General features: G+C 41.1%; 2 protein-coding genes across 3 annotated transcripts; one reads left to right on the top strand and one right to left on the bottom strand.

Annotated features, from left to right (window-relative positions):
• Positions 1 to 34063: 34063 nt before the first annotated feature.
• Positions 34064 to 50051, bottom strand: LOC122010331 (copper-transporting ATPase PAA1, chloroplastic-like). 2 transcript variants are annotated; one of them, XM_042566822.1, is made up of 17 exons: positions 49496 to 50051; positions 49351 to 49404; positions 48761 to 48914; positions 48545 to 48619; positions 48094 to 48371; positions 46700 to 46933; positions 46224 to 46322; positions 45937 to 46086; positions 43659 to 43805; positions 42740 to 42790; positions 42478 to 42650; positions 39679 to 39811; positions 38444 to 38541; positions 37774 to 38011; positions 37020 to 37223; positions 34714 to 34794; positions 34064 to 34351 (listed from the first exon to the last, which is right to left on the bottom strand). In XM_042566822.1, the coding sequence occupies exons 1-17, from the start codon at positions 49922 to 49924 to the stop codon at positions 34109 to 34111; spliced, it is 2841 nt and encodes a 946-aa protein (XP_042422756.1). In that variant the 5' UTR covers positions 49925 to 50051; the 3' UTR covers positions 34064 to 34108. The 2 variants fall into 2 exon arrangements, 1 of the variants encoding a protein (XP_042422756.1); XR_006119854.1 differs by lacking the exon at positions 34064 to 34351 and adding an exon at positions 35637 to 36200.
• An 8746-nt stretch (positions 50052 to 58797) lies between these two features.
• Positions 58798 to 60399, top strand: LOC122011287 (anthocyanidin 3-O-glucosyltransferase 7-like). The gene is made up of 2 exons (XM_042567674.1): positions 58798 to 59293; positions 59381 to 60399. The coding sequence occupies exons 1-2, from the start codon at positions 58798 to 58800 to the stop codon at positions 60274 to 60276; spliced, it is 1392 nt and encodes a 463-aa protein (XP_042423608.1). The 3' UTR covers positions 60277 to 60399.
• Positions 60400 to 72089: the final 11690 nt, after the last annotated feature.

Raw genomic sequence — 72089 nt, 5'->3', positions numbered from 1 at the left:
TTAAAAATATTTTTAAATTTTTTTGAATAATGTCTAATTTATTACAAATTATTTTCTAAAAAGATAATTATTCAAGAAAATAGAAATTTTGAAAATTTTATTTTTATTAAACAATGTGTCTCATATATCCAGGAAAAATAATAGAATTTTTAGAGTTAAAAAAATATTTTTAAAGATTTATTTTCAAAAATTAGGTTCTGTACTGAAATAATTTATTTCTGTTCAAGTACAAAGTATTTCTTCATGTAAATTTTTCTACTAATCTAACTTATTCTGTTTAGATACGACAAATATTATTTTTGTCAAAACAAGAGATTAATTAGCAAAATAGAATATTTTTTTTCAAATTTCTTTTAACTATTAGTGTATTTTTCCTAATTTTTTTTATGTGATCAAAGGGGGAGAAATAAGTAAAGGTTAAGGGGATTAATGAGGAGTTGGGATAATTCTCCTAATTTTTATCCTTGTATTCATTTTGCAATTAACTTATTTAATTCATTACTTTACTATATTATTTCATGGCTATTTAACCCTAACTTAACTTAGGTTGATACATATCAAAAAGGAGGAGATTGTAAGTATCCCGTGATAGTTTTGATGTAGTCAACCAAGTTAAGGTAGGTCATGTGTATTTAATCCTTGTGTCTAAGTGTGCAAGAGCTTAGGAACACAAGAAGTCAAGTGGAAGACGCAGCCAGCGAGAATGATGACACGATAAGGGAGTCGACGGGCTCTGTGCATCTGAAGGAAGAGGTGTTGCGGAAGAATACACCGGCAGACGAGAAGGATGACCGCGGTGGTCCAAGAGATGAGAAGTCGGGGAGGAAGGCTGCTCGAGAAGAAGTTTAGAGTTGGGTTCAGGTGAACTCAACTCTAGTTAACCGGAGCATCATCCATGCAAAGAGATCGACAAAGGAGTTGATCTGCCGCATGGAAGACGCCTTACATGGGTTGGAAGGTATCTTCGATGAATAATACAAAGGCGCCTTCCAAACTATTGAAGGTGTCCTCCAGTGACTGTTAACGAAGATAAAGTTTTATCTTCGCGCAGATAAAGCTTGCCACGTTGGAAGCACCTTCTAGCCTATTGAAGGCACCTTCCAACCTCAGATAGAATTTTTCAGAGGCTATAAAAAGGCCTCTAGAGTTAGGAAATAGAACACGACTTGAACTACAACTCTTGTACTCTTTCCTAGACAATTTCTTGAGTTGTCAACGTCTGTAAGAGACTTCTCTGCCTGCAACGAAGGAGATTTTCTAGTGTCTTTTACTACCTTGAATTAAGAATCATCTAAGTTGTAACCAAGTTAATTTCTGAACTTCTTACGTCTTTATTTTAAGTTGTTTAGTTCAGTTTTATTATTGTTATTTTTCTTGTGCTACTAATTAAATCAAAAGAAAGAGAGGGGTTTTTTTTAGACAATTCACTCCCTCTTGCTGGCCCCGCTGCATCAACACCCCCCCCTCCTCCCCCCACACAATTCAACTCAGCTTCCGGACGAGATCAAATTTAGCGTCGTCTGTGGAAACACATTCACCTGCTCTAAAACATGAAGATGGAGGGCACCGGTATAATCAACGTCACCATGACAACCAAGGGATACGAGCTATTCAAGAAGGCCAAGATGTAAGTGGCCTCAAAAAAATAGACTGCGGATTCTCACCCGCGTCGTGCACTTATGGCCTCGAGGGGCGTGCCCTCCGCCTCGGATGGAAGGTCCAAGAGGAAGCAGTTATACGACTTCCCCCGAGCATTATATCAGGCCCCTGGAGAAGGTTGCACCAAAATGAAGGAATCTCAAGCTTCCTCGACCAGGAACTCTCCCCCAAGGGACCCGAAGAGAGGAAAGGCCCTAGCCATTCAAGAGACGTCTAAACAACCCAGTGTTCCTTTCTCTCAAGAAGTGTTGGATGAGAAGCTACCCAGAGGTTATAAGCCCCTATCTATTAGAGAATATAGAGGTAGCAATGACTCGGAGGATCACTTACGAAAATTTCAGAACATCGCTCTATTAATCAATATAGTGACATCATAAAATGTTGAGTGTTTCTGATCACTCTATCAGGCTCATCATAATGATGGTTCGACAGACTGTTGGTCGAGTCCATCACCTACTTCAAAGAGTTCAAAAATGTCTTTCTGCATCATTTCACTAGTGCAGAAAATACCAGAAGATTAATCATAGTCTATTCCCTCTCAAGTAAGGAGCTACAGAGTTTTTAAGAGCATACATCAAGTGTTTCAACCATATGGCACTAGACATCCCATCCATCACCTCTGAGATATTAATAAGTGCTTTTTCTCAAGGATTGTTAAAGGGGGATTTCTTTCAAACCCTCATCTGAAATTTCACAAAGGACTTTAATGATTTATTGGGAAAAGTGGCAAAATACATTAATGTGTAAGAAGCTTAGGCCATCCGGAAGAAAGAAGTAAGGACCCCTGCTCCAGTCGATCGGGTAGAGAGGAGGCCACCACTTCCTCCTATTCGGCCTAATGACCCTGGCCGAATTTCCCTCCGATTCAAGAAGTAGGAGTGCCATAACAGGTCGAGACCATTCGAGCCCCTATCAACAAGCCTTCCCCTTGGGAAGCCTGATACTGTACTTACCACCGATCTCACACTCACGACATAGGAAATTGCTTCTAGTTCGCTCGGGACTCTCGTCAAGCAGCTAAATTAGGTCTGCCCCGGCTCGAAATCATGCCTAAACTCTTGAGGCAACAAGCCACTAGCCCTAACATCTCTGCCCGATTGACTAATCTATCTCAAGGGAAGGAAGATTCGAGTGGTCTGTCAAGAGTCAAAGGAAAAGAGTTGAGGGAGACTCGGGAGGAGGAGAATAGGAGAAATGTCACAATTCGGGACATTATGTAGACGGATCCTCTACTCGATAGGAAAATGGTGTAGGGTAGGTTAGAGATGTAACTAAGCTAGTGCCCCTAAGGGGATGGGCCATATAAAATCCTCAAGAAACTTGTGTCTAATGATCGCTGTCTCTAAAATGTCAATGGTAAAAAGTTGGATTGCTCATGGAGTGCAAATTACCTCCAGCCTTACTGCACTTGAAGAACATCCTCTATCTGTACTAACCTTTATATAATGAACATATTCTAAACTCTCACCCTAGTGTGAGTTATAAGTGAGCAGGGCTCTCTTGTCCAACGACCATTCAGCTGGATTCTAGACTCTCACCCTAGTGCAAGTTATAAGTAAGCATGACTCTCACGTCCAACAACCATCCGATCAGATTCTAGACTCTCATCCTAGTGCAAGTTATAAACAAGCAGGGCTCTCACGTCCAATGACCATCCAGTCGAATTCTAGACTCTAGCCCAGTGCGAGTTATAAGCGAGCAGGGCTCTCACATCCAACGACTATCCGATCGGATTCCAAACTCTCGACCCAGTGTGAGTTATAAGCAAGTAAAGCTCTCACATCCAACAACCATTTGGTCGGATTTCAGACTCTTACCCCAGTGTGAGTTATAAGTCAGCAAGGCTCTCGCGTCCAACGACCATCCGATCGGATTCTAGATTCTCGCCCAGTGCTAGTTACAAGCGAGCAGGACTCTCACATCCAATGACCATACGGTCGAATTCTAGACTCTCATCCTATTGTGAGTTATAAGCGAGCAGGGCTCTTGTGTCCAACGACCGTCTAGTCAGATTCCAGACTCCCACCCTAGTATGAGTTATAAGCGAGCAGGGTTCTCGCGTCCAACGATCATTCGGTCAGATTCTGTTGGTGCAATCGACATCCAAAGTTTTAATATCTGACAAATATGTTTAAGTAAGTTTAATGGGGCTTGATCATGGGAAGTCCTAGTAGTGGCCAGGCAAGGGTGGGAAGTCAACCGAGTGACTAGTCCTAACTGCGGTTAGGCAAGGGAAGTCCTAGTTGCAGGCTAGACAAGGGAAATCTTGGTAGATTGTGGAAGCCAGGTAGATTCGATAGGTCTGGAGGACCTGATCCTTGGATAGATGAATACTGGGACAAGAGAAATCTTAGTATATCGTGGAATCCAGGTGGATTCGATAGGTCTGGAGGACCTGATCAGGGGTAGCTGAATACTGAGTCTTGGTGAGTGAAGTCAGGTGGAGAAAACCCTCAGGGGTGGTAACCTTAGATTCTGGTGAGTGAAGCCATATGGTGAAAATCCTAAGGGAAGATAACCTTAGGTAGCGAGAAGTCTTGGAGGAGTGAACTCCAATCAAGGTTGATCGGATGGTTTACTGGACCAGCTGATCTCAGTAAATCTAAGTTTAAGTTTACCATAGTATTCTGTATTACTATTATTATTGTTAGCTAATGTAGTATTGCAGGAAAAGTCTTAGTGGATCAGACGATCAGACACTGAGCAGGTAAAGTCCAAACAGATCTGAAGGATCAATGTTTGGCAGGTAGGTTTAAGTAAGCATGGTAGGTTGTTACTATCTTACTCATTTGTACGCACTGCTTCTTTCCGAGGTGTTCGTAAAGAAGAGTTTTAGTGGATTACCCATCGGTGTGATCAAGAATCGTGGGCCTTGGAGTACGAGTCGACCTAGGCTTCGAATCAAGTAACCGAATTGTGTTTTCTATTTTTCTCTACACTATTTTGATTTTAACGAGTAAAAGAATTATTTTTAAAAGCGCGATATTCACCCTCCCCCCTCCTCTATCGCACTCTTTCGATCCTACAGATTCCAAACTCTCACCCCAGAGTGAGTTATAAGCAAGCAGGGTTCTTGCATCCAACGATCATCCGGTCGGATTCCAAACTCTCGCCCCAGTGCGAGTTATAAGCAAGCAAGGCTCTCACGTCCAACAACCATTCGGTCAGATTCCAGACTCTCACCCTAGTGCTAGTTATAAATGAGCAGGACTCTAACATCCAATAATCATCCGATCAGATTTCAGACTCTCATCCCAGTGCGAGTTATAACCAAGCATAGCTCTCACATCTAACGATCAATCGGTAGGATTCCAGACTCTCGCCCCAGTGCGAGTTATAACCGAGTAGGGCTCTCGCGTCTAATGATTGTTTGATCGGATTTCATACTCCTACCTAGTGTGAGTTATAAGTGAGCAGGGCTCTCGCATCCAACAACCATTTGGTTGGATTCCAAACTCTTGTCCTAGTGCAAGTTATAAATGAGCAAGGCTCTCGCGTTCAATGACATCTGGTCGGATCTCAGACTCTCATCCCTGCAATGAGTTATAAGCATGCATGACTCACGTGCCAATGACTTCCAGATCGAGTTTAATCTCTGTCCGGCTCCTATCTCAACAATCGCTCTGCCCGGCACCTATCTCAATAGCCGCTCTGCCCGACTCTTATCTAAATAGTTGCTCTATCTGGTCCATATCTCAATAGCTACTCTACCCAGCTCCTATCTTAATAGCCGCTCTGTCTGACTCCTATCTCAATAGTCGCTTTATCCGACTCCTATCTCAATACTCGCTCTGTCTGGCTCCTATCTCAACAGTTGCTCTGTCTGGTTCCTATCTCAATAGCTACTCTGCTCGATTCATATCTCAATAGTCACTCTGTCCAACTCCTATCTCAATAGTCGCTCTACCGGGCTCCTTTCTCAATACTCGCTCTGTCTGGCTCCTATCTCAACAGTCGCTCTTTCCGGTTCCTATCTCAATAGCTGTTCTGCTCGATTCCTATCTCAATAGTCGCTTTATCCAACTCCTATCTCAATAGTCGCTCTGTCGGGCTCCTATCTCAACAGTCACTCTGCTCGACTCCTATCTCAATGGCCGCTCTACCTGACTCCTATCAAAATAGTCACTTTGCCCATCTCCTATCTCAATAGTCATTCTGTCCGACTCTTATCTCAGTAGCCGCTCTGGTCGGCTCCTATCTCAATAGTCACTCTGCCCGACGCTTATCTCAACAGTCATTTTGCCCAGATCCTATCTCAATAGTCATTCTGCTCGGCTCCTATCTCAATAATCGCTCAGTTTGGCACTTATCTCAATAGCCGCTCTACTCAGCTCCTATCTCAGTAATTGCTCTGCCCGACTCTTATCTCAGTAGCCGCTCTGCTCGACTCCTTTCTCAGTAGCCTCTCTATGTGGCTCCTATCTTAATAATCGCACTGCTCAGCTCATATATCAATTGCCACTTTGCCCAACTCTAAACACCTGAACCCAGAAGTTAATCATTTGGCTATAGGAAAGGGAAAAACAAATAGAAAGGCAATCAAAAATAATAAGACAATGCAGGAATCAATATTTCATTATCCAAAGTCGTTAACAACACATAATACAAAGATATATAGTCTAGTCAACTAAATTCAAAGAAAGTATCATCTGGCTTTTCTCCTACAAATCTTTGGTAGTCCAAAATTCCTCAAGTGGATCAACAGTTAGGAATCAGTGTAGAGTTGCCGAACTGCTCCTCCAACCCCATGTGAAAGTGTGTGGCTGAACTGCAACCCGAATAGAAATATGTGGCTTGCCTTACCTTCGCATGTTCATTTTCCTTTGCCTTGTAGACCTGCAGGGCAAACTTGGAAGCCACCAGCTCAGACCTGGTTGTTCTAGTTTGGCTTGTAGGGAGTCCCGCTCGGTTGCTTGTGAATCTAAGTTTCACTACTACTGTAATATTGTCAAGTCCTTGGCCTTTGCCTCCCTAGTCGTGTAGGACATTACAGAAGCATGCATCGTTTTTATGTCATACAATTCCATAGTCCTTTGCGTTAGGTTTGATGAGGCTTTATTCTTCAGGGCAATCTCAGGTCGGACTCTGGACTTGGCGGTGAGTTGGCGCACCTCAATTTCCTTTTGGATCGAGCAATGGAGATCCTTGCCATACAACGCCTCTGCTAAGGTTTTCTCCTTCTCAGCAAGTAGTTGAGTTTGGTGTTTCACCTCTACTATAGCTGCTGGGTCTCTCGAATCATGGTCCAGGATGACATTCTGACTCCATTACTGTGGTGGGATTTGTTGAAGGAAGATAAGAAAGAGGCACAACGGAGACAAGAGATAGGCGGGTGCTAGAAGTCGTTAGGCCTTTTAATGAGGGATCACGAGACAAAAACCATACGATCGCATCGGAAAATGAGCCTCCCCCAGAACCATTGGATCAAGGGATAAGTGAATCGTTATCTAATAGAATGTCGTACATTAGTTGTCTTGCCTAGGAAAAGTAGGTCAAACAGAAGCATGGCGGTATTGGAAAAGAGGAATATTTATGGCAACAGTAGATGAAGAGGCATGTCATTCCAAGGTTTTTTTCCTGCATTTATGACGCTTGCAATCTATTAAGCCCGGTCAGCAACACACGAGTATCGCCCGCCTGGCTAAACAGCAAGATAGTGGATAAACTCGAGTCTAGTCAGTCGGTGATGAGCCTCCTTCGACTAGACTTGAAGGGGAGACTTGTGATATGGAGAATAGTGGGTGACCCCAGGGATAGTGCGGGGATGACAATCAAGATGGCATGGCAATCAAAAGTCAGGAGGAGTTGGCGGTCAAGGTCAAGGACTACGTGTCCAAGCAGACTACTCCCCTACACGCGGTCGACTCCATGTCGATCGGACCCTATTCTACTTTGCATAACTCCCCATCTATATCGGCCAGCTCCATGCCAGTCAGACCCCCCCCCCTTCACTTGAGCATAGTTCCTAGTCTACGCTCGACTAACTTCGTGTCGGTCAGACCCATTCTACTTTGCATAGCTCTCAGTCTATGCTCAGTTGGCTCCATGTCGATTGCATTTTACTTTGCATGTAACAGCCCGCCCCCTCCTGCTAGTGGAGGCGGTGTTACTTTCTACATACATAACATACGTACATGAATTTCTAAACAGCGGAAGTAATTGTTCATTCTTTTTTTTTTCACAACTAATCATACTAGCATGCTCAGCATAGTTACCAACTTAAAGAGTCATAATATCCATATCTTAACATAAGCATAAATAAAGTGATCATGCAAGTCATCAACATAAAATAAGCATGGTTCATATCAATCCTAAATCAACATAAGCAGGTCTTTCTTTCTTAGCCAAGCCACCACCATACACATCTCCTGCCCCTCCTGCTGCTCCTTTAGTTTATCCATCCTTTACCTTTATCTGTGGTACAAGGAAAGTAACTATAAGCACACAAGGCTTAGTGAGATCCTTTCCTACTCACAAAAATCATATGTCATAACATAATCATTCAACATAATACAGATAGCATGGACATACAGAACATCTAAACCACATATTTTGTAAGAGTAATCATATCACATATCATAGCATACATGAACATCATATCATAGCACGAATGTAAATGGAACTCATACCATAGCATAAATGGAAATCATATCATGGCATAAATGAAAATCATATCATAGCATAAAGGAAACATCATAGTATAAAGGAGCATCATAGCATGACATATGAAAGTATCAGATCATATCATATCATATCATATCATAAAAGGAAATAAGCATCATGACATATCCTATCATAGCATAAAGAACATCATATCATAGCATAAATGTAAGCATCATATCATATCATTTCATAATCATACATGCAATATGTCCTTTAAAACATGGGTAATGTCATGTGCAAGATGCTTTTCAAAAACATACTTCATGTCATGGTGCAAGATGTCTTAAAAAAACAATATAATATAGTACTTGAAAATAATCTCAACATGAGGGGGCCCGGCTTAGTACCACATACATACATAAATGCGCGCATCCTAAGTAGACCCAAGGTAGCTAGTCTTGAACCTACTAGGAAACTAGGCCTGTAGCTCGACCTAGGGGCACGTAAGGAGCCCACCATTTACTAGGCCCGTTCTTCGACCTAGGGGCGCATAAGGAGTCCACCCTTTTGGTACAAGCCATACAAAGTAAAATAACATGTCATATAATCATAGCATATCATGTTCATATCATTCATAGCATATCATGTACATGTCATCCATAGCATATCATGTTCAAGTCATTCATAATTCATCATGTTCATGTCATTCATAACTTAACTTAGCATGAAGAGTGCTCTTAGTCCCACTTGATAGGGAAGTAACTCTTAGGCCTTTCACTTAGCATATCATAAAGAGTGCTCTTAATCCCACTTGATAGGGAAGCAACTCTTAGGCCTTTATATTGTCATTTCATAAGCATACATACTTGAGCATATGGCACATCATAGGAGATCTTTTAAATGCATTATTCATAAGCATACATAAATGAGCATATATCATATCATGGGAACATAATCATGCATGACACATAAGTTAACATCTCCTACATCATATCATGGCATGTGAAGCACATAAAGGGTCATAATTGGGTCTCAATCATCAATCCCTCATTGGTGGCCGAAACATGCAAGGGATCACCTAAGTTGCAAGTAATCATATAAACATATGAACCCTAAACTAATTTCATAACATTTATCATAAGGAACATCATAAGCATATTTAGTTTAGGTTCTAAGCTTCCTAGGTCCACAATTTATGATGTGGCTGAAACATGCAAAGGTCTAAACCTAGGTTACAAGCAATCATATAAACATATGAACCCTAAACTAATTTCATAACATTTATCATAAGGAACATCATAAGCATATTTAATTTAGGTACTAAGTTTCCTAAGTCTAAACTCATGATGTGGCCGAAAGTCATGAAGAGTTGAATTAAATTCTAAACCAACCACAAGCATAAGAAGATCATTGTAACTTTATATCATATCATAGGGAAGAACATGAGCATGTTAGAGTTGAGTTTAAGCTTGCCTAGGCCTTCAAACCTATCTTGGCCGAAAGTTCAAACATGAAAACCTAGTTCTAAACAACATGAAATCATAAGTACATCAAGTTATCTTCTTATCATATTATAAGGAAGAACATGAGCATGTTAGAGTTGAGTTTAAGCTTGCCTAGGCCTTCAAACCTATCTTGGCCGAAAGTTCAAACATGAAAACCTAGTTCTAAACAACATGAAATCATAAGTACATCAAGTTATCTTCTTATCATATCATAAGGAAGAACATGAGCATGTTAGAGTTGAGTATAAGCTTGCCTAGGCCTTCAAACCTATCTTGGCCGAAAGTTCAAACATGAAAACCTAGTTTTAAACAACATGAAATCATAAGTACATCAAGTTATCTTCTTATCATATCATAAGGAAGAACATGAGCATGTTAGAGTTGAGTTTAAGCTTGCCTAGGCCTTCAAACCTATCTTGCCCGAAAGTTCAAACATGAAAACCTAGTTTTAAACAACATGAAATCATAAGTACATCAAGTTATCTTCTTATCATATCATAAGGAAGAACATGAGCATGTTAGAGTTGAGTTTAAGCTTGCCTAGGCCTTCAAACCTACCTTGGCCGAAACCCTAAGATGGGGTTTATCTAATTCCAAGCAACATACAAGCATGAACTCTAAGGAAATATTCATATCATATCATAAGAAAAATCATAAGCATGTTAGTTTTGAGTTTAAACTTTCCTATACCTTTAAACTTGTGATGGACGAAACCCTAAGGTGGGGTTTATCTAATTCCAAGCAACATGCAAGTATGAAACACCAAGGAAATATGCATATCGTATCATAAGAAAATTCATAAGCAAGTTAGTTTTGAGTTTAAGCTTTCCTATGCTTTAAACTTCTCATAGCCGAATCCTACCAGGACATCCCTAAGGTTTTTTTTTTCTAACCATTCAAGTTTATAGAAAAACCATAAACCACTTGTACCACAGGTGAGGGGATACTCACCTCCTTTTGCTTGATCTTTTCTTAAGAGAAGGTACCCTTGTGAAGAAGAAGAAGAGAGCTCCTCCTTCTAGTATTCCTTTTTGCCCTTCTTGCTTGTAAGAAGTAGATCTTGAGGACTTCTTCTTGTGGTTTAGTTTTCTTAGGGAGAAAACTTAGTTGGATTTTGGAATTTGGGAGAGGGGAGGCTCTAGGTCTCGGCAATGGTGAGGAAGGAGGAAGAAGAAAGGAATAAAAATGGTACTCTCCTTTCTTATTTATCCTTAATGATAAAATAAAGGGAAAATGTCCCTATACATCCCCCTTGATTTCTCAAATCCCTCTTCTCATTAACTCCCACGAAAATAGAAGAAAGAAAGAGAAGAAAAGAAAAGAACACAAGAAGAAGGCAACTTGTCTTTTGCTTATTCTTTTCTTAATCAAGAGAAGAGGAGGTAAGCTACTTGGTTTTCTCTTGTTCCTTTACTTAACTATCTTCTCACTCTCAACTAACATTTCCATTCTTTTCTATTCACATATTATTCATTACTCTAGTGGTTACCATACACCAACTTAATTCTATCATTTGTGGAAGGTTCAAGGTTCAATCATTGACCTCACCATTTCTTTCCATTTTTCTTTTTCTTTTATTCTAAAAGAAAAATACTCATAGGTATAGCTTATCATTTCGTGGGTGTTACATTGCATAGCTCCAAGTCTATGTCCAACCAGCTCCATGTCGATCAGACCACCTACTTCTCCTAGGCATAGCCCCTGGTTTACTCCCGGTCGGCTCAATGTCGGTCGAACTACTTCTAAGAGATAACACTGTCAAGGAATCGTAACCACTTGTCAGATAATAATGGTTATTCGTCAGGAAATATTCGGATGCTCTGTCATATGCATAAAGCAGAACATTCTTCAACCCAATGGGAGTTCGTCGTATATCCTCTATCACCCGACATACCCTAACACTCAATATTCTCTGATGTCTAATGATTGTGAAGGTTACTAAAAACAATATACAAATGGAAGTCCTCTCTATTGGTCAGATACGCGTGCGCTCGCACACACTCATCTACTATAGTTCTACTTTTTCATACTTTTCCGCTCAGCCTCTTTCTGACTTAAGCATCGAAGGGTCTATGATAGAGACCTCTTCCTTGATTCTCGCTCTAACGCTCCTGCGTGCTTGGTCTGTGATGTTTGTAGATTCATGAGTACCACCACCGGCCCAATATCCGTGTCCCCTCCTAGTCAACATCCTTATCGTCGTCGTCGGTGAACTTCAACCGAGATCAAATTGTTAGAACTTTCGAGCCGCAAAAATCGTTATTTTTTTCGTTGCGGAAACCTCGAAGCTAGCCACGGATCCGTGCAAAGATAGATAAATAAAATATTCATGTACATGTTTGTCTACACTAGATCTACCTTAGATCTACATGAAAAGGAAGTATTACCCTTGTCGCGATGCCCTTCGCTTATCCCGCTCGTCCAAATGGTTGCCGAATCTCGTAAAGTGTTAAGTGTACACTCTTCTACACGTATCCACACGGACAAAAGGTGAAGAAAACCACTTAGAGTGTGCTAGCACTCTTGAGAGGTCTCGGCAATGGAGGAGAAGGAGAGAAAAAGAATAGAAGAAGAAGAAGAGACCTTGAATAAGCACACCCTTTCTTACTCATTTTTGTGGTCGACCACTTATTAGAGCATTTTATACCTCCATGTAATGCCAAGAGTCATGGCTCTTGGTCTTCCTCATGAGGTGGCACACAATGATGTAGCCTTGATGATGTGGAACATCATCATTGGCCGGCCCATGCCAAGTCACAATGAAGTGGCATTTAGTCAAGTCAAACTTGACCCTTCATCTTCCCTCTCAAGTCAAGTCAAACTTGACCTCTTATCTCCCATGGTTGATCAAATCTACCCTTTGATTCAAATCAATTTAATTTAATAAATCTCTATTCATTGGTTTAAATTGACTCAATGAATTATAGTCTAAATTAGACTCATTCAACATATGAATCAAATTGAGTCCAACTCAATTAATCTAATTTGAATTACTCTTAATCTAATTTGGTTCATCACATGAACCTAATCCTCTTGATCCATTATATGAACCTAATCTCCATTTAACTACCTTTTGTGTGTGACCCTATAAGTTCTTGTAACATTGGCAATGCTCCTAAACCCATTTAGAAACATAAGTAATGAGCGGTATCTAGCAACACATCATTACTACCCAAGTTACAAGAATGTTGAGATCCAACATCATCATTGTGACTACTAATTGTGACTCTCACAATATGTGACAATGTCCTTCTATCCTTGACATCTAAATTGATCAATTGAGGCATAGACCGTATCATCCTCTAATCAATTTATGTCTTGAACTCCAAGTAGACTCATTCTAATCAAATAAGCTCAATTCTCATTCTCATATTGACTTGTTTGGGCATGGTCATGCACTTAGTGGTCTCATTCTATCAAGAATCATGATATCACTCCCGTCATATAGGAGGGATAGATCTCTTCTACATCACTCACATCCCTCCGCATAATTTGTTGCATACCCAGTAGTCACATTTATAGTCCACCCATTTACTGTTAGGACCAAAAGTAGCTAGAGGGGGGGTGAATAGCTCGTCGTGTGCTCGTTGCTCGGTGTTGCTTGTTTCTTCAAGAATGCGCAGCGGAAAATACATAAACAAACACAAACAACGCTAACACGGTTGGTTTACTTGGTATCCACCTCACAAGAGGTGACTAGTCCAAGGATCCACACCACGCACGCACCCTCCACTATGAAAACACTCCTTTTCGGTAACTACCGAGGGTGGAGAAGCCCTACAAGACTCTCAGTACAAGAAGAAAGGAAAGGGAAACAAAATACAAGCTTACAAGCTTACAATGAGTACAAAACCCTAACCCTAGCTTCTCTTCTTGCCTTTGATCCGCCTCTTGACTTGGAAAGCTTCCAAGATCCTTCAAGAACTGGCGATCTGATCTTTGAGGGCGCTGTGGAGGAGCTGGAGTGAATCGGAGAAGTTCATCACAGCCATCGAACGCTGCAGCTATAAACGACGCCAACGGTCGGATCCCGATCGATTCGAATGTTCCCAATCGATCGGGGAGGCTTTGGATCGATCCACGGATCGATCCAGAGCACCTCTAAAGCCGCTGGATCGATCCACGGATCGATCCGGCGCTTATCGCGCGAAGAGCGTCCCAATCGATCCAGCGATCGATTGGGACCTCTGATCGATCCACGGATCGATCCGTGGATCGTCATTGGAATGGCCGGATCGATCCACCGATCGATCCGAGCGCCGGATCGATCCATCGATCGATCCGACTTGGTTTTGTCCAAAACCAAGTCCTAAACCTCCCAAACCAACATCCGGTCAACCTTGACCTGTTGGTATGTCATGCCTAGCATCTAGTCACTCCCTTGACCTGCTAGGACTCCCTTACCAAGTGTCCGGTCAATCCCTTTGACCCACTTGGACTTTTCTCTGTGCCAAGTATCCGGTCAATCCCTTTGACCTACTTGGACTTTTCTTTCATGCCAAGTATCCAGTCAATCCTTTGACCTACTTGGACTTCCCAGCACCAGATGTCCGATCATCCTTGATCCATCTGGATTTTCCCTTGCCTGGCTTCACTCACCAGGACTTTCACCTAGCTTCACTCACTAGGGTTTTCCATCTGCCTAGCTTCACTCACTAGGACTTTCACCTGGCTTCACTCACCAGGATTTCCACCTAGCTTCACTCACTAGGGTTTTCCATCTGCCTAGCTTCACTCACTAGGACTTTCACCTGGCTTCACTCACCAGGATTTCCATCTGCCTAGCTTCACTCACTAGGACTTCCACCTGGCTTCACTCACCAGGACTTCTTGGCTTCACTCACCGGACTTTCCATCTGCCTGCTTCACCGGGATTTCCATCCCCTAGCTTCACTCACTAGGACTTTCACCGCTTCACTCACCAGGATTTCCATCCGCCTAGCTTCACTCACTAGGACTTCCATCCGCCTGGCTTCACTCACGGGACTTTCCTTCTGCCTCAGGACTTTTCTTCTGCCTGGCTTCACTCACCAGGACTTTCATTTTGCCTAACATCCCAGTTAGGACTTCCCCGTCAAGTATCCAGTCAACCTTGACCTACTTGACTCTTCTTCAATCAATATCTTATTGTCAAACATCTAAACCCAAACCAAGACTCAGCTTGGTTACCCAGGTCAACCTTGACCTGAGGGATATTGCACCAACAATCTCCCCCTTTTTGATGTTTGACAATACCACAATAACACTTACAATCCCATATGTAAGTTAGGCTAATCCCATAGCCTCCTTCTTCATGCCACTAGGTAATGAAAGCATAAATTAAGCTCTTCATTCTCCCCCTAAGAGGGCAAACTCCCTCTAGGTAATGAAAGCCTAACTTACTCCCTTTCATGAGTCCTTTCATTCTCCCCCTATGACCTTCCCATAGGTAATGAAGGACTAAGCTTAACCATACATTCTCCCCCTATTGGCACACATCAACCCATCGTTGGACACACATCAACCTATGCTCCAATTCTGGGCACACTTCAACAAATCCATTTGTTGAAGACTCTCCCCCTGAAGAGTTGCTCATCGTTGTTCACAACATCACTCGTTGTGATCAACACGATAATGAAGGTCCCACACCCTTCATTTATCCTTAACTTCTCCCTCAATGTAGACAACTACCCAACCTTGAGCATTATCTACCACATGAGTGTCCACTTGAAATAATGAGGATATCCACTCCCCATTTCTCCCAATTTCAAGTTTAAATGCTCAACCTTGAGCAAGTTCACAACAGAAGGTTAACCACCTTCCAAGGTTCATGAAAAATAATTTTCATGTCTTTAAAGAGTCCCTCCCCCTAAAAACATGGTGGTAACTTCTGTCATTGCACCAACAATGACTTGGAATCCCTAAACCTTTAGGAAACCCAGATTTAGAAGTTTTGAGGTTCAAATATTCAAAATGTGAAACAACCTCAACCTAAACTTCTACTTAGTCTTCGTTAACCAATCCATCCTTGTTTTCAACATAAAAACACCCTTTGTATGTATACAAATGTATTTAAGGGGTTTGGAATGGTTACCTAGACTCAAAGAGGTTCAAAGATGCTGAAATCAGGCCTTCCCAGCCAAAATCAGCAACTTGGATCGATTGAAGTTGGGTTCCAATCGATTGAACCTTTCTGAATCGATCCACGGATCGATTCAGACTCCCTGGATCGATCGGCTGATCGATCCAGCGAGCTTCTGCTCGCGGGAATTGCCGTTTGAATCGATCCATGGATCGATTCATGGAACTCCAATCGATCCATGGATCGATCGGAGCTCTGATAGTTGCTGAAATTTCATTTCAGTGAACTTCAGAAACCCCTAGAAAATTCTACAAAAATCCAAAAATTATGAAATTTCGTGTAGACACTATTTAGGGCATACTTAATCATGGAAAAATAGCTTTCTATGAAAATACATTATATTTTCAAAGATTGACACAAACTTGAAAACTTGCAAAAACTTTAGCGTTTTTCTTCAAGTTTGTGTCTAACTATTCAATGGTGATTACTATCAAAAGATAGCCTTCACCAAGGTTTTCCAAAAACATTTTAAAAACATTTTCAAAACCAATATCCCATCATGTTCCTTGGGCATAATGCACATGACTTGTACATTAGCTTTCCCAATGATGGGAAAACACATAACTATGTGTTTTGATGAACCTAAAACTCAAAAGAATGCACTAAATCAACATCTTGAGCTTTGTTCATCATCCTAACATCTCACTTGTATATAATATGCACTTAAACACATACAAGTCACCTTAGAGATCTTTGTGAGATGTAAAATTTGGTTTTGCCCTATTCTAGGGATCATGCATATCTATCTAGGCATTTTAGAGATATTAGACATCCACCCAGGATGTCACTTGTCAATAAGTGTCGTTACATGCCATTCGTCCTTAATTACAAGGAATTAAACTTAATGCATGATTATGTTATGGCATACATCAAAATAAAATAGCTTTCAAAAGAAAGATTTCTATAACTACATGATGTATGTATGGCATGACATGGTATTTTTATATTTTTCATGATAAGTCATGAATGCAAAATACAAATAAGATAAAATATGATGTCATGGCATATTATGAGCAAACAATCATGGCAAGGTTTAGCATAAATAAAATATACCTAGATTACCTATCTAAGTATCATTAATCTTAGCTAATCCTAAAACTTAAACCCTAGATTGCCCAAAGTGCTTCAAGAGAGTGCCAAAACCTAAGTTTGCATTTCTTATTCCCTTGATTAATTTATGCCAATTAAAATAAACATGTCCTCAAATGTTGGCATATTTCATTTTTCCTCAAGAGTAGCACTTTTAAATTTAAGGCCCGGATTGCCTTAAATTGCCTAAGAACATACCAAAAACCCAACTTGATAGTTCTTATGAATTTTCCAATATGTGCCATTTTAGATTAAAATCAATTCTTCCACCATTAGGCACATTTTACTCTTTCAAGGAGTAATCAATAATTCCATTTCATTTTCAAAGGTTAACAAAAACCTTGAAAATGCTCCTTGAGTGTCAATTTCCTCAAAGTTGGGTTAACTACCCTTCTAATCGGAGTTGACACTCTCTAACCCATCTATGGGGTAGAGAAGATGCTCCTAGGAACCCAACACCTATTGGTGCTCCTTGGATGCTCTAGGTACTCACTAGGGATAACTTCCCTAGATACCTTCCTAGTGACCTTGTTGGGCTTCTTAGAAGCCTTGGTCACATTTTCTAGGTCAACTCTAGGGATAACCTCCCTTGTGACCTTGTTTGTGACTTTCTTAGACTTCTTAGAAGTCTTAGTCACATTTATTGCAAAAATACTCTTAGGGATGACTTCCCTAGTATTTTTGGCTTGACCACTAGACCTAGGGTTTGTTCCATAACTATATGGAACCCTATGATAACTAGGCACATCCTTCTTAGCTTTTGGTTTGTATCCCAAACCTTTATGGCCATTGGATGGCTTTGATTTTCCTAAACCTAAGTTATGCTCACTTTGCCCTAATAGAATATTTTCCATCATTTTTAGGGTCTTCTCCATTTTATCAAGTCTTGACCTCAAGACTTGATTTTCTCTCACTAAGTCCTTAGTATTTGATTCATGAGCATTTTTGTTTCTAGGCTTGTATCTTACATCCTTAGAGTTATCGCCTAGGTTTTTACCTACAATCCTAGCCTTAGGTGTAGTAGTTTTAGCATGAAAAGCTATATGTTTTTTCTTAAAGCCCTCATGCTTCCTATTCTTATGGTAAATCGCATTAAAATGATAAAAGTTAGAACTATCATGCTTTTTACCATAATGTAAAGAGGTAGGCTCAATAAATGTTACCTTCTTCTTTACCTTGGAGGCTCCCCTTTGCCTAGTGCCTCCTTGAGCCTTGACCACTTTCTTCCCCTTGGGGCATTGACTTCGATAATGCCCTTTTTGTTGACACAAGAAGCACACAATGTGCTCCTTGCTCTTCTTTGTCCCGGGGGTGGTCACCTTGGGCTTCTCCTTGCCCTTTTGTGCCACTTGGCCCTTCTTCTTGGCCAAGTTGGGACACTTGCTCTTATAGTGCCCATGTTCCCTACACTCAAAACATATTATATGATTTTTATTATTAATTGAAATATTTATACCTTTGCTTGTAGGGGTGGCATCTTTTTCTTTGGATCCGGAGGTAGAAGCTTCCTCTTGATCGGACCTTGATTCTCCTCCATTAGATTTTTCTTGACTTGTGGAGGTAGAAGCTTCTTCCTCCTCTTCTTCTCTTGACCCGGATGTAGAAGCTTCTTCTTCTTCTTGATCCGGTGTCACCAAGGATTGCTCCCCCTCAATCCTAGAGGTGGAGGCTTCATCATCTTGAATATGAAACAAGGAGTATGCTCCCTCCTTGTTCCCTTCGTTGCATTCCCTTGAGGATGAAGCTTCTTGGATTTCCTCTTCTTCGGAGGTTGAGCATCTCTCAACCTCGGAGTCCTCCTCTTGGTCTTGCTCCACAGAGTCACCTTCTCTGGATTCTTCATGATCTTGTACAGTGGAGGGGATCTCTTCATGAAGCTTGGCCAATTTGCTCCATAGCTCCTTTGCATCTTCAAACTCTCCAATTTTGCAAAGGATGGTGCTTGGCAATAAATTGACCAAAAGCTTGGTCACTTTGTCATTTGCCTCGCACCTTTGGACTTGCTCCGGGCTCCATTTGCTTTTCTTTAGAACTTTGCCCTTTGAATTTCTTGGAGCCTTGAAGCCTTCCATTAGAGCAAACCATTTCTCTATCTCCATCATAAGAAAATTTTCGATTCTTGATTTCCAAGAATCGAAACTTGTAGAAGTGTATGGTGGAGCCACCCTTGTATCAAATCCAAGTCCATCTTGGAATTGCATCTTGAAGTTGAGCTTCTTGAATTCTTTGACTTTGATGAATTTGCTCCAACTTCTTCACCCTCTAGCTTTTCTTGTTGTACTTGACCCTTCCGGCGATGATTCCGGTGAAGAGCGACCTTGCTCTGATACCACTTGTTAGGACCAAAAGTAGCTAGAGGGGGGGTGAATAGCTCGTCGCGTGCTCGTTGCTCGGTGTTGCTTGTTTCTTCAAGAATGCACAGCGGAAAATACATAAACAAACACAAACAACGCTAACACGGTTGGTTTACTTGGTATCCACCTCACAAGAGGTGACTAGTCCAAGGATCCACACCACGCACGCACCCTCCACTATGAAAACACTCCTTTTCGGTAACTACCGAGGGCGGAGAAGCCCTACAAGACTCTCAGTACAAGAAGAAAGGAAAGGGAAACAAAATACAAGCTTACAAGCTTACAATGAGTACAAAACCCTAACCCTAGCTTCTCTTCTTGCCTTTGATCCGCCTCTTGACTTGGAAAGCTTCCAAGATCCTTCAAGAACTGGCGATCTGATCTTTGAGGGCGCTGTGGAGGAGCTGGCGAGTAGTCTGGAGTGAATCGGAGAAGTTCTGTCGCAGCCATCGAACGCCTGCAGCTATAAACGACGCCAACGGTCGGATCCCGATCGATTCGAATGTTCCCAATCGATCGGGGAGGCTTTGGATCGATCCACGGATCGATCCCGAGCTTCTGATGAAAGCGCTGGATCGATCCACGGATCGATCGGGACCTCTGGATCGATCCACGGATCGATCCAGACTCGATCGATTGGGACATCTCGATCGATCCACTGATCGATCCAGAGCCTGGATCGATCCACTGATCGATCCAGCACTTGGTTTTTGTCCAAAACCAAGTCCTAAACCTCCCAAACCAACATCCGGTCAACCTTGACCTGTTGGTATGTCATGCCTAGCATCTAGTCACTCCCTTGACCTGCTAGGACTCCCTTACCAAGTGTCCGGTCAATCCCTTTGACCCACTTGGACTTTTCTCTGTGCCAAGTATCCGGTCAATCCCTTTGACCTACTTGGACTTTTCTTTCATGCCAAGTATCCAGTCAATCCTTTGACCTACTTGGACTTCCCAGCACCAGATGTCCGATCATCCTTGATCCATCTGGATTTTCCCTTGCCTGGCTTCACTCACCAGGACTTTCACCTAGCTTCACTCACTAGGGTTTTCCATCTGCCTAGCTTCACTCACTAGGACTTTCACCTGGCTTCACTCACCAGGACTTTCACCTAGCTTCACTCACTAGGGTTTTCCATCTGCCTAGCTTCACTCACTAGGACTTTCACCTGGCTTCACTCACCAGGATTTCCATCTGCCTAGCTTCACTCACTAGGACTTCCATCTGCCTGGCTTCACTCACCAGGACTTCCTTCTGCCTGGCTTCACTCACCAGGACTTTCCATCTGCCTGGCTTCACTCACCAGGATTTCCATCTGCCTAGCTTCACTCACTAGGACTTTCACCTGGCTTCACTCACCAGGATTTCCATCTGCCTAGCTTCACTCACTAGGACTTCCATCTGCCTGGCTTCACTCACCAGGACTTTTCTTCTGCCTGGCTTCACTCACCAGGACTTTTCTTCTGCCTGGCTTCACTCACCAGGACTTTCATTTTGCCTAACATCCCAGTTAGGACTTCCCAGTCAAGTATCCAGTCAACCTTGACCTACTTGACTCTTCTTCAATCAATATCTTATTGTCAAACATCTAAACCCAAACCAAGACTCAGCTTGGTTACCCAGGTCAACCTTGACCTGAGGGATATTGCACCAACATTTACGAGTGACGTTTGACGAAGCTAAAGTATGCAACTTCTTATGTAGGGAACCATGGTGACTTTAGGTCCAAGGACTGATAGTCATACTAATAATCACATGAGAAAGTATATGACACTCATATAACGATCCATGATATTTTCTCATGGCGGGTCATTCAGTATACATTCTCCAATGCATATCCATGTGTCAACTTGATATATAATATCCATGACTTGTGAGATCAAGTCATCGAGTTGACCTACATGCTAGTCTCATCGCATTAACATTGTCCCTGAATGTTAATACTTGACAAGGAATGATTAAGAGTAGTGTTCTCTATATCATCTCATTATCAATTCAACTAATCGATTGATATAGATAAGAACCTTCTACTCAAGGACGTTATTATACTCAGTTATTTAGCACCAATACAAGTAAGTATAATAATCATAAAGAAATGTCTTAATAAATAAATAAATAAATATATATATATATATATATATATATATATAGGAATATGATACATCGAGTTCATACAACAATCATCACATGATCGGCTCTAGGGCTCTCACTAACAATCTCCCATTAGCACTAGTGTCAATCAGTGTAGGTTCTAACACCCAATGACCTAGTGTGACCATCATGATTTCTCTGTGCCAAAGCCTTGGTCAAGGGATCAGTGACGTTAGCCTCTGTAAGTACTCTGTAAATTTTCACATCTTCTCTATTGATGATCTCTTGAATGAGATGGAAGCGCCGTAGTATGTATTTGGTCCGCTGGTGTGAGTGAGGTTCCTTAGCCTGCACAATTGCTCCATTGTTGTCACAATAGAGCTCTATAGGACGGCTATGCTAGGAACCACCCCAATCTCAATAATGAACTTGCGGATCCAAACTGCCTCCTTTGCTACTTCTGATGCAGCAATATACGCGGCCTCTGTTGTAGAATCAGTAACTGTGTCTTGCTTCGAACTCTTCCAGCTCACAGCACCACCATTCAAGCAAAACACGAACCCAGACTACGATCTATAATCATCCTGGTCAGTTTGGAAGCTGACATCACTGTAACCCTTTACAGTTAGCTCGCTATCGCCTCCAAATATCAAGAAATATTCTTTAGTCCTTCTCAAATACTTAAGAATATTCTTGACCGCTATCCAGTAACGCTCACCAGGATCTGACTGGTATCTGCTCGTCATGCTCAAAGCATACGAAACATCAGGACGAATACACAGCATGGCGTACATGATAGATCCTATGATTGAAGCATAAGGGATCTTATCCATGCGGTCTCTCCCCTCTCTACAAGAGGGACTTTGAGTCTTCGAAAGACTCACACCATGTGACAACGGCAGAAATCCTTTCTTGGAACACTGCATGGCAAATCGTAGTAATACCGTATCAATATATGTACTTTGACTTAGGCCAAGTAATCTCTTAGATCTATTTCTATAGATCTTTATGCCTAGAATACAGGCTGCTTCACCTAAGTCCTTCATTGAGAAACAATTCCCTAGTCAAGTTTTTACAGACTGCAGCAAAGAGATGTCATTTCCAATGAGTAGTATGTCATCCACATATAATACAAGAAAGATAAATATGCTCCCAACTGTTGGTGCAATCGACCTCCTAGGTTTGGAGCTTGATCTAGGGAAGTCCTAGTTGTAGGCTAGGCAAGGGAAGTCCTAGTTGGAGGCTAGGCAAGGAGAGAAAATCTCGGTATATCGTGGAAGCCAGGTGGATATGTCTGGAGGACTTGATCCCTGGGTAGCCGAATACTGAGTCCTAGTTGTAGGCTAGGTAAGGGAAGGGAAATCTCGGTATGTCGTGGAAGCCAAGTGGATAGGTCTGGAGGACTTGATCCCTAGGTAGCCGAATACTGAGTCTTGGTGAGTGAAGCCAAGTGGAGAAAATCCTAAGGGGTGGTAACCTTAGGTAATGAGAAGTCTTGGAGGAGTGAACTCCAAGCAAGGTTGATCGGATGGTTTCCGGTCGACCGCGCACGGTCGAGCGGACCAGCGGATCTTGATAAATCTAGGTTTAGGTTTACCATTGTTTTCTGTATTACTATTATTTTGTTGGCTAATGTAGTATTGCAGGAAAAGTCTTAGTGGATCAGGTGATCAGACACTGAGCAGGCAAAAGTCCAAACTGTTAGAGTGTATACTAATAGCCTAGCTTTTGGTATAAACATTTATCTAGAAATAAGAATCACATTGGTCAAATGTCTACATTTATGATAAATGTAGTTGCTCAATTAATTTATATTGTAGATAACATGGTGTGTGGTGTCACATACAGAAGATCATGTTATCGGTTCCTTATAAATTATAAACAGTAGCTCACGACCAAGATGGAAAGGAACAAACCATTGGAAGGTCGTAGTGTAATTAGGTATTAGTTTATCTTAACTATATAATTATACTAGTACACTTAGAGTGTATTGAGTAGGACCATTTGAGGTCGTTCCTTTTATACTGACTTTATAAAGGAACAATATCTCAGTTATTATGGAAGTGTGTGCTCTTAATCCTAATATAATAACAAGCACATATATTTGATATTTATTTCTTTAATTTATCAATGGGTGAGATTTAGTTCGATAAATCAATAAGCCCGATAAGTTGGGAAATGATATCACTTATAGTGTGTGTTGTTGATTATAGAAGGAAACTGTGTCCTAGTGATCTAGGTTGAGAATGTCCCCAAGAGGAGCTCATAAGGATTGTCATGTTAAACCCTGCAGGTGGACTTAGTCCGACATGACGATGAAGTTGAGTGGTACTACTCTTGGAGCTAGATATTAATTAAGCGAGTTGTCAGTAACTTACTTAATTAGTGGACATTTGACATCTTAAACACAGGGAGACTAACACACTCATAATAAGAAGGAGCCCAAAATGTAATTTGGGATTGGTGCGGTAGTTCAATAATAGTTCTTTAGTGGAATGAATTATTATTGATGGAATTAAGTTGTGTGTTCGGGGCGAACACGGGAAGTTTAATTTCATCGGGAGACCAAAACCAATTCCTCCTCTCGGTCCCTATCGTAGCCTCTTGTATATAGATATTTATACCCACCACATACCCACCTTCTTACCCAACCAATAGGGGCCGGCCAAGCTAAGCTTGAAGCTCAAGCTTAGGGCCGGCCACATCATATTAAAAAGGATTTTTTATTAAAATTATTTCTTATGTGGATATCATAGTTTTAAAAGAGAGTTTAAAATTAAATCTTTCCTTTTAAAGCTTTCTACAAAAGATTAAGAAAAGATTTGAAATCTTTTCTTATTTGTAGATTGAAAGGAGATTTTATTTTTAAGAAAAACTTTCCTTTTTAACCATGATAATAATTTAAAAGAGAAGTTTAAAAATTAAATATTCTCTTTTATTAGTTTCTACAAAAGATTAAGAAAAGATTTGATATCTTTCCTTATTTGTAGATTGAAAAGAGATTTTAATTTTTAGAGATAACTTTCCTTTTGGAAATTATCCACATGTTTAAAAGAAGAATTTTAATTTATAAAATTTCCTTTTTATTAACCAATCATGAAGGGATAAAAATTATTGGAGAAATTTTTATAAATTTCTAGAAACAAATTAGGAAGTTTTAATTCTTGTGTGAATTAAATTTTCCTTGTTTTGGGGAATTAGAAGTGGCCGACCATTATTATTAAAAGAAGAAAATTATTTTTTTATTAAAATAATTTTTCTTTTTATGACAAAAGAATTAAGGAATTTTTTATTAAAATTTCCTTATTTGTCAAGACCAAGGATTATAAAAGAGGGGGTAGAGGTGCCTTCACGGATGAACAACTCTATTATTCTTCTCCTCTCTTTTCCTCCTTGGTGGCCGGCCCTAGCTTCTTCCTCTTCTCTTCTGCTTATGGCCGGCGGCAACCTCTCTTGGAGCTCTTGATGGTGGCCGGTTCTAGCTAGGAGAAGAAGGAGAGAAAGGTGATTTTGTTTCTTGCATCCCTTGGAGCTTGGTGGTGGTGGCCGGACCTCTACTTCTCTTGGAGAATTGTGGTGGCCGAAACTTGCAAGGAAGAAGAAGGTGCTTGGTGGTTCTCATCTCAGAAGATCGTTGCCCACACAACGTCCGAGGTTAGAAGAGGAATACGGTAGAAGATCAAGAGGTCTTTTTAGAAGGTATAACTAGTAATTTTTCCTTTCCGCATCATGCTAGTTATTTATGGAAATAATACCAAATACAAGAGGCTTACGATTCTAGTATTTCAAATATGTTTTCAAGTTGTGTTCTTTTATTTTTCTTTTCCTTGTGATTTGATTGTTCTTTTTGGTTGACCTAAAGTTATTTTAGGAAATTAAATATTAGCTTTCCATAAAAGGTTTTGTCTAGTCGGTGGTGGTTGTTCCCATATCCAAGAAGGCCATGTGCCTCGCCACATCAGTACTGGGAACCAATTATGGAAATTAATATTTAATGGAATTAATAACTTAGGTGATTTGGATCAAACGTGTTAAGTTCCACAGGAGATCCAAGTCTAAACCTTAAAGAACAAATAGATTAAGTTTTGGATCAAACGTGTTAAGTTCCGCAGGCGATCCAAAATTTAATTTAAAAGAACACATGGTAGCTAGGAAAAGGTTCAGACCTTTGTACAAAATTTTTGTACAGTGGAACCTCTAGGTTTTCCGAGTAGCAACCAACACAAACATGTCTGGAGGAGCATGTTTGGCAGGTAAGTTGAGGTAAACAACTAGAGAAGCGACAGTGAGGTCGGGTTCCCAAAGGGAACAACCTAAGGTCGCTGATCCAACTGAAGAAACCGGGAAGGTTTCCAAGTTGAGATCAAGACAGTCCTACTGTCTTTATATTACTCATGCATTATATATTACTATTCTAACCTTTGTGTTGCAGGGATACTTTGCTTAACTCTGTGTAGCAGGTATAGTCGGATCGGTCGACCGAACAGAGGGATCGGTCGACCGAACCAAGTTGACTCAGCACAGATCAATTATGTCAGCAACGATCAGAAGCAAAAGGAAGTTAGGTTGATCGGTCGACCGAACCCATGGATCGATCGACCGAACCATCAATATTAAAGGCGCAGTAAATGTAGATCAAGGCAAATCTCGACGAACAGGGAAGGAACCTGTTCGGTCGACTGAACAGAGGGATCAGTCGACCGAACCATTGAAGTCCAGTTAATGCAGAATATCGAGCCAGAATCAAACTCCAGCTGGAAGGGATCGGAGCTGGTTCAGTTGATCGAACAGAAGGATCAGTCGACCGAACATCCATCATTCCTATAAATTGAGGCTCGAAGTCAGAGGCTATGAATGAACTTTTCTGATCAATTCTGGTGCTACTCTGCAAAGCTGCTCGTGCAACAAAGCTTCATCAACATTGCAAGCTACTTCGCCAAATAGTACCGACCGAGCTTCGTCTTTCAATTACTTGTCAGTATATTTAATTTTAGCTTGCATTGTAATTTCATTTAAGCAAGATAGTAGGGTGTTACTATCTTGCTCCATTGTACGATTCACTTCTTTCCGAGGACTTCGGAAAGAAGGATTATAGTGCTTTGCCCATCGGTGCGGTCAAGGACCGCGGGCCTTCGAGCAGGAGTCGAGCTAGGCTCCGAACGAAGTAAATAAACGTGTCTCTTTCTTTAAGTTCCGCTGCACATTTCTAATTTGAAAAGAAAAAGAAAAATTTTAAAACGAGCGATATTCACCCCCCCCCTCTATCGCTTCAAACGATCTATCACCAACAACCTTCTTGTAGATGCAGGGTTCATCTTCATTCTTGATGAAACTAAACTATTTGATCACATCATCGAATCAAAGATTCTAGCTTTGAGAAGCTTGCTTTAGTCCATAAATGGAGTTATGCAGCTTGCATACTTTGTCAGTATGCAGTGGATCTACAAAACCCTCAGGTTGTGTCATGTACACATCCTCGAGCAAGTTTCCATTCAGAAACACGGTTTTGGCATCCATCTATCAAATCTCATAATCGTGGTATGTTGCAATAGCAAGCATAATCCGAATGGACTTAAACTTCGCTACTGGAGAAAAATTTTTATCATAGTCAATACCATGAATTTGCTTGAAACCTTTAGCTACCAAACGACCCTTATAGGTATGCATAAGTCCATCCATGTCAGTCTTTCTCTTAAAGACCCACTTACACCCAATGGGTTTGACGCCTTCAGGTAAATCAACCAAAGTCCATACTTGGTTGGTGTACATGGATTCCATCTCGGATCTCATGGCCTCTAGCCATTTCTCATAATCTAGTCTCATCACAGCTTTGGATGGAACACGGTTAAGTGTGAAGGCTGCTGTGTCTAGAGCATATCCCAAAAAGATATAGGAAGATCTGTGTGACTCATCATAGATCGTACCATATCTAATAGGGTATGATTCCTCCTTTCGGATACACCATTCCACTATGGTGTTCCAGGAGGAGTGAGTTGGGATAAAATCTCACACTCAGCTAGATAGTCACGAAACTCATGGCTAAGGTATTCACCACCTCGATCTGATCGAAGTATCTTAATACTCTTGCCTAGATGGTTTTGTACTTCATTCTTGAATTCTTTGAACTTTTCAAAGGATTATGACTTATGTGTCATTAAATACACATAACCATATTTACTGAAGTCATCAGTAAATGTAATGAAGTACCTATAACCACCTCTGGCAGTGACATTGAAAGGGCCACATACATCAGTATGTATAAGTCCTAACAAGTCAGTTGCTCTTTCGCTGTGTCCACTAAAGGGAGTCTTGGTCATCTTGCCCAGTAGGCATGAATCGCATGTCTCATATGATTCAAAATCAAATGAGTCCAGCAAACCATCTTTATGGAGCTGGGATAAGCGATTCTCATTTATATGACCTAAGCGACAATGCCATAGATAGGTTCAGTTCATTTCATTTGACTTGAACCTTTTGGTACTTATGTTATAGATAGGGTTCTCTAAGTCTAGAATGTAGAGTCTGTTCATCAGAGGTGCACTACAATAGAACATATCGTTTAAATAAACGGAACAACATTTGTTCTTTATTATAAATGAAAAGCCTTTCTTGTCTAAACAAGAAACTGAAATGATGTTCTTTATGAGAGCAAGCACATAACAACATTCATCTAATTCTAGTACAAGCCCAGAGGGAAGAGATAGAAAGTAAGTTCCTACAGAAACAACAGCAACCCGTGCTTCATTGCCTACTCGTAGGTCCACCTTGCCCTTCATCAATGCCCTGCTATTTCTCAGCGCCTGTACACTAGTACAAATGTGAGACGCACATCCGGTATCTAATACCCACGATGAAGAAATAGAGAGATTGACTTCTATAACATATATACCTGAAGTAGAAATCTCATTTCTCTTCTTCTTAAGATCTTCCAGGTATCCTTTGCAGTTCCTCCTCCAGCGCCCAATCTGACCGCAGTGGAAGCAGGTAGCATCCTTGGCAACCCCTCCTTTAGGTTTCATTACCTTGCCTTTGTCGTTGGCTTGGGACTTTCCCTTACTTTTAGGTTTACCCTTGCCTTCATGCTTTTGCACCATCAAAATGGAGTTGGGTTTTACCTTCTTAAGGTTGAGCTCAGCAGTTCACAACATGCTTAGCAGTTCAGACAGTGGCTTATCAATTTCGTTCATGTTGTAATTTATGATAAATTGACTGTAACTTTCTGGCAAGGATTGCAAAATCAAGTCAGTGGCTAGTTCTTGACCAAGTGGGAATCCCAACCTCTGTAGGTTCTCTATGTACCCAATCATCTTGAGTACATATGGACCTACGGGAGTCCCATCTTGCATCTTGCACTGAAACAGTGCCTTAGAGATCTCGAATCTTTTGTGTCTTGCTTGTCCTTGATATAGTTGACTAAGATGTTCAACCATATCATAAGCAGTCATCAACTCATGTTGCTTCTGAAGCTCAGAGTTCATGGTTGCGAGCATGAGGCATGACACATGTAATGCATCATCTTGATGTTTCTTATAAGCATCTTGGTCGGCTCGCGTGGCAGTGGCAGGAGGTGCCTCCGAAATGGGCTACTCCAGGACGTACAATTTTCTTTTTTATGTGAGAACGATTCTCATATTCCTGTACTAGTCCAGGAAATTAACTCCATTAAGCTTGTCCTTGTCAAAGACAGAACGCAGGGAGAAAATGTTTGTGTTCGTCGACATGGCAATCTATAACATAAATAAAGCAGAAAGTAAATATCATATTCCACTTATCATTTAATTAGGCCTTTAATTAAATGATGCTCCCACTAAATTATAGGGTTTTTGTAGAATTAAGTCATGGATGTGGTCAAACCACACTACTAGATTCATACTAATTAGCTATAATTCTCGCGGGACAAGATCCACATCATACTATGCCTTGAGTTAGCTTTGGCTAAATCGCCCAAGACTTAGTATAATCGGTAGATAACTAATTACCAATTACATCTTTATGCAATTCTTATTTATACTATCTTCCCAACCGTTGAAAAATGTCTATAGTTTTACCCGATCCAATTGAGTTAACTAGTTATACTCAATCTAATTGAGTTTGTTCTCACCCAAGCTTTAATAGACGAGAAGATTGTCCCTCCGCACCCTACCAAGATAATATGCATTGCTCTGCTTTGGTAAATTCAACAACAACAAATGATCGAGGTAGTGATGGGTATCAAAACTTGGTAGGCATTTTGAGTTGACTTGATTAAGATCTAATCTAATCATGAATGTGTATCATATACGCATTAAGGCACTAATTACCCTACATTAGCATGCATCACATACACACAAGCAATGATATATATATATATATATATATATATATATATATATATATATATATATATATATATATATATATATATATATATATATATAATTAATTTGTGATGAGGTCATGGCCCTACTACGATCTTCTCAAGCTAATGAAAAGATCGAACGGTCAACCTAGGGTTAACTACTTCTTCAAGCGCCTCCTTTTAACCGCCATGTGTTGACAGCACCCTCCTCGTAACTCCTTCTTGAGTGGACCTTCCACCGCTTCATTTTGTACATTACAAATATGAAACTCAAGTTACATTCGAGTCTAAAATCTATTTACAACAGGAACATAATAAGGGAGGCACGACGCGCAGGTCGCATATCATATACAACACGCAAGTACTAAAATGGTGTGCAGACCATATTATGAATTACAACACAATTTTAACCAACCACATTGGGGTTTTGGGCCATGGCCATCACAATATCATACATAATTCTAAATTATGTATTTTACATAAATTTCTATAATTTTACTACTGTTTTATCAATTTTATAAGTCACAACTTCTCGGTGGTCCCGTTTAGCGATTTTCGGGCGCGATCGCGAGACAATGCCCCTTGCGGGGTTAGGGGCAGCGCCCCTTCTCGCGAAATGAATATCGCGAGTGTCCCAAACTGATCTAATAGCGCCTTAAGTCGTTGTCCCCCAAAAAAATAATTTTGTTTGGGCGAGACTTTGCCGTTTCGGAAGGTTTTTCTCGGTATTTGAAGCCTACAAGTGTCCAAGCACTTGTTACTTCGCCTCTACAAGAAAAATACTCACAAAATCCATAAAAGTAGAAAAATTATAGAAACTTACAGATCTGAAACCTTTTTCGTAATAACAAATACAAACATGTACAAGCTTCGCACGTGGCTCTGATACCACTGTTAGAACTTTCGAGCCGCAAAAACTGCTATTTTTTGCGTTGCGGAAACCTCGAAGCTAGCCACGGATCCGTGCGAAGATAGATAAATAAAATATTCATGTACATATTTGTCTACAATAGATCTACCTTAGATCTACATGAAAAGGAAGTATTACCCTTGTCGTGATGCCCTTCGCTTATCTCGCTCGTCCAAATGGTTGCTGGATCTTGTAGAGTGTCAAGTGTACACTCCTCTACACGTATCCACATGGACAAAAAATGGAGAGAACCACTTAGAGTGTGCTAGCACTCTTGAGAGGTCTCGACAATAGAGGAGAAGGAGAGAAAAAGAAGAGAGGAATAAGAAGAGACCTTGAATAAGCACACTCTTTCTTACTCATTTTTGTGGTCGGCCACTTATTAGAGCATTTTATACCTCCATGTAATACCAAGAGTCATGGCTCTTGGTCTTCCTCATGAGATGGCACACAATGATGTAGCCTTGATGATGTGAAACATCATCATTGGTCGGCCCATGCCAAGTCACAATGAGGTGACATTTAGTCAAGTCAAACTTGACCTCTTATCTCCCATGGTTGATCAAATCTACCCTTTGATTCAAATCAATTTAGTTTAATGAATCTCTATTCATTGGTTTAAATTGACTCAATGAATCATAGTCTAAATTAGACTCATTCGACACATGAATCAAATTGAGTCCAACTCAATTAGTCTAATTTGAATTACTCTTAATCCAATTTGGTTCATCACATGAACCTAATCCTCTTGGTCCATCATATGAACCTAATCTCCATCTAACTGCCCTTTGTGAGTGACCCTATAGGTTCTTGTAACGTTAGCAATGCTCCTAAACTCATTTAGAAACATAAGCAATGAGCGGTATCTAGCAACACATCATTACTACCCAAGTTACAAGAATGTTGAGATCCAACATCACCATTGTGACTACTAATTGTGACTCTCACAATATGTGGCAATGTCCTTCTATCATTGACATCTAAATTGATTGATTGAGACATAGACCGTGTCATCCTCTAATCAATTTATGTTTTGAACTCCAAGTAGACTCACTCTAATCAAATGAGCTCAATATCTCATATTGACTTATTTGGGCATGGTCATGCACTTAGTGGTCTCACTCTATCAAGAATCATGATATCACTCCCGTCATATAGGAGGGATAAATCCCTCCTACATCACTCACATCCCTCCGCATAATTTGTTACATACCCAATAGTCACTTTTATAGTCCACCCATTTACGGGTGACGTTTGACGAAGCCAAAGTATGCAACTACTTATATAGGGAATCATGGTGACTTCAGGTTCAAGGATTGATAGTCATACTAATAGTCATATAAGAAAGTATATTATACTCATATAACGATCCATGATACTTTCTCATGGTGGGTCATTCAGTATACATTCTCCAATACATACCCATGTGTCAACTTGATATCTAATATCCATGACTTGTGAGATCAAGTCATCGAGTTGACTTACATGCTAGTCTCATCGCATTAACATTGTCCCTGAATGTTAATACTTGATTAGGAATGATTAAGAGTAGTATTCTTTATATCATCTCATTATCAATTCAACCAATCGATTTATATAGATAAGAACCTTCTACTCAAGAACGCTATTATACTCAGTTATTTGGTACCAATATAAGTAAATATAATCACCATAAAAAAATATCTTTATATATATATATATATATATCGAGTTTATATAATAATCATCACATGATCGATTCTAGAATTGTCACTAACACAAATAGCATATGTAACCTATTAACGAGGCATTCCATATATATTAAAATCGATCCCAGACCTATTATCAATAACACATTTATATAAACCGCGTTAATCCGGATTAAAAAAACTTAATTAATGAAAGCGATGGCGTAGATGACATGACGTCATGTTTCTTTAATCAGGACCTAATTGTCTAATTCCTAGATCATTTTAATCAATTTTTTCCATATTTATTATTTTACTCAAAGTAAATAAAATATTACTGATATTATATTATATTAAAATACATTTTATCACTTTCAATAAATCTGATGTAATTAATTAAAAAAAGCAAAATGTTGCCCGGAGATCTCTCAAGTTAGAGATAATCTTCATTGTAAATTAGAGAAAAAAATGGCACCCCTTTTTATTTTTATTTTTTTTTCAATCATATATCAAATGCCGACGCTTTTTAATATTTAAATAAAAGGACATCTCACCCACCTCATCGGAAAAACATGGGACGGCCTTTTGATTATCTCTAACTTGAGAGATCTCCCGTGTTGGACAAAAATTAAAAGACTGCCCTATTTCGCTCTCTTTTTTAGAATCATCAAAAGACAGCTACTATTTTATAGTTGGTACACTACCAACTATATTCTATTCCATCTGATTTCCACTGATTTTTACTATATTCTGGTAAAAAAAATGAATAAATAAGGTGTCCATCTGATTTTTACTATATTCTATTCCTCTGCAAGAAACCTAATAGATACGAGGACCAAAATATGAGTCACAGACATGTGGAACTGCACAAGTACAACTTGGATTTCCACTTTCAGACTAAATCTATTTCTTCAGTAGATGAACTGTCTCATCATCTATCATCCAATTTGCTATATTTTAATTGGATAAATAATTTTTTAAAAAAAAATATCAGTTTCTGGAGATACTATAAAGACGACATGACTATTGTAGTGAAACTTCTCATTCGTTCAACATGACAAATTACAGCCAGTGTTCATATATATTAGTAATATATATAAGAAAAGCATGGTATCTTTATGTATATTAAATGAACACTTGGTTAAATTACTAATCATGTGGTAAAAAACAATTCGTTTGCTTCGTAGACCTCATATGACAACACCCCATGTCTTAACCATCGCACCGCCCCAAAAGGACGGTTAAATTACTAATCATGAATATATATAATGGATTGTTCTCGTCAATTATTCTCAATGATCTTTGGAATATTCATGCATGTTTTATAAATGATCACGAAGCTTCCTGTATCCTTCACTTCAATAAGCATCTCAGCTTTGAATAATCATATACATAGAGTATAAATTATATGATTAACTTTTGGCTGCTTCAATATTAATTGATTTAGTTAAGAATCTTAACTAGAATATAAATTATACATTATTTTTATGTGCAGGCTTTTTTGACTTGACTTAATTCCACTGCTCGTGATGACTGGGTGGTCGTACACTGATGGCTCCCATGCAATTACGTAACTCCTCATGCATGCATGCATTCATTTAGGGTTTGACTAATATTTTATCATGTGTTTTGACTTTTCCATCGTTTGTCTATAGGGGTGAGCAAAAATTACACAAGCTAATAAATACAGTCTCTAGTGTTGGGATGTCGAGTCCAAGCTAAATCTACTTGAACATGCATGTGTTTTATTTCTGAAAGTCAACTGTTACTCTATTTTACAGGGTAAGGATTCTGTTTCTGATTCTGTATTTGCACAAGAAAGTCTGAGGTGCCTCGGCTTTCTTTTGAGTCAGTATCCACCTTCTTCTTATTCTGTTCCACCTTGAACCTTAAAAGCAGTGAATTCATCATCACCCCAACCGAGCTCAAACCCATCAGGCCTCCCGCAATAGATGGTGTCAGGATGGTACCAGTCGAAGGCAACAAAACTCCGGCGGCGACTGGAATACCCACCTGCAGGAGCATCCATGACATTTTATCAGTTCATGATGCCAGCATCGATTGAACAACAAAGTTTCACATTATACTGAAATGACACAGATGCATAGTTGTTGCTAGTGGTGTATTTAGCACCTGTCATATTCCATTAAGTATGCATCTCCAATGTTGAAGTTAGTATGGATTTTATGGAACAAGACGGTTAATAGGAACTTTTCCATTGTTAGAGTAGTGCTTTGGACTATCAAGCTAGAAAATTAAAGAACTGAAAAGAAAATTTGAAGTGCAAAAAATTGGAAATGAACATGATTTGCCTGATCATATCAAGATTTTCTCACTGAAAAATATAAAGGCATGCTTAGCTTTGGTCAACTTACAATATTGTAGGCAAATGCCCACCAGAGGTTTTGCTTTACCGTTTTCATAGTCGACTTGCTCAAATCCAAAGCATCAATCAGCTGCATAGATGCCACATCATTTGGTCAATTTGACAAACATATTGGACTCGAAGATAATTATATGGATGTAAGATGTTATAAGCAAAAGAGGGAAAACAGATTGTGTTCAAACGAGGATACTCTGCGATGTTTTCTATTCTTGGCAACCATGAGTTGATATGTCTTCCGAAGCTTATGCCTTTCTTTTGTGGCAAAGGGTAAGTGGTTAACCACCTCCACAGAGAAATGTTTTATGTTCAAAAGATTATTTTGTTCAACAATCCCTTCCATGAAAATAAATTTTCTTCGAACTGAATTACTTCCATAAAAATATTTCCTTGAAAAGGCCTGATTTGCTGATAAAAAATGTAGACAATCTAAACAAACTAGACAACGAATGTTTGACAGGTGGAAATATCAGGATGCATGAGTTACTGAAGATATTAGTTTCAGCAAACAATGTTCAAGATTGATATATAATTAAACCAACATGATTCCCCTTCTAAGTTGCTTATACAATTTGAAAACCAATGTAAACTATAAACTGAGTAAAATTAGTCCAAGATAAACATATGAAACTTATAGTCACTTCCGTTTGGGCGATGGAAATTTCTCAAGTGCTTCAATCCATTATCTCCCTATCGTTTCCATAGGTAACCCATTCAAGGAAACTAGAAACTCATGGTCAAATGATAACAATAAGTTGTGTATCTTCCAAGTATTTGGGGTCTACTTTTACAATGCTAACTAGTTTCATGAAAAAGAAAATGAATCAAATTTTTTTAGAAAAATAGAACACAAGGTTCACAAAGAATTACATCTGACTATAAAATGGTATAGCAATTAGCAAAAGGGAGAATTACGATTGTCAGCAAAGGCTCAAACTTTTACTGAATGCAGGAATTGAGCTGATAAACTTTCCAGCTCGATTAGTTGAAGATAAAGATTCTTCTAAGTTCTACTGCACAATGGTTGAAGATAAGAATATATTAAGCTCCAATGATCATTATCAATAAAATCATCCATACAAGTTCCAAGTTACCAAATGAGTCGTGATGTGACTATCAAAACTACAAAGTATAAGATTATAATTGTAAAACAAAAACATAAGCAAGAAACATCCCTTAGAAGAGTGAGGTTCAGTCTGATGGCAGCAAAATATGGCTTCAGTGCATGACCGCTTGACAGACAACCAGCTTTTGTGTTTGCATCATAAAAGGCTCAAACTGAAAACTTGATTTGCAACTATTTAGTGACATAGCCTTGCTATGCCAACAAGTTTTTTAATGTGTACATCATCAAAGGAAGATTAGTTTGTGGTGAACCATGGGTTCATTATCCCATGTCTGAGTTGAAAGTTGCAATTTCCCTCCAACTTGGACAAGAAATTGATTTACTCTGCTCCAGTCAATATGACATATGAATACCTAATAAAAACAAATGTCTCAATACTGGAAATTTTAAGTTATGAGAGTAAATTGAGAGGGTTATTTGTGTCACACATTTAGCAAGAGTGTCATTATTTATTTTATTTTATTTTTTACATGATAAATAAATTCCTTAATTTTTATGTCAATGATTTTATGTTTGGGTTCAAGAAAAGAAACACAACCACTGACTTGGAAGCCTCAGATATTCTATATTTATTAGTGGCTCCATTGCTCTTGCAACATCCTAAACTAGCCGTATCGTAATGGTTCCAACTAACTCCAGAAGTTCTCAATCTTAGTAGTCAATCTTCCATGGATGGTCTTTGGCATTGAACCTCCCTCCCTATGGACAAGGGTGAAGTGGTGCTCTTGATTGATGTGCCCCTTAAAGAATCTTCAGATATGCTGCAAATTCTTGAATGCAAGGGCACACTTCGATCTCATTAATTAACTAAACTATAACCTTATTTATTGCTAGTAGCTTCCAAATTCTTGCATATGCTTCTCTTCAATCTTTGTTCTCCTTATTGATGCTCTTGAAAACTTTACACTTCGCAGCAAATCAATGCTCAATCTCCCAAATGCAGAATATATGGTCCATCTCTTGTTTGTGAGTGTCTAAGCAACTTTTGCCCATAGAGAAAAACTCAAACATTTGATTATTTGAAGAAAGCTTAAATATTTTAGGCGTAAAGAAATTCAACAACCCAATTCCAAACACATAACACACTGATTCTTAGAGGATGTGACATGCAAGAAACTTGTATATATAAATAGAACTCATAGAAAAATGAAACAACAGATGAACAATACTACCTGTGACAATTTATTGCCCAAAAGCACAACTGAAGATACATCACTAGCTGCACCAACACCTTCACCCATTGCAATACCAACATCTGCTGAAGCCAAGGCAGCGGCATCATTAATACCATCACCAACCATAGCAACAATTTGTTTCTCTTTTTGAAGTTCAGAGATGAATCTCTTTTTCTCCTCTGGTTTAACTTCATAAAGCACCTGCATACACATAACGCCAAATATATTTCAGTTTTAAGAGACAAATTGAGTTCCCTTCCTCATCAAAGACATTCACTAGCAACAATTCTTAAACTTCCAGATATAATTATCTCAGTAAAGAATTTGTAATGGCCTGCTCACATGAAAGAACTAGCCTACAACTACCCAAAAAACTTAAGCCTAAGTTAGTAATGGTTCATTCATCTAAACTTATAAGACTCATTTATTAGCCCACAACTCTACATGTAAGGTGCCATAATCTCATCTGCTTAAGGATTAGGCATCCCTGTCACGACCTAAACTTATGCTACCAGAAATAATACCATAACATTAAGTAATTGCATCAAAAACTGATTTAAAAGTGTGTATATAATATTCAAATTAGTATGAGTGAAGTGAGCTGGTAAATATGCATCACGTTGATTTACTATGGTTGTAGGTGGCAAAGATGAATCACATGTAAATTTAGTCTACGAGTTTTTCTTGCAGAGAACACTGAGATAGGTGAACGAGAATTCAGTACTTTTAGCTCAGGGTTCACATAACATACCTTTCTTTTGTCAATACCAATCATAGATGCTACGTATTCAGCAGCATTCTTCTTGTCTCCAGATAGCATATATATGTTTATTCCTTGCTTAGCCAAAGTCTCAACAACCAGTCGTGCGTCTTCCCTTACTTTATCCTCAAAATAAATAACACCTGCTAATGCACTATCAACTCCTACATAAACAACAGACTGGTTCTGAGACTCTGCATCTGGAAATTGGTTCCCATGGACACCATGCCTGCAACAGCACAAAAACATATTAGATGATCGATACAAATGTTGTATCTAGATAGTGACAAGTATGAATTTTGTAGCATCTTATAGCTAGTGATATAGTCTTACAAAGATTTCAATGGAGGAAAAGGTTAATGTAACGAAACCTAAATAGTTGGAATTCACTTGATGATGATGAATAGGTTTGCAATTATCTAGTCTATAAGCATCATTATCTTTCAGGTAACGAGGGACAGCAGAACATGCAGCATGCACACTAAGTTTACTTTGACATGGCTATCTAAGAAAAAACTAAGCAAAAATGTGTGTTTCAACACCCATTTAACAACAGAAAGGACCAGCTTTCCAAAAGAAAAAGAATGGCTCCATGCCCTTCCACAAATGGCATTGTACGAACAACATTTATATCTAAGAGTGTTCTATAAATACCATATACCTTCTGACCCAGCTTAAAGTCCCAACAGAAACCTTCATTTTTTCAATTATAGCTACTGCACCAGAGCCAGGTTCCTCAGTGAATGTCCCATCTTTAGCCTGTCATAGATATTGCTGATCAGGAAACAAACTAGGATAAACCAACCAAGCATATATTGTAATGAAAATAGGAAATCGAATGGACAAATATAGATTGCTCTGTTTAATTAAGCGCACACAATAATTTAAAGGCTAGAGCCAGTAAATCAAAAGCTGGGAAATTAGATTGGGTTGTTTCATAAGTTCAAATACCTGTTACAGTCAATCTTCTTGTAGACTGGTTTCGAAGAGAAAATTTGAGAAAATTTATTGATTAGTGGACATAAACTGAGCAATGCTAAAAAAAATTACTGAAGAAAGCTGGATTAAATAATAATTGTGTAATGTTAACCATGAACTGTTGAAAACTCGATAGAAAACAAAAGATACTTCAAGCAATATGGTTCTATTAGGAAATTAATTCATTGCACCAGCATAAGATCTATTGTTAGCCAATTTTCATTTATGAAATCAAGGTTTCAGTTTTAGTGGATCTATCAGAAGTAGAATCCAAAGTGGGATCTATTAGATATATGCAAAAATAGCTAGAGGTCACATTGTTAGGTACCAAATATTGTAAACTTGTAAGCAGAAGTCCTAAATCACTTTTAACACCAAAACCAGCATCTGCAACATGAGAAAAAAATAGCTTAACTATGTGATGGATGAACTCTCTATGTTATAGAAAGAAGCGTTGATTGCCATATAGATTGTAACCTTTACCACTTTTTACCAAATGGATCCCACCTTTCAGTTATAACAACACCATGATCTATATCACAACAATTGTCACTCCATTAAGTTTATCATCCTGTAATGGATAAGTGTTGGTATAGTATCATTCAACTCAATCAACTAAATTGCGATGAAGACAGTGACATTTTTTCTTTTTTAATTGATAAATTTTTCAGAGAAATGAAATTGTTAGTATGTTAGGATGGATTTGTTAGAATTGAAAGGTAAGAATACATTTGTTAAGAGTGATAAATACTGGGATATCTATGGCAATTAATCCAAGAAAAAAAGTACCAAAGTCATTTTCAAAATAAAACGCCATTATGTTGAACTACGAAGTGTGAAACTTACGATTAATAGTAAAAAAATATAATAGTACCTAAAAAGTTTTCAATAGAAGCTTCAAGGTTGATGTGAAGTTACCTTGACATTTTCACAACCAATGGAATGAGCCGCTTCAACAATAGCCTTTCCAATGGGATGATTAGTATTTGATTCCACCCCAGCAGCTAACCTCAAAATATCAGCTTCAGTCCATTTGAAGCCACTGTTTTCTCTGTGCATTATACATGATTTTATCAGTGAAATAACCTTTTTAGTAAGCATCGTAAAGATATCACCTGCCATGTCACCTAGTTCCAGTGTTGTATGTTAGAGTAAAAGGCTAAAAGCAACTATTCCTTTTCTCGAATCAAATTGCATGCATTTTTCACAACATATCACAGAAATCTGGAACAACTCTATGTAAAACTGTAACATAACATCAGATTACTGAGCAGCATCCTGAGAGTCAGCTCTGGTCCTATCTCCATCCAAATTTGAAGGTAATAGCAAACTTAATCAGATAAAACTAGTAGTGACGGGGATGGAGGATTACTTATTCATTGGCAACCACAATAAGTAAGATTGAATTTTCAGCTTTACTAATGTAGTGTATGCCTACTTTAATGTGAAACTCACAACTCTGAAATTTATATAGTTCATCTGAATGCTAATTTACATTAGAGTGGTAAATTTGACCATAATCCAATTGAAGATCATAAGTGCACCATCAACTATAACCTAAAGATAATTTGAACCTTGAAGCACAATTGAATTGCATCTGACATTGTCTATAATTGAAACCAAACATAAGAATGAACTGCATATCAACCCACTGAGGACCATATTCAAGTCCACAACATAATTCTTCTTCCTTCTTAGACTCTGTCAAGCAACCCAATAGCCAAATATTATATTGAGGCAATAAATCAGTGACTGAATGAACAAAAACTGTAGGAACAATTAAGAAACTAAATTACTGAACTAGACTAGTGAATGATCAGTTACAAGTTATTGGGTAACAAAATTACTCATGCTAAGGATTAGTTACTGTCATTGCTTTATGAATTCATATCCAGAAATAATATTTAGTTTTTTGACACTAACAAAGAATTGACAGCACAAGTGAAGATGTCATTAGATATGACAGAATAGATTAATTTTCCAGATGCATTTACCTCATTTGACCAGACAAGCCCACCCACCACTCTTACTAATCAAAACAGCCCTGTAGAATTAGACTTTTGGCAAACTATGATTGATAACTTTTTATTCAGTTATTTATTTTGTCCAACCAAATGGTGCCTAAAAGTTAAAATATCAAATGTCTTGCAGGGCTTGTTTTGTCTTTAAGCCTTGTAATTTTAGGTGGAATACTTCTGACACTACATTACCTTGATTCTTTTACTTAAGTCGAGTCTTCATTGTCACACGGTCACACCATTGGTCTCCTTTGCCTCATGTTGTCCGTACCTATTTCTAGGTTTAAAAGGAAACTAGGACTTCTACTAAAAGTGAAATTGGAAGTTATTTTGTTAAAGTTAAATGACTAACCACTTATCACCAAAAGCTTAAGCTACAAGGAAAGGAAACAAATTGCCGAGGTAAATGCCTCCCATGTGCTAGTCACTATTTCAAAGGCTAGTAGCCGCCCGTGATTTACCTCCTCCGTGTTGGCCCTGGGACGAGTTGGCGGGGGCGCTGAGGGCGAGCGTATTCGCCTTTTGCCACCTAGGAAAGGAAACAAATTTATATATTTATATTATTAACATTTCCCTTTCATGTGTGGGTAGGGTACTTGATTTGATCAGCTCTGATCTCCCAACATATGAATTGATTAAATCTCTCTTTACATAGGTATGATTCAAACCCTTGACCTCCTGCTCCAATATCATGTTAAAGTTTATATTTTTCCAAGTTAGGAAATGGACCGATTTACATGTATATGGCAGACTCCTTGCACAAAAGAGTTAAGAGTTTATTTGTATAAGTGGACTATTGAATCAACATAAGACAACAGCTAGAATCAAAACAAATTGAAGATGGCAATTAACTGAAACAAAAGTCCAATCAAAACTCGCACAGGGGCGCATGATTTCGTGGCCGAGAGGTCCAATATTCGATCCTCGGGGTGTCATTGCCTGGGGTTAGCATCCCGGTCATGCGCTTTCAGCTGTGTACCTGGATTTACCTCCCTCCATATCCGTGGGACCGGCTCTAGGGGGGTCGCTGATGTGGTGGTTCCACTTTTTTTTTAGATTACTGAATTCCATCCAAGATTTATCTTCCATCTTTACATGTTTACAACCAATCACTTGCCACATTATGCTCTTGGAATCATTTCTCATAGAACACAACCTCCACCAACAAAGTGATCATTTAGCATATTTCTCTGTGCATGTGATGTATCATGAGTGACGTATATAACCATCATACTCATTTCAACATCAACAACCATCCTTTAGCGAATACCATCATCATCAAGGCATGCTAATCCCAAGCATTTGGAGTTGGCTATATATCTTATCCTTTTATTCCTCCTCTATGTAGAGATATATCTAAACACATTTAATCCCCATATGTACTTATGCCTTTATTCCTACATTGAACTATATACAAAAATATATCTAGATATATTTAATCAAAGGTTCAATAAAAAGAAATACTTGCAAAGTCAAGGATGGATCTACTGCTGCTAGCATTTTGCTAACTCAGCAGATAACTGACTAGAGGAAAATCTAAGTTGGAGTATCTCCCCAATACCTACTTTTAACAAAATATTTAATCACCTTCGGAGAAAACAAAAAGATTTTGAACTTGATATCAATACTATGGATGGATGTAGAACTAAAGTTGGTTTGCTTGATAAGGGTTGAAAGATGTGTATGCATCACACTTAACTTTGAATGCTCATGTTCATCAAATAAAGAAGGCATAACCCTAGTCACAACTGGCTTTCCAATTGTCAAAGTTCCTGTTTTATCAAACACAATTGTATCCACAGCCGCAAACTTCTCCAAGACGTCACCACCCCGTAAAAGCAATCCTCGGGTCGCCCCTAATGAGGTTCCTACCTAAAAAATAAAGTAAGTTTACAGGTAGGCTACTAGCCTGATGACAAGTAGTTGAGGATTCTTTGGTTAATAGTTTCTCTGATTGTTACCAGAACAGCAGTTGGAGTCGCCAGCCCAAGTGCACATGGACATGCAACAACCTGGATAAAAGAATTTGCTGTACAGAATTACTACCATAATATTATAACATCAATCAAAAGGAATAACAAAGAATCTGATTACCCAGGTCATAATGGAGTAACCTTGTCATTTTGTCTAGCATTGCAAAAAAGTCAAGTTTGAAAAACAAAGTAGAAGTTGATGTTCCCGTAAAAAAGGATCATGAGAAAAGCATATGATCACCATGGTGATAACTATCAAACAGAGAGAAATTATTATTAGAATTGAATATCTGGAAACCCTTTTCACGGAAGCAAAAAAAGATTTATTCCTCAAAAAAAATACCTATTTCCTAATTACTTGGTAAATAAATGAGCAATCCTAAAAATAACTTAGCCTAATAAAAACTTTACAAATTTTAGAAACATAAAATTTAAAACTTCATCAATCTAAAATTCCAACTTAAACTTTCTACTTTAAAGCCTAATTTTCAACCACATTGACGTGGTTTCAAATATCAGTCTAATATGTATAGCAAGACTCAGTGATTTTCTAATCTGAGTACCTAAATGCCCGAGTATGTGTTAGAAAAAAAAGACTAAATAATTTAAAGGACAACAATCCAATTTGGGGTGGATGTTATTGGTTATACATTTAATGAAGAATAATTACAAGTTTTCAGTTACCATGCCAATGTGACAAAAGTTGGTGCCAAAGTCCCAATAAGTCTCGACAACTTTATATTTCTAATGTGCTCAGAAAGTGTCAATTGACTTCCAATTGTTTCAAAGAAACCTTCACCAATGGCATAAGGCTAAGTTGGCAAGTCATTCTGTATACCTACTACAAGTAGTAACGTATGATAAAACAATAAAGGAAAAAAGTGAATATGATCTGTGCATGACATACCAGAACACTACATGAAAGCTGCAAGGCCAACGACACTACACTTCCTTGTATGAGAGCAGCCGGTACAAGTTGTGAACCAAACAAACTCCAGAAAGCAAAAGTGGCAGCTGATAATGCCATAACTCCATATGTAAAATGTCCCGCAACCTGAATTTGTAAACAGCATATTGTGTTCTTGCATATAAGCTCAACTTTAAAAATCCACAAGCACACATCAGATGGTCTAACTAAAGATATGAATACACGAACTCAAATTGCCAACAATTAGAAATCCATCAGCCTGACTACACTGAGGATTCAAAATACATCCATTACATTGTCCAACAATAAGGCATAGCAACCATTACTCAGAACAGTATTTTGTAAAGGCAATATACAGAAAAATTCATTTTCCAATATAGAAACCATTACTGAATTTGCAGTGTTCACCGCTGAGTATACAGATGCTTTCCTTGAAATTCTGCAACTGTGTCTTTCTTAACTAATTGTGTTAGATCCATAGCTTTATACTTGTTTTCTAGAATGATACAAAAATTTTGACTGAAGATTGTTTTGACATTTAGGGTGCGTTTGGTTTAAGTCATCATGTATAACCTTGGTTATGTGATTACCAGGTAATAAAACGTTGTTTGGTTCAACTTAAGTAATGAAACAAAAACTTAGGGAATAAAACATAGGTAATGAAAGGTTATAGGGAATAAAACATAATCAAATGTTGTTTGGTTCAACTTAGGTAATCAAACAAAAACTTGTTTGTTTGAAGGTTTTAATGAATACCCTAGTTTAATATTTTACCGTATTACCCTCAGTTACAAAACCAACTATACATAATAATAATAATAATAATATTATTATTATTATTATTATTTATTATTATTATTATTATTTTTTTTTTTTTAATGTTTTTTTACTTTTCTTTTTCCTGTATATTTTTTTACTTTTTTATGTGTTTTTTTATTTTTTAATGTTTTTATATTTTTATATTATTTATATTTATATTTTTTTATTTTTTTACATTTTTTAAATTTTAATTTTTATTTATTTTTTTTATTTTTATTTTTATTTTTATTTTTAAAATTTTTATAATTTTTTTTAATTTTTTAAAAAATTTAAATTTTTTTTAAAATTTTTTAACATTTTTAAAAATTTTATTTTTTATTTTTATTTTTTTATTTTTTAAATTATTTATTTTAAAAAAATTAAATTTTTAAATTTTTTAAAACATTTTTTTATTTTTTTTACATTTTTTAATATTTTTTTACATTTTTTCTCTTTTTTTCATGTTTTTTCTTATCGAAGGGTATTTTTGATAAAAAAAATTCGTTAACCCCGGAATCAACAAAAACCTTAGTTTTATGAGGTTTTCCGATTTCGGGCTGCATGCCCCTTTTGCTGACGTGTCGGGCATGGAACATTACTTGGAAATCATCGAATACCTAAACCAAACAAGGTTTTTGTTGATAACCTTGGATGGATAACCAAGATTATCAAGAATAACCCCGAACCAAACGCACCCTTAAAAGCTAACAAATCCGATCATTCACCCTTCCATAGCTTTATTAGGAAATAGGCCTAAGTGAAGGCTGTGAAACTTACAGGAATCCTAGGCCCTCTTACAATATATTGCTTGTGTAAATTCAGTCGATTGCATATTAGGAATGTGAAAAAATGCATTATATTTTGCCATCATACCATAAAATGCAGTAGTTAAAATCAAGTCAGAGTAGACCAATGCATTTATGGGGTATCATCTTTATACCAGAGGACAGAATCATCATGTTGGTCATTCCTGGAGCTCAATCAGTGTTCGTCGGAACAAGTATAGTAACTTAAATAGTGGTCTTCCGTCAATATCATGTGAAGTTTGAATCACTAAATAATGCAACACTGACGGGATGGTTCAAGATTTATAAAAAAATGACCTTACTCGGACCGAGATGATACTGTACCAGAAAGGGGTTCGAAGGAAAATAAAAAGTTAGGTGGCGTTTGGTTAAATGATGAGAATGACTATGGGTATGGGTTTGATAGTAAAGTGTAATAGGAATGGGAATGGAAATGAAACCCACCTAGTTATATGGGTTTGGTTGATTCCCATAAATCTAGAAATCATTCCCAAATTGTCATTCCCAAACCCACAATCTAAACACCATCATTTACTATCATTTCATTCCCTTATTCCCAAATCCTTCAACCAAACACCCCCTTAGTAATGGATGTGGAGCCTCCTAGCTTTGTGTGTGTGTGTGTTGAAAAAAAAAAGTTACTAATTATTCACCTTATCAGCTAAACGTTGCACAGGAGCTTCCCTTGTCTGTGCATTCTCCACCAACCGAACAATATCTCCCATAGCAGTTTCCCCTCCTGGTCTTCTTACTTCTATGGTTAGTGTGCCATTCAAGTTAATGCTTCCAGCTGTGACTTCAGCCTATGATAGAAAAGAACTAAATTAGATTTTAAAATGTGTGACTAATGGCTCAAAGTATAGCAACAAGCATATATAAAAAGTAAATTTTGCAATTCTTTGTAACACGGGCAAAATTTTAGGAACTAGAAGAGGTATACCCCAGGCAGTTTTGTCACAGGTAGAGGCTCTCCAGTGAAACTTGATTCATCAACTGTACTTCTTCCAGCTTTAACGATTCCATCAGCTGGTACACGATCCTAGGAGAAAGACACAAAAATGAATAACTAGCATACGTTCAGATTTTATCCATTGAACAGAGTCATAAAGAATTCATGTAAAAGTTCAATTTTGAAGCATTGAAGGAGATAAAAATTATCAATAGAGAATGGGCAACTGGAGTATCAGGATGCCTAGGCACTTTGTTTATTGTATTGAACAAAATGTCAAAAATGGATGGCATGCAGATAAGTTCTGTTCAGGATTCACAAATTAACATGATTTTGGTCTGTAGATTCTAGAACTAAATGGATCTCATGAAATTTTGTTATCCAAATTGAAGGAAGTTGGATTGTTCAACACATTCATTGCTTAAAATATTCCATTAAATTAGAAAAGAAATGCCATTTTTACTCACTCCTGGGAGTACGACAACCTGGTCACCAATGTGGAGGTTACTACATGGAACCTCCACAGTTGATGGAACCTCTCTTGCATCAGTGTGGATCATGAGGCGTGCTTTTGCTGGAAGGATATTCAGGAGCCCTGTCATGTCACTAGTTGCTTTTATCTTGGCTCTCTGTTCAAGATTCTTCCCCAGTAGAACAAAAGCTATCAGCATAATTGGCTCCTCAAAGAATGTTTTCCATCCCTGCTTAAAGGACAAAGAATATAAGAAATTCTAAAATCCGGACCTATACGAGATTGCTGTAGATCCTAGGATATCGATATCAAAGAAACTAAAGATTTTGAATTAAGAAAGGGAGCCTTGGTGCAACGAGAAAATTGTTGCCATGTGACCTTGTGGTCACAGGTTCGAATCACGGAAACAACCTCTTGCAATGCAATGCAAGGTAGGGTTGCATACAATAGACCAAATGTGATTTGACCCTTCTCCAGGATCTCAAATTGGCAGGCACCAAGCTGGCCCTTTAGAACAAAAATTGCACTTCGATGTTATTTATCTTTTTTCTCTAGGCAGAGATGAAGCCAAAAAATTAGGAAGCACATAAATATAGAATCTGCAGATGAAGAAAGGGTGTGCAGACTTGATAGTGTTTCAACCCAGTATTGCTCTGCAATTGTATGGATGGTTTTCTCTGATCAAGAAATATTCAAAAAAGTACAATATCAATCCTCACTGGAAATGCCAAGTAGTATTATAGCCTTGTTATGCATCCTAATATGTACTTCTGTCATCATGCATTCTAATCAAACTAGCATTAAGAAGAATTTCTTTCACCACAGCAACATAAAACAAGCAGCTGCCTTGCTTGCTCCTAAGCAAAATAGTATGATATATCCATGTTTTGACATAGTATGGAATGCTTCGTTTGGCATACTGTTACCATCAACACACTAGCAAAGTCCTACAGTTTTACTAATAAGAAAACACAAATAATTTTTCAATTTCTTCATACCAATCTAAATTGATATTATCATTTTGTTATTAGTGGGAGAAATTTGTCACTAAAATGATAATCAGATATTGATAGTCACTAATATAGTTAGGTTTGGAGTTATAGGCATACAAAGTGTAGTCACTGGTTTGATACTGAAGCCTCATTTTCTGGGCATCAACAAGTCTACCACTCCCTGCACCCCTACCCTTACAATTTGTTGTCTCACATTGCCGTCCTTTGTTTGTGCATCCCCATCCCTCCCCGCCTCTTTTGTTGCTATGACATAATCAAACAACATTTTTTTATAACCATTAAAACATGTTGATAAGGAGCATGGTCAACAAGCAGATGCATGTATAGCAACAAACATAATAAATTAAAGCATCTTCCCGTATAAGATTGTAAATACCAGTTTTGGAATTAAGGCAGCAATTGAACTGACTGCAAAGGATGATAAAGCACCTAAGCCAACTAATGTGTTCATGTTAGGCGAACCCATGAACAAACTTCTGAAGCCATCAAGAACAAGTTTGCGACCAGGACCAAAAAATGTGAACAACGAAAGTGACATATGAAAACTAGTAGAATGGCAAGTCTGAAGCCAAGAAGGACCAGCTTTAAAGATGTGAGAGACATGCCCTAGGAGACATACAGCACATAACGCCCATGATACAGCAAGCTCTCTACCTGGAAACATGTGTATTATATTATTTAAGAAAAAATAACCAATTTAAATCTGCAGTACGTTGAATCATTAATGGTAAGAGAAGCAGACACTGGATTAATTTACATGGTAATAGGATATAACAGTTTTCAAGTCTTAAACTGGATTTTATGGTATAATGGAGCAAGGATGTTACCGCTTTGTTTTAATTTCTGAAGCTTTTCATCCATCTTCCTCTCAAATACTTTGTAAACATTCACTCTATCAGAATCTACAATGAACCATAAACATTAATTGCAGTAGTTTATAATAAGAGCTTTAGAATTTTTAAGAAAATGGTAAGCCTAGAAAATGGCCCAAATTCAATCAATTTGATAGCTTTTTCCAAACCGGTGTCATGGAGGAAAAATACCTCGAAAACTGGATTTGAATCCACAAGTTGTCAAATTGCCTGCAAGTCTAACTCCCAATTGTTGTTTCCAGTTTGGCAAGACCTTGGTTTCAGGAATTGCCCACACAATTGCAGTCTCAGTTGCAAGATTAACACTTGCTGATGACACTTGAGGCTGTACAATCACAAGAAACAGATGACAATAACATAGGTAACATAACATGATTGCTAAAAAGAACATAGGTAGAAGAATTGTTTACTATGCTTATCTTTTATGTCAATAGTGATAAAAAAAATCCCAAAACTCTTGCATCTACACTTTCATGATAGATAGCTTCACACTCATTGTGGGCGATAGATAGAAATATTGTGAAAAGAAACAAGAAACAAAATCCTCATAACTGAAAACTAGTTTAGAATCCTGTCCATTGGATTTGTCATCCAGGCATCCAACAAAAGGAGATGTTCTGATCTACAAAAGCATCAACTAAAGCATGTGTGACCGTCATTTAGATAAGAAAAAAATCACAGCTCTGATTATTTATTCATTATATTCACAATACTCATTTCTTAACTCAGATATCTACAACAAAAGTAGGAATGATCCTTACTTGACTCTCCAAAATGCGCTTCACGCTGGCAGCACATCCTCCGCAAGTCATTCCCTAAAAATCCATGAAGCTCAAACATGTATCGAAAATGGACTAAATAACATCGTACTAACGAAGTGACAAGAACAAAGATCAGTACGCTCACCCCAACATCAAGAATTATCACGTCTGGCACGCGGGAAGAAGCCTCAACGGACTCTTCTCCGATAGAGAAGGATTGCGCACCGCTGCCGCGGAATCCACCATCCCCACCACCGTCACCATCCCAACGGCCAGTCCCATCGTTTCCGCCGCCATTGGGGCCAGACGACCCAGTGGAGCTCGATATGCAAGCCAATCCACGATTAACTGGCGACCCCAAAGAAGAAGTCCGCAAAAGACTCCCTGCTAAGGAAATAAGGAAAATTTCTCGCGGTCTGTTGGGGTGGAGGCTACCGAAGCACCTGGCTCTCCCGGCAGTAAAGAGGCCCGGATTTGGCGGGGCAAGCAGCCGTCGGAGGTAGAGCCTGTGGGGAAATTTGAGAGAGTGGGAAAAGGCGAGCAGCGGCATGGTGCAGAAGGCGAAGGAGTCCATGGCCTTCGCCTCCAAGCTCTTCCGTCTGCGTTTTGGTTGCTTATTGTGGCACGATTCGGAAGCCGCCTAGAAATCGAAGTGCGAGACGCTGAAGGCCGCGGCTCGCCATGGAGAGCAGCCCAAATCTAAACTGGGACTGCTTGGATAATAATAATAATAATATCATTGATAATCGTAATTCTGAGGCAACGTTAAAAAGGCCAGTTGTCTCTGCACTGGGCCGAAGCACCAAGGAATATGAAGGGAGTCCAAATTGGATAGGAACGTGAACGTCTGAGTCAGTCCATAACTTTTTTTTTTTTTTAATTAGCACCGTATATCTGGTTTGTATACTAATCCTGAATGTAACTTATCCCATTTCATAAAAAGTTTTAGATTGAAAAAGTACTCACAGTAATGATCCATCAGTCTAAGACTTTTAGGTCAATTGTCAATTCAGTCCATAATACAGTTGTCAGAGAGAAAGAGTGGAGTTACTTCGATTCCTCAGTCACGAACCTCATCGTCAAGTAGGTGCTAGACAATCTTATTATTGAAGATATGGGGAATATAGTCTAAATGGAAATGAAAATCAAAAATAATTTAGACTTATCTAGTGAGATGATTTGAACGGATAATCTCAAGTTGTGGACTTAGGTTGATTAATGTAATTTACTTCTTTGTCCAAGCGGTGTTCCCAAATAAGAAGCATATAGCCCGAGTCTAAGTGGGTTGTCACAAATAGAAAGACTGCTCTGAGCTCAAGTACTTCGCAAGTCCGAGTGGAAGTTAAGTTCCCGAGCTGTCGAGAGTTGAGTCAAGACCTCGAGTGAGACACATGCCGAGTCTCCGAGTGTTGAGTCGACTGAGATGTCGAGCCAGTGCTCCCTAGTGGACTCCGAGTGCTACTGAGTCAGCACGCAAGTCGCCCGATTATTGAGTTGAGATGCAAGTCGCCCCACTACCGAGTTTGAATGGGTCGCTCAATCGAAAAAAGGAAATATCAAGGTGTATGTTCGACGCAGTTTCCTTAAAGTAAATTCGTCACCTTCGACTATGCTTACGTCAGACGTCTGTTTCTCAGGATACAACGGAAAGACAACATGGATAACCAAATACTGATTGATTGTGGTGAGCTGAATGTGTACCCAAAAACTATCATGAAATTTTGCTGAGTGTATAAGTTTCCTAGGATACAATGAGAATGTCGGTGCAATCGACCCAAGTTTGATCGATATGATCATGGTTTTGATGTGTGTGTCAAAGTTTAAATTAGGTTTTTATATGTATTTGATATGTGTTTGAGTCTTATAAGACTTGGTAAAACACACATGAGGAGCTTGGTGCGGCTAAACTTGGGAAGCTCATCCTATGGCTCAGGTCCATGAGATCGGTGAAGGATGGTGCATCCGAAGGACCGCGGACGAGGAGCAACAGAGTGAAACCAAAGGAAGCAAACTGCAAGGCAACGTGAAGGATGGCACGGAGAGAAACTGCGGGCTCGGGTGCATCTGAGGGACGAAGGCCGAGAAAGAGGGCTTCAAATGCGACTCCGAAAAGGATGAGTGTAAGTGAATGGAAGGTACCAGTGGACTGGTACTTGGACCAATCGACTAGTCCAAATTCACGAAGAGCACAGAATGCTTCTGTGCTTGTCGGCTACGGGGATCAATCGATTGGTCTCGAGACAAGTCGACTGGTACATAGCCTTTAGCAAGATCATGAATTCTGTGGAGTGTCGTTGGCTGTGTCAAACGGTCACACTAGTTGACTAATGCATGGATCAGTCGACTGGTGTCGGGTTGAATTGATTTGTTGATCAACTCTCTCCACTTATAAAAGAGGAGCTTTGGGGCATAAAGGAGGTTACTGATCATTGTTGAATCACTCCTTTGTTATTGTTCAAAGCTGCAAAGTCCACTCTTCCTCTTCAAACCTAAGTTCCATATTGTAAGAGGAAGAGAGCTTTGTGAGAGGTTGTACTCCACCGAGAAGGAGTAAGATCTAGCTGGAGATTGCCGGGGACTGATCCACCTAAAGATCAAGGGGTCGTCCACCTCAAGGACACGCCGTGGAGTAGGAGCAAGCAATCTCTGAACCATGTAAAGGAATCGTGTTAGCGTTTGTATTCTCTCTTGTTTGCATTCTTTGTTTTAGTTTTCGTATTTTCGCTACGCACTAATCTTTTGTAGAGAAGAAACTGAACTTGGGGTGACATAGATATCCAACCCCCCTTCTAGCCGATCACTGATCCCCACAAGTGGTATCAGAGCAAGGTTGCCCTTCAACGGACTAATCGCCAAGAAGAGCAACATCATCAAATGGCCGGCTCAAACACTCATCCACCCAAATTCGAAGGAGAATTCTCTTGGTGGAAAAAGAGAATGGATGTATTTTTTTGAAATCGATTTTGATATTATGCTAATTATGGAAAATAGTTTCGAAATGCCTAGGGATCAAAACAATGAGATATTAGAGAAAATAAGATGGAACAAGAAGCAAAGAGAAGAGCATCTAGCAAACTCAAAGGTCTTACATCATCTATTAAATGTCTTTCACCAACAAGAAGTAATAAGGGTTGGGAACTACTCAAGCGCCAAGGAGTTATGGGAAAAATTAGTAGAACTTCATGAGGGGACATCGGAAGCAAAACTAGCAAGAAGGGATCTTCTCTGAACTCAACTCAACAATATCAAACTCGAAAAAGGAGAAAAGGTATCAATACTTCACACTAGGATTAAAGAAGTTTTGAATGGACTAACAAGTGTAGGTGAGAAACTCTCAAACCGAGATATCTTGATGAAAGCCATCAATGCTTTTCCAAGAACCACAACTTGGAGCTCCATTGTAGATTCACTCTACATTTCAGAGGATCTAGAAAAGAGCTCTCTAGATTAATTCTTTTCAATCATGGAGCTTCACGAGACTCGAGTTGAAGGATTAGATGGAGAAGCTAATAGATCAAGAGGAGTAGCCCTTGTAGCAAACAAGGGAAAGGATAAGAAGAAGAAGTTTTCATCCCTACCATCCTCCGACTCTGAAGAATCAAGTGCCTCAATGGATAACGATCAAGAGGCATATATGATAAGGAAAATGAGAAGGACATTTAAAAGGTTTTCAACTAACAAATCTCATGCTAGGAAAAGCTCAAGAAGCAAAAGTAGAATAAGGAGGATTATTTGCTATAATTGACAATGAGAAGGGTACATGAGGGATGAATTCTCTCTCTTGAAGAAGAAAGAAGAAAGGAAGAAGGAAGCGAAGAGGAAGTCAAAAGAAAAGGGGAAGAAGGTCAAAAACCTAAAAACAACATGGGATGATCCATCGTCATCGGATAAAGAAGAGCACCATGTGTCCCATTTTGCTTTGATGGGAATTGACGATATAGCCTCCACCTCATCCGAACAAGAAGAAGGAAGGAGCTCAAGTGAAGATGAAGAAGGGAGCTCAAGTGAAGGGGGAGGTCAAACATCGGATTCAGACGTCTCGGTAAGTGAGGTATATAATCTTCCTCCTCATGTTTAATTAAGATTATTACAAGTACAAATGAAGATTTGTTCAAGGCAAAAAGGAAAAATAAGTCCTTGAAAAATGATATTATTTGCTTTGAAGAAAAATTAGAATCCATGTGTTCTAAGGACAATGACATGCGTGCTTCTCCTACAAATTCAAATGATTCATGTTTAGAAGAAGAAAATAAAGTTTTAAGAAAAAAGATATAATACCTTAACAATACCCTTAGAAAATTTGAAATTGGATCCAAAACCCTAAACATGATAATTGGAAGCCAAAAGACAAGTTTCAACAAAAAGAGTTTAGGGTATAAGGAATCCAACAATGAAAAAGTCTATCGTTATCTAATTGCTAGGGGCAACTCAAGACAAAGACCATACATAGGAAATGGATTCCTAAGGAGTATTTGGTAAACTCAATCAAGAAAAATCTCTATTGGGTACCAAAATCAATTCTCAAGGGTTAGAGGATTTTAAGTCAAGTCAACCATTGAAATCATAATTCCAATTTGTTGTGGTTGACTTGAGACCTTAAGGGGGAGCACTTAGCCTTAATAGAAATTTATGATAAAGAGGCCTAAGTAGAGGTTACCTTTATCTCATCTCACAATAACTTACATTATTCTCTAAATATAAATGTGAGATGATAGGATGATACTAATAATTCACTGATGCTTATGGCATTTTGATAAGTTATAAAATGTATCAAATTTTTAAGTAATCATAGACCAACTATGGGAAAAGTAAATGTTTAGTTAATGGACATCTTGCCCATAGATCATAGTTAGATATTTCAAATATTTTGAAAATAATTCTATGTTTCATTTATAGTGAATAGTTATTTTGAAACATATGAATTTAAAACTAGGGTTTAATTTGATACAAACTTGCATATTTTTTTATGATTTTTGAGATTTGGTCAAAATTTCAAAAATACTTTGACTTTTCATGAAAACATATTTTTCCTAGTTAAAAGACATTTCAAAAAAATATGTTGTCCAAATTTCATAATTTTTAAAATTTTCTAAAAATTTTTATGCTTTTCTGAAGTTGGCTACAGAAGGTTGAAATTTGGTTTCAAAATGTACTAGTCGACTGCTACCAGCTTTCCAGCATACTATTGTTTTCTGAAATCAAATTTGTCAAACTTGATTCCATAAAATGTATGATTGTTTGGTACATTTCTTTTTGATGGTGTCAACGGGGGAGAAATGGATAGATTTAAGTTATAAAGCTTTATTTCCATACTTGTGTGCAAAACTTAGAAAATTAAGGTTGAGAGCATATGTTTAGGGGGAGCTTGGTTTTATGCTTCATATTTACATATTGTTTGTAATCTTCAAAGTTATTATTTGTGCCTAACATAAACATATTGCCACACATAAAAAAGGGGCAGATTGTTGGTGTAATCGACCCAAGTTTGATCGGTATGATCATGGTTTTGATGTGTGTGTCAAAGAGTTTAAATTAGGCTTTCATATGTATTTGATATGTGTGAGTCTTGCAGGACTTGGTGAAATACACATGAGAAGTTTGGTGCGGCTAAACTTAGGAAGCTCATCCTATAGCTCAGGTCTATGAGATCGGTAAAGGATGGTGCATCCGAGAGACTGTGGACGAAGAGCAACAGAGTGAAACCAAAGGAAGCGGACTTCAAGGCAACGTGAAGGATGGCACGGAGAGGAGTCGCGGACTCGGGTGCATCTGAGGGACGAACGCCGAGGAAGAGGGCTTCAAAGGCGACTCTGCAAAGGATGAGTGTGAGTGAATGGAAGGTATCAGTCGATTAGTTCAAATTCACGAAGAGCACAGAATGCTTCTATGCTTGTCAGCTACGGGAATCAATCGACAGGTCAGTCGACTGGTCTCAAGACCTGTCGACTGGTACATAACCGATGACAAGATCGTGAATTATGCGGAGTGTCATTTACTGTGTCCAACGGTCACACCAGTCGACTGATGCATGGATCAGTCGACTGGTGTCGAGTTGAGTTGATTTGTTGATCAACTCTCTTCACTTATAAAAGAGGAGCTTTGGGGCATAAAGGAGATTACTCATCATTGTTGAATCACTCCTTTGTTATTGTCCAAAGCTTCCAAGTCCACTCTTCCTTTCCAAACCTAAGTTCCATCTTGTAAGAGGAAGAGAGCTTTGTGAGAGGTTGTATTCCACCGAGAAGGAGTAAGATCTAGCCGGAGATTGTCGAGGACTGATCCACCGAAGGATCAAGGGGTCATCAACCTCAAGGATATGTCGTGGAGTAGGAGCAAGCAATCTCCGAACCACATAAAGGAATCGCGTTAGCGTTTGTATTCTCTCTTGTTTGCATTCTTTGTTTTAGTTTTCGTATTTCAGCTACGCACTAATCTTTTGTAGAGAAGAAAACGAACTTGGAGGTGACCTAACTATCTAACCCCCCTTCTAGCCGATCACTGATCCCCTACAGAGAAGACCACATAGAAAACGTAGGACTGGTTAGTCGTGGTGAACCAAGTGTGTACCCAAACATTATCACAAAGATTTTGCTCTCTAATATTGCTCGAGGTCTTAGAGCTCCAACATTTCGTAGCAGGCCATTTACGCCCTCCTTTAGGGTTTAGGGTGACAAATTTTACTTCAGTCGATCCAACATTTGACACAATCGTACTAGCACACGTATCACCTTTTGTCATAAATTTATGCTATTAAACATAAATAAGAGGGTATAAATACATTAAATAAAGAGGTTTTCAAAAATATATTGATTTTGATTTAGAGTGCATTGTACTTGAATAATATTCATATATCTCCATAATAACATGAGATTATACACTTTAGGCCTAAGCCCTCGTGACTTTGCTCTTAGGTTCTACACAAAAGGTCTCATGATAATAAAAATATCTTACATCCTTTTTAAATCCATAATATTTTTCATATCTTTCTAACATAGAACCTTGATTGTATCCTAACAATTCTCCCCTCAAAACGAAGGATCACAATTACTCTCATAGTTCGGGTATCCTCGTAAGCATCCTGTCACACCTGCTCCGGGCTTCCTCGCGAGCATCCGATCACTTTTGACTTGCTTTGAGCCTTCCCCATGAGCATCATGTCATCCTAACCTACTTCGGGCCTCCTTGCATGCATCCGATCATCTTGACCTGCTCCGGGCCTTCCCCGTAAGCATCTGGCCACTTTGACCTACTCTGGGTCTCCCTGCGAGCATCCGGATCCGGTCACTCTTGACCTGTTTTGGGTCTTCCCCGTAAGTATCATCCGGTCACTTTAACTTGCTCTGAGTCTCTCTATAAGTATATGATCATCTTGACCTTTTCTAGGCCTCCCGTAACTTCATTGAAGGTTACCCCACATAGCATTTGGTCTGGACCATAACTCTAATAATATTTGTTATGCCCAAAGGATATTCACATGTCTCTATAACAACATAATATTGTTCACTTTGGATATAAGCTCTTATGGCTTTGTTCTTGGGCTTTGCCCAAAAGGTTCGATGTCAATGAAAATATCATATATTCTTCTAAACTCATAATTTTTTTCATATCTTTCCAATACGAGACTTTAATTTGGTTGCATCCCAACATCATAGTTGTATATGCCACCGGATATTGACATGTGGGAGGAGGGATCTTCTACCATTTGACGAATTCTTTAGGTTCATCAATCAATTTCAAATGAAATTGGCTAATGAATTTATAGATAAAAAAAGGAGAGATATTGGAAGAATACGATATTTGGATATTATAAAATTTAGGTTAATAATTCAAATATTAATTTTTATACCGGATATCCATATCTTATAATCAGATTAATCCTAAAATAGACGATCTCACATTATATTTTGCCTATCTAATAAATTTATAGTAAGCATGACAACTCTTGACGTGATACACATATTATCACAAATTTGCTTATGTCTCGTGGTGATTCAAATATTATTATATTATAAATTTATCAAATGGTTATCAGCTGGACTATCCTTAGTGGTGATTCAAATATTATCTAAACCTATTTAAGTATTTAAAATCTTTTGAAATTGTCAAAACTCTAAATGATTTTTTTTCTAATTTTTAATATGCTACATCATAGACAAAAATATATTACTTTCTTTGTAATAAAAAAAAACCCTCTCTATAAACTTTATTAATAATTATTAACTCCACTCATATCGTTAATTTCTAAAAAAAAATCAAATTAAAAATTTGGAACTAAAAATCTTAAATGTCATGCCTATAATAATTCATTTTTTTAAATTATTTTTAAAACCTCTTTACAAATCTTGCTTTGGATGCTCTAAGTAAATGCCAATAGGCAATAGCATGGGCAGTTAGGTGTGAAGCTGTGTCATCTGATTGATCGTGATCGAAACGGCTAACGCTCTATAAAAAAAAAACAAAAACAAAAAAAAACAAAAAAACAAAAAAACAAAAAGAAATGAATGCCCTAGACCTTGGTAGCGCCTAACGCGTACCGAGGGCTTCCATAATGGAAATCATAATGCGATGTTTACTCTAGAGTGTGGATGAGGAAAAGAAAGGAATCAACGATAGAAAATTATCTTTGGAGGAAGAGAAAAGAAAGGGTAAAGAAATTATTTTCTTTGCACACTTGTTTACCTTGATAGAGGAAAGTGAATACTTGTGATGTAATTTTGTAAATAAAAAAGAGTGCATGCGTCATTTTTTTGGTACATAGTATAATTTTGTGAGTTAAAAAGGCTACATGTGTCATTTTTTTATATATAATGTAATTTTGTGAATACAAAAAGGGTATATGCGTCATTTTTTTCCATCCGTTGCTTTCCGTCCGATTTTGAGGTGATCGATTTTGGCTTCAAAATTATCCGCTGATGATTACGTTACTTTTCCTTCGGAAAATTTTAATGAAGTCAACGACGGAAACTTTTCCACCGTAAAAACTTTTCCTTAATTTTACTTTTCACTCTCCCAAGTAAACAGAGCCTAAGGGAGCTCCATGGTTTTAATACGGAGCCGGTCCTTCGTTAATTTTTTTTTAATAATATATTTTTAATTTTTTTTAAAAAAAATAAAAAATAATATATTAAAAAAATTAGTGTGGGATTTATACGAAAGAGTTGTTAGGAAATTTTTTTATAATAAAAAATATATAAAATTTTTTACTTTTAAATATGATAATAAATGAGATGTTTTAAGTACTTCGACACTGGCACACTGCTACGTGGACGCGCAATCTTCACACGATTAGCTGTTAGACATTAGGTAACACGAGGAACCACGCCATCCGACGAGGCGGTGGTGGAAATTTGTATGCGTGTCTGTATATATACTTTATCGATATCCGCTGTTTTGTTCGTCACACACTGCTCGCCGATTTCCAACTGCACCCACCATCGCCAGTTCGCCATGGACTACGTCAGCACTCGCTCCTGCACCTCTCGGCACGTGGTGCTCGTCGCCTTTCCCTTCGGCACCCACGCCGCCCCGCTGTTCGCCCTCGCCTGCGCCATCGCCGATGCCGCGCCTGCCGTCTCGCTGTCCCTCATCAGCACCCAGCGGTCGCTCGCGTCCCTCCCCCCGGCCCCCGTCAGCCTCTCCCTCGTCCCCATCGACGATGGGCTGCCGGAGGCGGCGGATCCTCCGGCGAGCGAGCAGGAGAGGATCTCGCTGTTCCTTTCGGCCTTGCCGAAGAGCCTGCGGGCGGCGATGGACGCGGCGGTGGAGAAGGCGAGAGGTGCGGTGGCGACCTGCGTGGTGAGCGACGCGTTCATATGGATGGCCGGAGATGAGGCGGCGGAGGTGGGGGCGCCTTGGATCGCCCTGTGGACCGGCGGGCCCGCGTCTCTGTTCGCGCATCTCCGGACCGATCTGATCCGCGACACCATCGGCGTCGGCGATCAAGGTAGATTACGTTCATGGAGCGCCTTAGTGTGATAGTGTCGTCTTATGCGGCTCGTCCATTGATTAAATCTCGAGTAATTAAATGTAGTCATCGCTCGGCACGACGAGTTGCTCAGCTTCGTCCCTGCTTTATCGGCGCATCGAATCCGCGACCTCCCCGAGGGCATCGTCTCCGGCGAGATCGACTCCCTCTTCTCGCGCCTCCTTCACCGAATAGGCCAAAACATCCACAAGGCCGCCGCCGTCCTCTTCAACACCGTCCGCGGCTTCGACCCGGCCATCGATGCGGAGATGGAGCTCTGTTTCCCAAACCCCCTGCATCTCGGCCCCTTGCACCTCCTCGCTCCGTCTCCGGCTTCACGCCCCGCTCCTGATGCGCACGGCTGCCTCCCGTGGCTCGACGGCCACGCCACCGCCAGCGTGGCCTACGTCAGCTTCGGCTCAGTCGTAACCCCGTCGCCGGAGGAGCTTGCGAATCTGGCGCAAGGGCTGGAGGCCAGCGGCGCCGCGTTCCTCTGGTCGCTGAGGGAGCGCGCGAGGGAGCTGTTGCCGCGGGGGTTCTTGGACCGGACAAGGGAGAGGGGCCTCGTGGTGGGGTGGGCGCCGCAGCAGGACGTGCTGCGGCACCCGGCGGTGGGGGTCTTCGTGACCCACTGCGGGTGGAACTCGGTGCTGGAGGCGGCGGTATCCGGCGTGCCGATGGTCTGCCGGCCGTTCTTCGGCGACCAGAGGCTGAACGGAAGGACCGTCGCGGCAGTATGGGGTATCGGGGTGGGGTTCGAAGAAGGGTCGATGACGGAGGAAGGGGCGGTGAGGGTGCTGGAGACAGTGCTGAAGAGCGAGGAAGGAAAGACGATGAGGGGGAAGGCCGGCGAGCTGAAGGCCTCAGCGGCGAAAGCGATGCAACAGGACGGGAGCTCAATGCTTAACTTTAATACCCTTTTGGGCTTCGCAATTAATAGTTTAACCAAACCGCACAAATAATTATGGAAATCTTTATTTCACCCTTCTATAAACAGCAGTCCGAAAAAGGACGTCATTTAAAAATATTTTCATATTTGACGTGACTCTGAATAATTGCAGGAATCAAATTTTATGGACGTTTGCACTTGACAGTCGATCTGTTAATTTACCTCTCTTAAAGGAGACGGCTTAACAACACTGTGAAAGTGTGAGATGAAATAATCACATTTACTGTGAATTTGAACAGATGATTGTTAATTTCTATAATACTATATTATCATGTACTGATTTTATTTATTAGAGAATGATAATTCATTAAAAATAAAATTTTAATAAGTAAAATAAATAAAGAGTACATAGTGTCCACTGTATTTTAAATAAATACTATTTAATTATAGTAGACGGTAAAAATTAACTATAAGTTATAGTAATTGTTATCTTCATCCATTTTATATTTCCTATTCAAAATTTAAAAATTAGATCATACTAATTATTTTATTAAATTTAGATATCTAACTTTTTATTGTATTATATCTTTACATTTTTATTTCTTTTATTTTTTTTCTCTTTTTTCAAAATTAAATGATATTTTAGGTGGTGTTTATTTTAGCGGTTTAGGGATAATAAAATGAATTTATTTTCAAATATTATGTTTAGTTGATGAAAATGAAATTAAAATTTTTGAATGAAATTTAAAAACTTATGTATTGATGAAATCTACCACCTCTTCCCTTGAGTTGTGACGAGAATGAGAATAAGTATAAAATTTTGGACAAAATACCCTTAATATATTTGTTTAATATTTCTTTCATATCATTCTTTCCTTATTCTCTTTTATCATACTTTCTCTCTCCTTAGTCTATCATCACACTTTCTCTCTTTTTAATCTCTCCCACAATACGCTCTCTCTACTCATTTTTCTCATTATACTTTCTCTCTCTTCAACCTCTCACATCACACTTTCTCTTTTATCACACTTTTTCTCTCCTCGTTCTCTCTAAACATACTTTCTCTCCTCTCGGGACGGTCTAGTGGCTAGCACATGAGGTGGTGCTACCATGAGGTCTGAGGTTCGAATCTCGGTAAAGCCAAGGTTAATGTATCCCTTATGTGCTAGTCACTATTCTAAAGGCTAGTAGTCGCCCGTGATTTACTTCTTCCGTGTTGGCCCTAGGACGGGTTGGCGAGAGTGTTGGGGGCGAGTGTATTCGCCTTTCACCACCATGCTTTCTCTTCCATTGCCCCCACGGGCTTAGCTGAGTTGGTAAGTGGCAGGTTGATTGCCACATGAGATCTTAAGGTCGAATTTCAGGGCTAACAGGGTGTAAATCCCTACAACCCGTGTAAACTCACCCCACCTGCTACTTGCTTTCTCAGTCATCATGATTTACCTTCTCCGTGTTGGTCCTCGGTCGGGCTGGCTTATTCACCTTTTTGCCACATGCTTTCTCTCCCATCACACTATATTTCCTTATTTTCCCTCATCACACTTTTTCTCTCTTCAATCTCTTCCATCATACACTCTGTCCTTATTTTTCTTTTATGATACTTTCTCTTCTTTATATCCCATCACACTCTCTCTCATCATATTTTTTCTTTCATCATACTCTCTCCCATCGTGACTAGGGGTGCAAACGAGCCGAATCGAGTCAAATAATGTAAAAATATTAATATTCGAATTCGAAATATATATATGATGTTCGAATTCGATTCGGAGCTCGAAAATACTAATAACTTTATCTCGAATTCAATTCGAAATAGGATTCGAGCTCGAATTTGATTCGAATTATTCGAATATTAATTCGAGCATAATCGAACTTTTAACTAGAAATGCCTTAAGTTCGAGTTCGATTCGAATTATTCGAATCTAAATTTAGTTATATTCAAACTAAAATTAGGTGCAATACAACAAAAATAAAATCATAAAACAAATACACAACAGTTTCATAACATAAACAAAATATAAATACAAAACAGAATAAAAACTACATAACACATAACATATATGTTCCTGTCTGGAAGCTGAGAAAACGAACCTGCCGGTGTGACGTGTCTGGAAGGTTGACCGCATCCCCATGACCCGGTTGATGATCTGTCCGCTGCGTTGACCAAGTCGTTTGAAGTCCTCCTCCGGTCAACTGTACCTGTATCCAGCGACCGGGTTCCCCCGGTCTCTGGTACCTCGGTGCTCGAGGCGAATCCCACAAATGTATGAGTAACCAGATAATAACAGAATAGTAGTAAAATAAACAGATACCGAGTACGAGAATGTACCCTGGCCCAGGGGGGCGCCCTCGGATGGATGAGTGAGCTGGTCGTGGTGCTGATCAAGTCGTCGCGGTCGTGACAAGTAGATGGGTGTGAACCCGCTGAGAAGTCAAATCTAATGGTGGCGGCACGGAATCCGATGCAGCCTGGATCCGGAATGCGGCATGTAGGCTGTGACACAACGGCTCGCAGGCCGATACGCGGCACGCAGGCCGGATAACACAGATAGATCGTAATCATAAGAGAGATGCACAGAGTAAAACCCAACGACTCAATGGCCGGAACAACCTCGGCTCGATGGCCGAACCCGATCTCGGCGCAATGGCCGGAATAACCCAAATAGTACCGAGCTGCGGCTATCTGGAAGGTGACGATATCCACTAAAGACAGCGGCAGTAGATGCGAGAGGGGGAGGCTGCGGCTATTGGCGGCGGCTGTAGCCGCGAGAAAAGGCAGCGATGGCTACCGACGGCGGCTGTGGCCGCGGGGGAAGGCAGCGGTGGCTGCCGGAGGCGGCTGTGGCAGTCGCCGGAGGAGGCCGTGGCGGATGGAGACGCTGGCGGCTGCTGGAGGAGGTGACACCGGAGTAGGAGGCGGCGCTAGACGCCGTACGCGACGGCGGTGCTCGATTTCTCCCTGGCAGCGGTGAAAACGCCCTCTCCTAGGCGGCGTCGATGGCGTGAGACCGGAGGAAAGGGGTGGAGGAGAGGAAGAGGAGAGCTCCGGCGACTTCGTCGGTCGCCGACGAAGGGCGTGAGAGGGGCAAACCCAAGCTTCTCCCTGGCTGGCGGCGGGTCCAGCTCCCTGTCCAAAAAACGCGAGCCCCCCCTCCTGCCTCTCCTGTGAACGGCGCTTCTCCAAAAAAACCCCTCAGCCCTAGCAATCCTCAATGACCAAAATGCCCCTGACCACTTCTTTATTTACTTCTCATGCCCTCATTTACCTCCGGATCACAAGCCTCCCCCTCGAGTCTAGTCGAAGGAGGTGCAAGTCCGACTGACTAGACAAGTCTATTGCAAAGGGCTGAACCGCTCTCGATATCAAAATTAGATCGCTGAACCCCATGTACAATGTCACACAAATGGTCAGTATAGTAGTGGCACCGCGTGAGATGGCAGCAATGCCGAGCGAACCGAGTCGATAATGTAGCAGACCGAGCGACACGATGGACAACGAGCAGGCTGAATGGACAAGCAATGACGAGCGATCTGAATGGACAAAAACATCTCAACGAGCGAAGACGATGCTGGGCACAAGACAACGAAGATGCTGAACGGGCAATCTGAATGATGTCGATCGATCGGATAGATGCCGGGCGGGCGATGCCGCGCGTACGACCGGAATGATGTCGATCGGTCGGATAAATGCCGGGCGGACGATATTGCACGTGCGACCAGAATGATGTCGATCGATCGGATAGATGCGGGGCGGGCGATGCCGCGCGTGCGACGGGAATGATGTCGATCGATCGGATAAATGCTGGGTGGACGATACCGCGCGTGCGACCGGAATGATGTCGATCGGTCGGATAAATGTCGGGCGGACGATACCGCGCGTGCGACCGGAATGATGTCGATCGGTCGGATAAATGTCGGGCGGACGATACCGCGCGTGCGACCGGAATGATGTCGATCGGTCGGATAAATGTCGGGCGGACGATACCGCGCGTGCGACCGGAATGATGTCAATCGGAAGAATAGATACCTGGCCGCAACGACTACTCGACCCCGAACGGGGGAGATAGATGATCATGAATCTGGTCCGTGGCCAGTGAAGGTCGCTCAACCCCGAACGGGAGATATAGATATATGATGTGCTGGTCCGCTGAACTGGTCAGAAACCGGTGATGATCGCTTGAATATAATCCTCCCGGCCGATCGGCTCGGGGGTCTTCGCCATTGAGCCCTTGGCTCGTATATAATCCTCCCAGCTGCTCGGCTCGGGGGTCTTCGCCATCGAGCCCGTAGCAGCTACGGGCTCGTATATAATCCTCCCGGCTGCTCGGCTCGGGGGTCTTCGCCATCGAGCCCTTGGCTGCTCGGCTCGGGGTCTTCACCATCGAGCCCGTAGCAGCTACGGGCTCGTATATAATCCTCCCGGTGCTCGGCTCGGGGGTCTTCGCCATCGAGCACATGGCTGTGGCTCAGATATAATCCTCCCGGCCGTCGGGTCTTCATCATCGAGCCCGTGGCAGCCACGGGCTCGTATATAATCCTCTGCTCGGCTCGGGGTCTTCGCCATCGAGCCATGTGACTACTGCTCAGATATAATCCTCCTGCTCGGCTCGGGGTCCGCCATCGAGCCCCGGCTCGAATATAATCCTCCCGGCTGCTCGGCTCGGGGTCTTCACATCGAGCCCGTAGCTGCACGGCTCGATATAATCCTCCCTGCTCGGCTCGGGGTCGCCATCGAGCCCCGGCTCGTATATAATCCTCCCGGTTGCTCGGCTGGGGTCGCCATCGAGCCCGCTCAGATATCAACCTCCCTACCGAACAACTCGGGGCTTCGCTCGAGCACATGGCTCAGATATCAACCTCCCCGAGCGGCTCGGGGTTTCGCCTCGAGCCTCGCTCAGTATATCAACCTCCTACCGGGGGTCATCGAGCCCGTGGCTCGGATATAAACCTCCGGCCGAACGGCTCGGGGTTTCGCTTCGAGCCGTGGGGATATAAACCTCCTACCGAACGGCTCGGGTTTCGCCTCTTGAGCCTGCTCAGATATCAACCTCCTACCGACTGGGGGCCTCCATCGAGCCGTGGCTCGATATAAACCTCCTACGAACGGCTCGGGGTCGCTCTTCGAGCCTGTGGCTCGGATATAAACCTCCCGGCCGAACGGCTCGGGGGCCTTCGTCTTCGAGCCTGTGGCTCGGATATAAACCTCCCGGCCGAGCGGCTCGGGGGCCTTCATCATCGAGCCTGTGGCTCGGATATCAACCTCTCGGCCGAACGGTTCGGGGGCCTTCATCTTCGAGCCTCGCTCGTATATCAACCTCCCGGCCGAACGGCTGGGGGGCCTTCGTCATCGAGCCTGTGGCTCGGATATAAACCTCCCGGCCGAACGGCTCGGGGGCCTTCGTCTTCGAGCCTCTGGCTCGTATATCAACCTCCCGGCCGAACGGCTGGGGGGCCTTCGTCATCGAGCCTGTGGCTCGGATATAAACCTCCCGGCCGAACGGCTCGGGGGCCTTCGTCTTCGAGCCTGTGGCTCGGATATAAACCTCCCGGCCGAATGGCCTTCGTCTTCGAGCCCGTGGCTCGGATATAAACCTCCTAGCCGAGCGGCGGGGTCTTCGCCATCGAGCACGTGGCTCGGATATCAACCTCCTACCGAGCGGTTCGGGGCTTTCATCTTGAGCCTTTGGCTCAGTATATCAACCTCCTACCGAGGCACGGTGGGGCCTTCGCCATCGAGCACGTGGCTCGGATATAAACCTCCTGCCGAGCGGCAGGGTCTTCGCTCGAGCACGTGGCTCGGATATCAACCTCCCGGTCGAACGGCTGGGGGCCTTCGTCATCGAGCCTGTGGCTCGGATATAAACCTCCCGGCCGAACGGCTCGGAGGCTTTCGTCTTCGAGCCTGTGGCTCGGATATAAACCTCCCGGTCGAACGGCTCGGGGGCCTTCGTCATTGAGCCTGTGGCTCGGATATCAACCTCCCGGCCGAACGGTTGGGGGGCCTTCGTCATCGAGCCTGTGGCTCGGATATAAACCTCCCGGCCGAACGGCTCGGGGGCCTTCGTCATCGAGCCTGTGGCTCGGATATCAACCTCCCGGCCGAACAGCTCGGGGGTCTTGGCTCGAAGAACTACTACAGATCACATAACTAACCGAAAACAGATAACGGAAAGACTGACCTAGGTCATGAGGATAGAAGAACTCTCCGGCGTCATCCATCTTCACGTTCCAGATCAGGCACGTTCCCACAGACGACGCCAATTTATTCCTGTCTGGAAGCTGAGAAAACGAACCTGCCGGTGTGACGTGTCTGGAAGGTTGACCGCATCCCCATGACCCGGTTGATGATCTGTCCGCTGCGTTGACCAAGTCGTCTGAAGTCCTCCTCCGGTCAACTGTACCTGTATCCAGCGACCGGGTTCCCCCGGTCTCTGGTACATCGGTGCTCGAGGCGAATCCCACAAATGTATGAGTAACCAGATAATAACAGAATAGTAGTAAAATAAACAGATACCGAGTACGAGAACGTACCCTGGCCCAGGGGGGCGCCCTCGGATGGATGAGTGAGCTGGTCGTGGTGCTGATCAAGTCATCGCGGTTGTGACAAGTAGATGGGTGTGAACCCGCTGAGAAGTCAAATCTAATGGTGGCGGCACGGAATCCGATGCAGCCTGGATCCGGAATGCGGCATGTAGGCTGTGACACAACGGCTCGCAGGCCGATACGCGGCACGCAGGCTGGATAACACAGATAGCTCGTAATCATAAGAGAGATGCACAGAGTAAAACCCAACGACTCAATGGCCGGAACAACCTCGGCTCGATGGCCGAACCCGATCTCGGCGCGATGGCCGGAATAACCCAAATAGTACCGAGCTGCGGCTATCTGGAAGGTGACGATATCCACTAAAGACAGCGGCAGTAGATGCGAGAGGGGGAGGCTGCGGCTGCCGGCGGCGGCTGTGGCCGCGGGGGAAGGCAGCGGTGGCTGTGGCAGTCGCCGTAGGAGGCCGTGGCGGATGGAGACGCTGGCGGCTGCTTAAGGAGGTGACACCGGAGTAGGAGGCGGCGCTGGACGCCGTACGCGACGGCGGTGCTCGATTTCTCCCTGGCAGCGGTGAAAACGCCCTCTCCTAGGCGGCGTCGATGGCGTGAGACCGGAGGAAAGGGGTGGAGGAGAGGAAGAGGAGAGCTCCGGCGACTTCGTCGGTCGCCGACGAAGGGCGTGAGAGGGGCAAACCCAAGCTTCTCCCTGGCTGGCGGCGGGTCCAGCTCCCTGTCCAAAAAACGCGAGCCCCCCCTCCTGCCTCTCCTGTGAACGGCGCTTCCCCAAAAAAACCCCTCAGCCCTAGCAATCCTCAATGACCAAAATGCCCCTGACCACTTCTTTATTTACTTCTCATGCCCTCATTTACCTCCGGATCAATATACAAAATAAAAATGAAGCCTAAACAAGTAAACAATATATAACATATATAGTTATATACAATAAAAATACAAAACATAATGAGATTAGTCATTAAAGTAGGATAATAGCCAAAATGAGATACACATGCTAGAAGCATATCTCTTAATGCATATCCCAAATCCCAATTCTCAAGTCCCACTCCATAAGCTCATAACATAGACAAAATAGAAGTTTAACTTAAGTTAAAATGAGATTAATGGCCACAAAACTAATTACGGGAAGCCTCGTCTTAATGCATCCCAAACTCCCAAGTCCAGACTCCAAAAGCTCTACATTTCTACTGCATTCCAAAGCTACCCAATCATGCTTCCATTCCAAAGCTCTCCATCCTTCTGCCATCCTAGAAGCTCTCCATTCCTCTTGCTGCATTCAAAGTTCACCTGTCATTGCATTTCCATGTTACACAAAACAATACAAAGACTTTAGAAAATAAAAAAGCTTTATACTTCCACGGTTCCAGGCTTTCATCTTTTCAATCTGTGCAAAATTTAAAAATAAAATATATAAATGATTAAATACGTTAGCAAACTCAAAATATAAAATGCTAAAAATTAAATTTATACCTCAATCCGTGACATAACCATTCAACTTCTAATTATCAACTTTATTTATAGGTAAATCAATTGTCAAATGTTGTTTTTCAACCTGCAATAATAAGGATAAAAAGTATCATTTATTTTTAAATTTGTTTTCTGATTAGAAGCAAAAACATTTGATCCTGTCCGAATGTCGAATCAACGGATGTTGGGCACGTGGCGCTCCCCGGCTGCTGACGTGGATCTTTGACTGGTTACAAGAACCTCCGGCGAACCTGCACAGAAGTCGGGCCGGGAAGGGGTTCCCGGCGGCGACCCTCCGACGCTCAAGTCAGGCAAGCAAGTAGTGAAAAAAGTGGCTCCAAAGGTGTCTCACGCGTACCTCCGGCGAAGTATGAGGCTCTTTATATAGGCGGTGAAAGAGCTCCTACACGTCCACCGAGGCGCATACGTGTCCACAGACCATACCTCGGTATGTGTCTGTCAGAAAGCTTACCTGACGCCATACTGCTACAGTCCAAGCACGTCTTCGATGGGACAGCGGCCTAGCCATAGGACTTGACAGCTGTCATAAGATGTTCTTGTCCTCTCTCCGATCGCAGGCCGGCTGGACGGGGAGTCCATCCGCCAGCCCTCATCTTGCGCGCCGGACGACACTCACATCCCGTCCGGCCTGGATATTTTCGGTAGGGTGCCATGTAGGGACTGTTTAGCAGTGTCCCCTTCTCTTAGGCCTTCTGCTCGGCTCTTTGCTATTGTTCAATTGAGCGTCGGAACCCCGACTTCTGTCGGGGCGACTTTTGCCATCAGCTATTCACCGGTTGGCCGGCCGGGAGGTCGGCCCCTCCTTCTCCGATTGGCCACCTGGCCTTTTGACTCCCGCGTGGCATTGACCCCTCAGAATGGGGGTCCCCTGTTCTAACCGCCGGATCACTTGCCTCCCCCTCAAGTCTAGTCGAGGGAGGCGAAGTCCGACTGACTGGACTGCCGATCTGACTGGATAACGACCGCTATACTAGTCCTCTCGGCTAGGCAAAGAGATGCACATCCGGTCGGCGGTGTCCCACTCGTGCCTTGTATTCCCTTGAAATTCCTATCAAATCCTTTCCCTTACTGCCAATCACGTGCGCCGCGCACAGTAAGGTGCGTTCATTAAATGCGACCTGTGTCCTGCTGACATTTGGTGAGCCTGCTCTTGTCAGCGTATGGCGGTGGTGTTACCTCCGATGGGACAACAACCGTTTGAAATGAATGACTGGATGATGACCTCGTTCTTCGTGACCTGAATCGGACGGCCACGGTCGTTCGACGCTAACGTTATAAATCTCGCGGCCAATTCTCTCCGCCGCCTTCTTGTTTCATCAACTTTGCCCTCACGCTGCTCTCTCTACTTCGGCGATCCTCATTCCCTGCCTGTTTGGTGCGCTCGCCATCTTCTTCCTTTCCTCGATCTTTCTAGCACCCGTAAGCCCTCCTTTTCAGCTCCCCACCTCCTGTATTGCTTGCTTTTTCATTCTGTTGGCATTTTCCTTTAGTTTTTCTGTCAATATCTCTTCTGTTTCGACCATGGTGAGTACTTCTACGCCTACAGTCGGCGCTCCTGGTCTCTGGTATACGACTATGGAGAGCCGATTCGATGAAGAAGACGCATTGCGTCTTATTCGGACGTATGAAATTCCGGTCGACCACGAAATAGTTGTAGCCACTCCTTCTGATCGGCCTAATGATCCGCCGTCCGGCACCATTTGCTTCTTCCATGATCAATTTTTGGCCGGGCTGCGCTTTCCTCCACATCCGTTCATCATCCAAATATGCAACCACTTTCGCCTCTCGCTCGACCAATTAGTCCCGAACTCGATTAGGTTGCTGAGCGGGGTGATAGTCCTTTTCAAGTTGAATAATATCCCCTTGGACCCCCAAATCTTCCACTATTTCTTCTACCCAAAACAATTCGAGTGGGGGACCTTCATATTTCAATCTAGGTCGAGTTTCGTCCTATTTACCAACATGCCGAGCTCCAATAAGCATTGGAAGGAGCATTTCTTTTTTATGCGTCTTCCCGAACGGCCGGCCTTCCGAACGAAGTGGCAGACAGCGGTGCCGAATCAACCGGGTCTTGGCAAATTCAAGAGCCATCCGACGTATCTTCATGCGGCCAACCAGCTGGTCGGCCAACGTTATGATATCGACAAGTTGCTCCTTCCTGGAGTGATGTATATATTCGGCTTGTCTCCCATCCAAACCGATCTGCCTTGTAGCATGAGTAAGCGATTCTTATCTCCCCTTTTTCTTTTGTTCTAACTGATTTATTCTTTGTTTCTGCAGCTGAAGTTATGTGGCGTGCAAAGGCAACCGAAAAGCTCAAGCTGAAAGCCGCCAATATTGAGACGGTGAAGGACAAAGAGGCAGCCGAACGGGGTTTGGTTCTGGCCGGCTCAACAACTGAAGGGAGCGAGGGAACTCAAGTTGCTCCCGAGGCTTCTGTCGCCCGCGTCTCCACTGACGAGGCCACGACCCATATCACATCTGTCCAGGCCGAGGAGGAGGGCCGATCGGCTGACGAGGCGCCCTTGGTGACTCGTAAACACCGTCGGCTAGAGCAAGCCGACCAACACCCTCCACCACGGGAGCAGCTTTCCGAGCGGAGCGATGATGCTCATGTGGTTTTTGAGGCGGTCTCCTCGGAGCACACTCCGACTCAGCTTGACTTGCCGCCGACCATCGCTGAGGCTCAACCTTCCACCACTCAGACTCTACGTCGTCTTAGGCGACTGGGCGACCGTCCGGTACCGATCGGCGAGTCCTCTGGCCATGCTGCTGCGTCTCAAGATGACTCGAGCGGCCCGAGGGTGATAAAAACTGTCCTCAGATTTCCCTCGGAGGAATACTTACTGGCCGCCGATCGGCCATCTGTTCCCGAACAGTAGATCACCCTCACCGGTCCGCTCGCCAAAGTTTGGGAGGACGCGCGCGTACGCGTCGCGCTCATGTCCCCCAGTCAGCTAGGGGACAGTAACCTGCAGCAGACGACCTTTACGCTTTATCGATATTTTTATTTTAGTTTTAACTTATTCGCATTCATCTGAGTTGGTAGAGCGATCGCATCCGATTGGCCGAGCTGGAGGAAGAAATGAAAAAACTTAAACTTTCGGAGGCAAACCAAGGGCAATCCACGACTGCTTTGGAGAAGAGCAAAAAGCTTTTGGAAGCCGAACGGAGACGTGCTTCCGATCTGGCGAGCGAGGTCGCTCGGCTTGAAGCTGTGGTCAAACAACGGGATAAAGAAATCAAGACGACGACCACTCAGAAGCGCAAGGCCATCGACGACATGGACCTAATGAAGGTGGAGATTAGAGGGCTAGAGCAACGCGTCAAGGATCTGGATGCCCTTCTGGCCACCGAGAAGGAGAGCCGTTCGGCCGATCTTCTTAAATTTGAGGGAGACTTGAAGGATCTCCGTGCCGCCAACGATGCCTCCCGAGCCGCGCTCAAAGAGTATCAGGAGGGGGAGTCGGCTCGCTTTGACGAAGTGAGGAAGGCGTTTGTCCGCTCGGACGACTTCGGAGAGAAATTCACCGACAAGATTTCCCTCACTTTCGAAGAGGCGATTAAGGCGGCGGTGGATTACATGAAGACCAAAGGCCACCTTTCCGCCGAGCTGACCATCCCCCCAGAGGATCTGGCTACCGTGATGGGCACCATTCCTGATGCTCTTTTTGATTTTGACGCGTGAGGAGTGTTTGTTATCAACTTTTTTGTATCCTCGCCGTTCGGCAAAACTTATTTTTGTTGTAATTTCTTTTGTTTGCCCAGCGTTCGACGTAAATAGATCATCTTTCCATTCCTGCAACTTTTGTTTTGGCAAGAAATTTTTCTTTCGTCATGT

Source organism: Zingiber officinale, chromosome 8A (assembly GCF_018446385.1).
Source record: "Zingiber officinale cultivar Zhangliang chromosome 8A, Zo_v1.1, whole genome shotgun sequence".
In the NCBI taxonomy this organism is placed as follows: domain Eukaryota; kingdom Viridiplantae; phylum Streptophyta; class Magnoliopsida; order Zingiberales; family Zingiberaceae; genus Zingiber; species Zingiber officinale.
The sequence above is the reverse complement of the archived record's forward strand: the minus strand, read 5'-3'. Positions and strand labels throughout refer to the sequence as shown.

Coding starts and splice junctions, on each gene's coding strand:
- LOC122010331 (XM_042566822.1), bottom strand. CDS start 49,924: ATGGACTCCTTCGCCTTCTGCACCATGCCGCTGCTCGCCTTTTCCCAC. Junction 48,915..49,350: donor AGCGCATTTTGGAGAGTCAA/GTAAGGATCATT, acceptor GTGATTGTACAG/CCTCAAGTGTCATCAGCAAG. Junction 39,812..42,477: donor GATGAACATGAGCATTCAAA/GTTAAGTGTGAT, acceptor TATAATGCACAG/AGAAAACAGTGGCTTCAAAT.
- LOC122011287 (XM_042567674.1), top strand. CDS start 58,798: ATGGACTACGTCAGCACTCGCTCCTGCACCTCTCGGCACGTGGTGCTC. Junction 59,294..59,380: donor CATCGGCGTCGGCGATCAAG/GTAGATTACGTT, acceptor AATTAAATGTAG/TCATCGCTCGGCACGACGAG.